Source organism: Ursus americanus, chromosome 22, assembly GCF_024610735.1.
Source record: "Ursus americanus isolate L20-20 chromosome 22, mUrsAme1.1.p, whole genome shotgun sequence".
Classification (NCBI taxonomy): Eukaryota; Metazoa; Chordata; class Mammalia; order Carnivora; family Ursidae; genus Ursus; species Ursus americanus.
Genome location: NC_142148.1, coordinates 19,586,140 through 19,658,228, shown reverse-complemented (window position 1 = coordinate 19,658,228; position 72,089 = coordinate 19,586,140).

Sequence of the window (72,089 nt, the reverse complement as noted above, 5' to 3'; positions counted from 1 at the left end):
CCCCGACTCCAGTGTCTTAAATCTCCAAGGTGCTGTAGGGCCCCTCCTGCTCTTTTTCTTTATGGCACATTTTATCCTTGGATGACATGGACTCAATGTAATGCAAAAAGAATGGAACCAGAATCCAAACATGTTTTCATTTGTTTGTTTAGTTTTGAGGATCTTTTTTTTTATTTTTAAGATTTTATTTATTTATTTGACAGAGATAGAGACAGCCAGCGAGAGAGGGAACACAAGCAGGGGCAGTGGGAGAGGAAGAAGCAGGCTCCTAGCGGAGGAGCCTGATGTGGGGCTTGATCCCAGAACGCTGGGATTGTGCCCTGAGCCGAAGGCAGTCGCTTAACGACTGTACCACCCAGGCGCCCTGGTTTTGAGGATCTTGACAGAATTTACTTGTAAGATATTTCTGAAAAAACAAAGGGCCAGAGATAGCTAAATTACTTGGGAAGAAGAAGGAGAGGGGCCTTGCTCTTTCCTACAGTAAATTTATTTTAAAGACACGGTAATCATAGCAGGGTAAATGTGATGTTGGGATAGACGAGAGGATCAGAGTAACAGCAAAAACGGTGGAAGAGGCCCTTCAACGCACTAGAAACTTGGTGAGAGACAGGGATGGTGAGAGGGAATGTTTTATTCAATCAGTGTGGTGGGGGAAATGGCTATATTTATAGAAAGAAAAAAAATAACCTTTCACCTCTACTTTAGATGACATACAAACATCAGATCTTAAGGAATAAATACCAAAATAATAGAACATTTAAAAGAAAATTTATGAGAATATCTTTGTCATCATGGGGCAGAGAAGTTATTTTTGTGTTTTTTTTTTAAACAGTGAACAAAGGACACAAAACATAAAGGATAAGATTGATAAATTTGACTAAATGAAATAAAGTCTTTCATATGACAACAGACATTTGTATAAACAACTGGCAAAAGTTACTATCTGGAATATATGACGTACTCCTATAAATCAATACTATAAAGACAAATAGTCCGCTGGAAAAAAATGGACAAAGGATTCCAATGGAGGAAGCACAGACCGTGCAAATCAAATGAGCGATACTTACACAGAAAAAAATGCTCGCCCACATTAATAAGTCGCAGATACGCAAGTTGAAATGGGACACCTTTTCCCACCCGTGATTATGATGCCAGTTTTTGCCACATCCGTGCAGAAAGATACTCTCGCACGCTGCCAGAGTGCACGTAAATTGGTGTAACTCATTCGGAGATCAATGTAGCAATAACAAATAAAATTGAAGATGCGCACACTTTGTGACCTAGCCCTTCGATTGCTAGGTATTTACCTTCAAGACTCTTTCACACGTGTGCACAGACATCTCTCTTACAGGCACTGCTTACAGGTCAGGGAAATGCATATACCGATGGCCACAATGACATGTGTCAATGACATTGTATCGATATAGCGATACAGATCGATACCTCGATGACAATCGGTGGAGGATGGATAAATAAATTGCAATCAGGGAAGAGAAGGTACGCACCCCGATACAGGTCACTCCGTGGGCAGCACCTGCTGAGCGATGGGGTCACAGCTTAATGAAGATGCTTACACACATTCGTGGCTCTTCCTCTTCTTGTTTCTGCACAGCCGATTGGTTAGCGCCTTCACCTGCCTTGTCTGTGAAACTCTGCTGGGCATCATGTAGTGGCACATGAAGCCTTGAAAAAGGACGTTTTCCCCCATTGAGTCTGTTCACAAATGGGCCACAAATTCCACATACCGCTCCAAAACAGGAGTCCAAAAATAGCGGAAGCATTGGCAGCCCTGTTGAGCGTAGCTTCCCGCAGGGGCGACTTCTGAGAAGACAACTTCATTTGGACAGATTGCTGCTGGTGCGCCTGTGAACAACACGGTCTCCTTGATTCACAGACTTCTCGAGGATTTCCCAAGGCTTGGAGAGATGTTTGTGCAGACTGGCTGCCCCAGATAAATCCCAAGGCACGTAGCCAGAGCCTGGCATCGAATCGAAAGACAGTACAAAGAAGCGAATTAAAACCTTGCCAACGGGATCCAAGAGAACCAGACATTCCAAATGGAACCAATACGATATAAGCTCTGCGGGAGCAGAGACTTTGTGCCTGTTTTGTTCACTGCTTCATCCTCAAGCCTAGCTCCTGGCACGCAGGCCGTGATAAGTAAATATTTGTGGAACGAATGAACTGGATTCGGTTTATCCAGTACTCATGGAACGGCTATTCTGTGCTGAATTGGGGGCTGGATTTGTAAAGTTACTCCCAGCCTGGTGGAGGAAAAAAATTAAAAAACCAGATCATCAAAATGGAATATGTTCAGTGCTATAATCAAAAAGTGTAACATTGCTGAGGGAAAAGTGACCAGGGCATGATTAATTGTGCCGGTAGAGGAAGGAGTCGCTGCAGAGAGGTGGTGACGTATCAGGGCTTTGAAGGGTGAGTAGGAGTCTGGCAGGGGGGAGAAGGAGTGGAGGGAATTCGGGCGGGAGGAGACGGGATCACTGGAAAGGGTATGGGCGTGTAAAACTGAGTGGTGTATTTATTTAGGGATCGTCTTGTGGAGTTAAAGAAGCAGCTGTCAAAACAGGGGCAAAGCAGGCTGTCTTCCAACACTGATTAACTTCCAACGCTGCAAAGCCACTGATTAAGAAAAAAAAATCTGCTGAAGTTCCAGACACCATGTTCAGTGCTACATTTACAAGTGCAGATGACATTGATGTGCCCTCGGCTGCTAGAATAATCTGACTTGTGACAGGGGCCAAGGCGTTGTCTTCTCTATCTTTGTATTTGCAGGGCTTACAACACACTTGGCATAAAGCAGCTCCGTAAACATTGGATAAACAAACGGAAGAACAATACAAAGGAGTTGGCCGAATCAGAATGGTAAGTAAAAATAAAGGGGAGGCTCAGGCTACACCTTTATGCAGCGCGAGGAAGCAGTGAAAGAGAGAGTGTAGACTTTGATGTTAAATGACGTCGATTCAAATCCTGGTCCCACCCAGTGTAGATGAGCCATGATGACATGCTTGAAATCCATGAGCCTCAGTGTCCCCATCTGTGATACCTAGATCATCAAGGCCATGCACTGAGGCAAAGGCCCCCCTCATCTCTTTTTAGGACCGTACACTCCACAGGGTGCTTTCAGTGCTCTGAAACCGCTCAGGGCTTAACAGCGTTCTTGGAGATACATACACCCGGTTTGAAGCAATGTTCTGCTGTTGCCAAGACGGCTGGCACTGGGAGAGCGAGCTGACATCTTCGTGGCTCTGTGTCCCCGTCTGCGAAATGAGGATAATAATTGTATCTGCCTCTTGGCGTTGTCAGAAGACTAGAGAATGTGAAGTCAGTGCCACGTACCTACCCAGCTCTCTTCATAAGTGGGGCTTAAGTCACAGCTGATTCTAGGCGGGCCTGGTATTGGAAATCTCAACCGCGAGGTTGTAATGCCCCTAAAACAACATCAAGGACACAAGCATTGTATGGGTTTTGTACTGCCATGTATCGAACACCACAACTCAGCGGCTTGGAACAGTACGCATTTCTTATCTTAGAGTTTCTATGGGCCCAGAACATCGGCGAGGCTTTGCTGGGTCCCCTACAAGGCTGCGATCAAGGTATTGGTCAGGGTGGGGGGGGGGGTCTCCCCTGAGGTTCGTCTCGGGAAGGATCTCTTTACGTAGTTGTTGGGAGAATACAATTTTCTGCTGGTTGTTGGCCAGAGGCTGTCTTCAGTTTCTTGTCACGTGACGGGTGGCCACAAGCTCTATCAAGTTCCATGGTCACTCTCCCTCCTTGTGGTGTCATTAGGGGTTAATGCTGCCCTGCAACTCATCACATGGACAGGGTCTGAGGCATGGGGCACATGGTTCCATTAATAAAATGACACAAAAATAAAATAACAAAAATATATAAGTAAGAAGAAGAGGGGGAAGACATAATACAGACAAAGTCACCTGAATGGGGTTTCCAGGCGGTGTGGGGAAGCTGTCCTTGGCAGGTTGAGGAGAGGACAGAATTCTGAGCCAGAGTTAGGGGTTTGGTTGTGGGTTCCTGCTCTGAACTCAGCTTCATTGTTTCGGAGGACAGAGTGGGTTGTCATCTGAACTCGCTAGAGGTTTTAAGGATAGGTAGCATCTCAGCTTCTGGAAAAATCAGTCTTGTCCTGAAGTAGACACGTGTCTGCCAGTGCCACGGGCTCATCTTGCCTCCCAGTGGCTGTGACTCGAGGGGAGGACGGCTTTGTGGGTGAAGGGTCGTAGGAGGCAGCCAGACCCGCAGAGCCCCAGAGAGGAAGCAGATGCTACCCAAACACCATCTCTCTCCACTCCGAGGCTCCCGAAGTGCGGACAATGGCAGGCAGCACCCACCAGCTTCTCACACCACTCGTGTGCTCCGAATGACCTTGGGCACAGGTTTTCGTGGGAGGGGCAACGTCAATGCTTGGGTGCAGAAGCCGATTGAAATCAATGAGAATTGATTCGGAGTGTGGGGGCCACTGTGTTAAAATCTCCTACCTCTTGATAGAGCTTCATGAATATTAACAAGCCGACGATCAGTAAGGAGCTGATTTTCAGAGGCAAACCTGACTTCTTCATGTGTAGATTAAAGGAACAGAATGATGACGTTGCTTTCTGCACTGCTCTACCCACCCCCTCATGCTGAGTGTCCCTAAAATCCCAAGACTCAAACAACAAAACCGCAGGGTGCAGGTCTCATCAGAGATACTCACGTACGAGTTTGTTGGACACCTCTTCTCCCCGTGCTGGGATGTGAGGACGTTCTGTGTCTGAGGCACGTGTACACAGTAGGCGCCCGCGCTCATGTGCCTTCATTCATTCATTCCTTGACTCGTCAGTCTTGTTTCCATGCCCCCGCACTGTTCTTGACCTCCTTCATGTCTCACCCTGACTGTTGCCATGGCCTCGTGATCGCGCTCCTTGCTTGCAGTTCCTCCGACAGAACCGTTCATCCGCCAAAGTGATTTATCTAAAAGTCTGCTTCAAACAAGCCTCTCCTCTGTCTAAAGTCCACTGACTCTTCCTGCTGCCTCCGGGATGGTGCCCTGGCTCCTTAGTACAATGTTTAGGACGTGCAATGGTGTAGTTCCATTTACACCTACCAAAGTCAGACACCTCAGCTGCGAACTGAAAGGTGGGGACCAGCTAATTCTGAGGAAACATGGAGGAAGAACATTCTAGGCACATATCACAGTAAATCTAAAGGCCCCCAGGTGTAAAAGATCAAAGAATAGAACGAAAGCCAGTGTGTGTTGGGGGCGGGTAACAATCAACCAGTTATGAATCACTCTTTCTTATTTGGGTCTGACCTGAACATTCACCCAGCAGAGATTGGGAAGGAAGAGTCTAGGCATTTTGTGGGGTGTATTCATCAGTGCAGTGATTGGGATGCGTGTCACACCTGCCAGGTCCAGATATTTTTCTAGCACAGCTATGTTCCCGCAGTACCGAGGGAACTTGGGCAGAAGGGAGGAGCCCACCTCAGCTCCCTGGAGGCAGAAGCGAGATTTCTGAGAGTCCCTCTCCTCCCCTGGGCGCAGACGCTCAGACTTCTCTCTCAACCCTGCTGTAGGATGCGGATGAGAACACCTCTGGCCACAGGCTCACGAGGACCAGGGCTCCTCCCCCGCATTTCTGAGGAGGCACCTTCTCTGGTATCTCTGAGTGAGGTCAACCTCTTCTCGGAATACCACTTATCGGGAATTTCTCCTGCCCTGAGCACAGGCCGGGTCACATTCACTGAGCCGCCTTCCATTACCGACTGACCCTTTATCTTCCTCTGAGATTTATGAGGACTTCAGAGACAGAGCAGTGACCCGGGCCTTGGCACTTGAAGACACACCCAGCCCATTTATGCCACTGTAAGTTCTCTCCCCTCTACTGTCTCTTCGGGTTCTCTCACAGCCAACAATGCCTCAGGATACGTGCTGTTATCCCCCTTTTGCGGATGTGGAAACTGAGGCCTTCGCACAGCCAAGGGTGCCCCCAGCCTCACTGTGAGTGGCAGAGGGCGCTGTGAAGCTGGATTTCTCTGCCAAATGAACCCACTCATTTCCTTCCTTCGTGTCTGCTCTAGCGTCTCAAAATTGGAGAAGTTTCCATGAGGTTAGGTAACCAGGACGGCTGGTTTCAGTACTAATTCGCATCCCCTGACTCACGCTGGACCTTCGCACCCGCCCGCAGTCACGTGGCGGTGCAGCCCACGCTCCTGTTCCTCCCGAGACTACTTACTGCAAACCTTTTCCCACTTTCCCCAAACCTGTCTCCGGGCTCCCTGCCCCTTGTCAGCAGATGACCTCGGCTCCCGATCTGCAAGTGGACCTCGTTCGATGAGCTCTGCTCACCACCCAACAGGAGCGCCCACGACCGCAGCTGCCACCCCAGCCCTGCCTCCCCCGGCACAGCCGCACAGAGCCCACCGTGCTCCCCCGCCAAGGTGGGTCATGACCCACTGCAGCTCCTGCCCGCCCCTTCCTTCCCCTCCTTGACCAGGCTGATCCCCGGAGGGGCTCCCGGCTCCTTCGTGCCTTTGTTTCTACCTAAGATGCTCCCCCTCCCATCTCCAGCCTCCCCTTCTCTTTCTTATACTTTAACCAAGCTCCAGCCTCACCTGGACAACTCCGCGTCACCCAGGGGCTCCCATACTTCTTTCTCTCTCTCCTTCCGTTTGCTCCTCAAGAATTATCTATCGGTGGATACATCTATCTGTCTGTCTATCTATCTGTCTGCCTACCTACCCATCCGAGTTCAAGCCAGTCCCAGACCAGTTTATCAAAATCTCACCTACCCTTTTGGGACCTAGTCTATGTAATTATCAGTCATCTTTAAATGTAATCACAGAGGTAAGACATTTTCAGCTTCAGCGTGTTCAAAGGACACAAAGCAGAAGCCACTACTTATCTCCTCCGCTAGTAGGCGCCCTTCCCTCCGCAGAGGTGACCCCTCACTAATGTTAGGCATCTGTGTACAGAGAATGCGCACACATGTGCCGTTTACTTATACAATACATCGTGCATGTTTCTCTGCTCCTTTCTCGGCTCACTTAACAATACCTGCGCACGGAGTGGCCTGGCACCAGCTCGTGATCTGTGATCACTCGCCCACGTTCAGAAGCATCAGGCTGGCTGCCCAAAATCAGCCCTCGTGGGAGCATTTACACCAGCGCAAGCAGCAAACGCTGCAAGCAGGGACCACAGTTCTTAAACCCATACTGCTGCTTCTGGATAGCTTTCTAGGTCAGCTTGCATAGATTTCTTTTATTTATTTATTTTTTTAAAGATTTTATTTATTTATTCGACAGGATAGAGACAGCCAGCGAGAGAGGGAACACGAGCAGGGGGAGTGGGAGAGGAAGAAGCAGGCTCATAGTGGAGGAGCCTGATGTGGGACTCGATTCCAGAACGCCGGGATCACGCCCTGAGCCGAAGGCAGACGCTTAACCGCTGTGCCACCCAGGCGCCCCGGATACATTTCTTTTGTTTGCCTCAATGGTTGCAAAATTTTTAGCATCATGGACGAGTAAAGCTTACTGGGCCATTCCCTGAATGAAGCGTGTTCCCGTTCTAGCCGTGTTTTCACTTGCCCACGCAATGTTTCACGGAACCTCCCGGAGCCCTTCCCTTTTGGACACATCTGTGAATATTTTTCTCCGAGAGTTACTCAGCAGGAGTACTCTTGGGTTGAAGCAGAGCAAACAGGGTTTTTATATGATAATGGACGAGGCTAAATTGTCCTTCCAAATACTCACGAACTTACACACTCAACAGTAGTCCGCGTGAGCACCATCGTGGTGTCTTTGTGATACTGCTATTCCTTTTAATGACTGCACGGGGCTGATCGGCCACCCCTGGCAACTTCCCCAGGCAGCTACAGGGAAACCGCTCTTGGGCTGCAGGGCGAGTTGACGCTGATGGCAATGTTGATAACGATAACGTGGTCGTGAAGGTAGTCACGGGTAATCACGCTTCTGTGTATGGCCGCCAGTTGCCTGAAACACGGTATTTCAAGTTTCCATAGGTTTACATCCTCTTGCGAGGGATGTGGTTCCTAAAACACATTGAAAGAATTAATTAATCCCGTTCGGGCCCGACCCGGTCCCCTGACTATCAAAACTCTTCTCTTACCGATGCTAATGTTTCAGATCCAAAAAAGAAAAAATGTTAACTCTAACTTTTCGTACAGGACATTTAATTTAATCCTGGTAACCTAAAATCATAGTCTTTCCCTGTAATGGTTTTGAAGCACCATTTCCAGCCACTCAAGATGAAGTGCTCAGGAATAACGCGGGTCCCTCATCTAATGCCCTTACTCGCAGACCTCCGGCAGAAAATGAGGATTCTGCAGTTTGTTTTTACTGGTTGTATTGATCTGATCTGCAGAATTTCTTTCCTCTCCAGCTAAATCAGTAAATCCCACACTTAGCTGGCATTTTGCTCCGGTACTTTTAAGAAGAGTTGAATTTGGAGTCATGGAACGATATATTGTCACCGTTGCTGATCCTGGCACAGTGCTATTAAGGGGAGTCTATAAAATTCTTGCCTGTGTATGGAAAATCACTATTGCCAAACATCAGGGATGAGATAATCCTTTTGAAAATAAGATATTTCTCCAGATACCCCGTTGTACATCTCTTTAGCAGCCCTCGCTGTGAATTGTGTTATCCGGGGGCACGTCTGGATTTTTCAAAGTCTAAGGAGCACGGAGTCTTTCTTCAGAGATCAACCTTACACTATCCCCTTCCTTTCCAGAATCAGGAGTTACAGATATAAAATGTGCTTTCTATCACCCAAACTAAACTTTCCTAAGCTGCCTCTTGTGTGCCGTGGCGTGTGCTAGGTGCTCCTTGTGGAGTGGATGTTAATATTACTCCCAATTTACAGACGATGAAATGACTTAAGCAGATTAATGAAGTCACACCGCTGATGAGTGACAGCTCTCAGAGTCAAACCCAAGGCTCTTTCACTTAGAGACCCAGCCCTTTCCAAATTTAATTTTCCTTTGGGTCCCCACTGGTGGGCAGATTCTTTGAAGTGCAGCCCGTGGGGGGTTAAGAGCGAAAGCTGGTGCTGAGAGGGTGGGCAGGGAGGACTCAGGCCCTGAGATGTGTCTCTTCCTCGATATCTTAGGTAAGAGACCCTGCAAGGCGGGCTCGCTCCTCACCCCTTCCAAGGCTCGAGCAAGAACTTGCTCACTGATCATTTCTGCTTTTTTCACCTTATGTAGGCAAAAAGACATTTTAAAAAAGGAAAAAGGAAAAAAAATGAAAGAGAAGACACACACACACACACACACACACACACCCCTCATAAGCATTAAAAAATAGAATCTCAGGGAACAAAGAAACTGCTTGATTCCACAGGCCTTCCTGCTTAAAAGGGATCTTGTTAAGTTGGAGCTTGTGGAAAAACAAAGGGTCTCAGCTTTCCTGGATCTGATGTTTATCTCCAGCGGAGCGATACCATTCAAACTAATCAAAGTTTTACTGGGTTCAGAAATGCCAAACCAGCACATTTTGTATTCCTATTCCCCAAAACCACTGTCTGTAAGTGAAAAACATCTGCATCTAAAACAAGACAATTAACAAGGAGCCAGGCGCGATGCTAATGCTGTGGGTCTATTTTTGGTCACCGGCTCACTGCGGAGCCAAAGCGGGGAAGGGGAGCCTGCCTTCCTCTTTTCTTTCTTTCTTTTATTTGTTTTGTTTGTTTTTTTCCCCATTTATTTATATATAAATTTTTTAGGCAGCGGTGAAATATATATAACATAAAATGTACCGTGTTAACTATTTTGTAAATGTCAAGTTCAGGGTCATGAGTACGCTCGTACTATTGGGCTATCGTCACCACCGGCCGCCTTCAAAATTCCGTCATTTTCTTGACCCCGAGTTCTGCACCCAGGCCCTCTCTCTCCCCTCCCCCCCCAAGCTCCCGCCCTTCTTCTTTTTCTCCGCGGATTTGCCCCCTTGAGCTCCTTCAGGTAAGCGAAGTCATACAGTATTTGTCCTTCTGCGACCTGTTTACGGGGCAGGAGGTCCTCAAGGCTCGTGGTGCAGCCTGCGTCAGGATGGCCTTGCTTTCTCGGGCTGAGTGATGTTCCGTCAGACGGCCCAGTCACCCTTTGTTCATCCCGCGGAACTTGGGTCCCTTCCACCGTGTGGTTACTGTGAACAAGGCTGCCACGTGCCGCGGGTGTGCACGTCTCCACTCGAGCCTCTGCTTTTGACTGGCTGTGTGCAGGCCCACAGGTGCATGGCTGCGTCACGGGGTAATTCTACGTGTAGCGTTTTTGGAGAAACTGCCATGCTCCAGCGAACCGCCCTTCCCCTTTCTGGAGCCTTTCCTCTGAAGAGCTCAGCTCTCTGGGGCGTTGCACGTGCACGCCGGGGACAGCGTTGCCAGGGGACTGCCACCCCGAGGGGGCCTCCAGGGAAAGGTGCTCGGTGGGTCTGCCACCCTCCACCCTGGGGAGAAGATGCCTCCAGGGAATGAATGTGGCTCTCCGCTGGGGTCAGAGATGGCACGGCAACTGAATTCATAGAGGGGGCGTTTCGGGAAGCCTCATAGAGGCTAATGGCAAGGATGCTAAGTAGGTTGAAAGAACGGCGTGTAAGACAGCAGCGAGCGTGTTCAACTCGGAGACAGAGCCTGCTTTTTGTTAGGAAACTCGAGGGTGCTGGTTGGCGAAAGGAGCAAGGGTACTGCACTTAGGTCTTCTGGGAGCCGCCTGGGTGGGTGGGGTAACTTTTGTCTTTCCACAGGCCGCCTGGGAGAAAGGGGGGGATGGGCGGGGGCCTGAGAAAGGGGGAGAGCCCAAGAAGAGGCCAGATGGTTAGGGTCTGAGGAGGGAGAGCAGACCAGTGGGAGGGGCAGCCAGGGGACGTTTGGTCAATGACAGCTAACATTCACCTTGGTGTCCCACCCTAGGTCGTCTCCTTGCTGTCACCACAAACCTCGGTGAGTATCTGCTGTCCCGAAGCGTGTCACTTTAGTAACACCGCCTGGGTGTGATGGAAGGAAGGGGTCAGAGGTCGGTGCAGGTGGGGTTCCCCAGAAGGACACGCTGAGATCCGAACTGCAGTGGAGTCGTTTCTCCGGGAGCTGGGAGGCCAGGAAGGGAGTGGAGAGGTGACACAGGAAAGACCAGGACGCCGACTGAGTCGAGGAGTTCGAGAACAGGTTGGCTCTGTGCACAGTCCTGCTGGAACCTCTGGGACACTAGAGAGCCAGACTCAGACTTGTCCCTCTGCCAAGGAACTGAGGTCAAGAATTAGTCGAAGTTTGGTTCTCTTTGCAAACACCGATGCTCCGATGGCGAAGGTGGAGTGATGTCGCGAGCGTTTGGAAAGGGTGAATGTTGCCAAAAACCGCAGGTGAGGAAGAGCAGCGGCGCGGGCTTCCCGAAGACCCACGCGGCAACCGTGGGCTGAGTCTCCTGCCTGGCTGCCTGAGCCAGTTCCTGCCTCTGATCTTCCAACCCGGGGACAGAGTAGCAGCGGGGGGACGGAGGACCATGACGGTAAGAATTTGATCCAAGTCTTCTCCCCAGGAAGTGTTTTCTACAAGACAGCATATGTGCTATTGTCATTTTTTTTTAGACTTCTTTTTATCAAGTTACTATCTGATTCATTATTCAGTGTACTTTTCTGTCTGCTACGGAGACGACGGCATAGCAATGATTTTAAACACTGCAAAACAAATCACAGGTAACCCATCGTCTCTCTCCAACCCAAGCCAACCATTTAGTTCCTGTGCATTCCTTCCAGCCCTGTGTCTGTGGATACATTTTGCATAATGATAATTCTGGCCTGCATGGAGTTTTGTTTTGTGCTTTCATCAATGTATTTTATCATTTCTATTTCATTTTAGCTTTCTTTCCTGTCATCCTAAATAACACTTTTTTTTTAAAGATTTTATTTATTTATTCGACAGAGATAGAGACAGCCAGCGAGAGAGGGAACACAAGCAGGGGGAGTGGGAGAGGAAGAAGCAGGCTCATAGCGGAGGAGCCTGATGTGGGGCTCGATCCCATAATGCCGGGATCACGCCCTGAGCCGAAGGCAGACGCTTAACTGCTGTGCCACCCAGGCGCCCCTAAATAACACTTTTAATAGCAAGAAAGTCTTCCATCAAATGATTGGACAATAAAATATTTAATTAGGTGTCCATTCCTAAACACGGAGGACGGTCCCAGGTTGGGGCCCACGGGAAGCGGGCTCTGAGACGGGGGTTAGCAGACGAAAGGTCGATGACAGAGTGCTCTTGAGGGGCGACACCCATAGAAAGCAGGGCTAGAAAACAGGGCTGGGAAGAGGGAGAGGTTGAGCTGTTATGCCTTTGCAGTGAAGGGCTCAGCCGATCCCAGGGGTCAGGGCATCACAGACCCAGCTCAAGGGTGTTTTCCAGTTTTTCTAATTCAGACAGCACAGCAATGGACATCTTTGGACACACTGCGTTTCCACTCTCCCTTCTGGAGAATCTGGGACATGACTGAGAGTTGGACCTTGCAAGTGTCCAGCCCTGAAATGACCCAGAAGTTTGCCTCTAACACATTTTCTGGCATGAACCAAGTTTCTCAGCTCTCTTGTGTCTACTTCATTTCCCAGAATGGTGACACCAACTCCATCAGAAATGTAGTGGGAAGAAAAGTTGCATTATGTGCATGAAGCATTTTGAGCGTTACAGCAGTTTTCTCCAAAGTTGCATTGCATGGTGGTTACAAAAGACAGATTCTCAGGGCTATTCCCTAGACGGTGCAATTGACCGCATCTGAGGACCCTGTATTAGGAACCAGTCAGTCCACCATCTATTTTTCATTCTTGGGAAAATATGAGGACAACTGCTTTAGAATATAAAACTTCTGGGTGAATCCAGAATGCTTTGTTATTATTTGGCTATGCTCCTAGACGGAAAACAACTTGCGTCCCGTCTCCTTCACTGTTTTTTCACAACTTCTACCCTTCCCAACCCCCTAGTTTCAGCATATTCTTTGATCTTGTCACTTAAAACTCTTGTGGAAATAATTCTGATCTGAATTACAAGTGTATTTCCATAGGAGCTCCCACATTTCTGGGACACCCTGCTGGACACTGACTGAGACCCCAAAATGTGGAGGTCACTGTGTTAAGTATTTTCTAACATATCCTATCACGGAATTCCTAAAGCAACCCCTAAGGTCGGTTTTATCATTCCCATTTTTCCCACAGCAAGGAATAGAATGTCCCATCTGTTGAATAAAGTACTCAAAGGCTCGATGAACCATTACTCACTCCGAGGTGTTAGGCTTGGCAGTACTTCTTCAAAGTTGTACCCAAATACCCAAATCAGATATTTCTCTGAAATGCATAGGTATTTGTAACCGAACACTTTCTCAATGGTAAGTCACAGAAAACCCAATCCAAACTGGCTTAAGCAAAAAGGGAATTTATTGACTCATATAACTGAAAACTCCATGAGTAATCAGCCTTCAGATGTGGCTCAATACAGGGGTCAAATGATGTCATCAAGATTTTTTTTCCCTCTCAACTTGCATGAATGTGTTTTCTGTTTTGTTTCCATTCCCAGGTGGACCCTTCTCCTCTCATCATGTGGCTGCTGGCAGCTCCTGCCGGCTTCCTAGGCGGTCATTGCCACACCGTCTGGAGAATCGGGGATCAGACAGACTTAGGACACGTACCCAGCCTTAACTATAACCTGGAGAAAAGAGACTTTGGGTTAGGTGCTCCAGCCCCTGCTTTTCCCGAATTTTGAAGACTGAGGATGGTGAAGGGCGGGTCTCTAAGGAAGAATCAGAACTGCTACCCCAACAGTAGAGACCGGGTGCTGGGGAGCCAGTCGGTAAATGTCTATCGCTACACCGCCAACTGCTTCTTCACTCTTCTTTGGTATTGAATCTTGTTAAACATCCAAGTGCCTTTCCTTGTCACCTGCGACGAAAAGCATCAAATGAATAAAACACACATGGTTTGTGAACTTTCGGTGTCCTCCCCTCAGTGTTGTTCATACACCTTAGGGTGGGCTGGCTGAGGGATTCCGAGGCAGTCTTTATTCCAGGGAGCTGATATGTCCTAGTTCTTCACTGCAAAGTTCTGGCTTGGACCATCTTGTCAGCTCACGGACTGCGTGACATCGAAAGCATGATGGTTTTCCCCAGGGATCCCCAGACCTACCAGGGCCTCTCAAAGGTCCAGAGCTCAGGCCTTCTCCTAGGGCCTCCCCCTGCAGCCATGGAGAGTGAGAATAGATACAGCGTGTTGTAAGGATCAGGTGTTACTTGCGGTAATGACACTGCTCTCTGGTGCTGGTTCTGGAAGCAGGGCAGTCACACACATCACACGGGGAAGACTCGGACCAGGGGTCAGGAGGTCAGCATCACAGCCCTCCTAGTGCCATCTCTCTAGGTCACCTTTTCTACACCTCAGACTTCTCCTTTGCAGAGTGAGGGGATCAAAATAGAAAATACGAAGGGATATTTTCTACTGTGCCATGATTGGAGAGCAAAGAGGCACCGGAGAGCATTTTCAAAAGTCCTCAGGGAAGTCAGATTCTGATCAGGGCATGGAATGTCGCTAGGCTATGTTGGGCATGTGCAAAGGAAGACATGAGGGCAGGAGCCAACTCTAGGAGCTGGAAGTTCAGAATGGACTCAGGGTCCATGTCTCAGGACTGATGAGGGAGGAGAGATTGTCAGTGAGGCTGGTCACGGCGTTGAAGGGTGGCCACGAGCCACGTGTGTCTTCATGAGGCTGAATCTCAAGGTTAATTCCTCCAAGTCCTGCCCACGGCCTCTTCCTTCACAAAGCAGAGACCGCGTGCAGCCCAGCTCTGCTACAGGCCGTGATCTAATTGCAGAGAGGGGAAATTCTTCTCCGCGTCAGAAAGACAGAGGACTCTCAGATGTGGCAAATGTTAGACACACTTGCTGCTCTCATCCTACTCCCTGTGTCTGTGCAAACATCACTAATCAATTACTGCCTCTTTCCTGCTGGGCTTGGGCATAATTTCAGAGTCTTCGCTGCAGCCTTCCACGCAGCCAGTGCCAAGCCATTAAAGATGGCACTGACGGTGAGACGGATTTCCCTCCCTCGCTTCTGGGTTGTCTCATCTACGGTCCCTCTAAGAACGTAACCTTAGCATCCTCCTCTGGTAGATGACAAAGTGGTTTGAGGCTTGATTCTCAGGCCGAGTGTGAAATCACATGAGCTGCAGACAGAAAAGTTGAGGCGCATGTCTACAGAGGGGTTGCTAGTAGCACCTGTTCAAGGCTGTGAGCTTAGGGAGCCCATCAGACATGGCCAGGGAGTTCCCCATTTGGATCTGTCTGGGTTTAGTATAAATGGACTACCGCATGTCTCTTAGGGTGTCTGGGTATCATTTCAGCTTCTTGGCTTTCATTCAGATTGGATCTTAGGAACAGATAGGATCTTGTCTACCCATCCCTTTCTATCCTCCAAGTCTCATTATAATCCGCCAGTGTATTAAGAATTAATAGGTAATGGGCTGGCCCTGTTTCCAGCCCTCTTCAGCCATGTTTTAATAACAGGGGTTTCCAGGGAAAGGATCACAAGTGAGTGGGCTCACTTCCACACCCACTTCCACATTCATATTTAATCAGATGCTAAGAGGTCCTTGGGCAAGACCTCAGAGTTGCCGGGGGAAATCTACATGAAACCTTGGGCTCTTGACTCTTAAAGGGATAGTCTTATTGCTGGAAATACAATAAATGGTGAACAAAAAGAAGATAGAGGAGAGAAGACATTTGCTTGGTATCTTAGTAGACATCTTGCCTACGGAGAAAGCACTCGCTGCAGACTCCGGGGTGAGTTTCATTCTTTCACATTCGTTTGAAATAATGTAGAAAGTGTGAGGCTCAACAGAGAAGCCTGGGTTGTCACTTTGGCTGCATCTTATTAAGAGTAAGGCTGTTAATTATCCTCAGGAAAGAGATGGGGTGGTGCGGCGGCAGGAGGTTTGGAGTCTGACATACCTGGGGTTGCAAGTCATTCCATTACTTACAATATATGTGAACTTGAGGACATTGACTTACCTTTCCTATGCCTCAGGTGTTTTTTTTTTTCCCCTATAGAAATTGGAACAAATTGTATTGTTTTAACTGTCCAAATAACATTTCTCTAGCGAGATGAAGGAACCATGATGTTATATATGAGCCAGAGACCATCTTATTGGAACAGAAACATAGGAGGTGGTGTATTTTGCTAACAGGAGACAAGATAGGGTAATCAAGGCCTACTTCGGAATCAACTAAAAGATCTGAAACTGGGGATTGGATTTTATCGAGGCACTTACAGCTAGGGCATTTCTACCAGAGGACAACTGACTCTTGGTCTTCTACCCAAGGGGAGTTTGAGCAGTGTAAACAGAATGGTCTTGCACCTACTGTTACCCTAGCTCTTGCTCGATAGACGCATGCACACTCCGACCAACAGTGCCCACTCTGTCTTCCAATGATGGTAATATTTCGTGTTATTGAGTTCAAACCATTCCTAAGAAGGCCAGGACCCCTGCTGGATAAGAAATCATATATTTTATGTCCAAAATTAAATCATTTTGGAGGGCTGTTGAGTGGAGCAAATGGGCAGACGTAGGATTCTAAGCCTAGACACTGTTTATTCCTGTAGCTGGGACCTTGCTCAAAGATGTTAATGCCCAGGGGGCTCGGGGTCAGGAAGCTAGCTACTCTCTCCAGATGAGTTCTTCTTCCTTCTTTTAGCGGACATGACAGCCAGGTAGCCTATCCGTGTTCCTTTCTCACAAGCAGGGCTACTGGGAAGTGTAGAGTAAAATTGCGCCTCGCTCTTTTGCTTTTCTCAGCCCTGCTTTTTTGAAACTAATTTTCCCTTCTTATTATTTATTTTTAAATCCCAAGCTGGTGGTTCAAGTTTATTGGAGTCATGATTTTACTTTAAGCTGTCATTCATTCATTCATTGATTCATCCATCCATCCATCCATCCATCCATTCATTGGCCATAGTCATTAAAAACAAAGACTATGGAGTCTGATCTGGGCAGGTTTGGTATCGATTTTACTACATTGCAATTGTGAGAGTTTGAGCAAAGTTACTCAGTATCTCTGTCTTCATCTGTGAACTGGGGCAATAACAGAAGTTAGCTCCCTGAGTCATCGTGGGGATCAGGGAGGTGCACACGAGCGTGCCTACCAGAGCCCAGCACGTGGCAGGCTCTCCAGTCATTTCATTTCTTATCCCCGTAGGTGTTGGGAGGCTATTGAAGGAAAAAAGCACAGACTGATACCTACAACACGAGAATGGCAATTCTAGCTCTTGCTGGCCTCCCTGCCTGAGGTCAGGGCCCAGATGAACTGGAATATACTTTTTTTTGCCACTCAGGCCACTTGGGCTGCTGGGTTCTTTATGCTCTGTATTTCCAACCCTGAGAAATCTCTTAGTCCATAGAGATCTATCCAAGCACTGGGCACGCCCAGGTTGTCCGTCTTTAGCTCCTATGGAACAGCATCGTAGACCAGCAAATGCCAGGCAGTGTCCCCGCACAGGGAGGTCTCACTGATTGCCCCTCGTGAACAGTGATCGTGTTTGTCTGGCCAGTTTAGCTTTTCTCTTTGTAGCCAGCACTCCAGTCTTGCAGGCGATTGTCATGAGGCCAGCCATGCATGCGGCTTGAATGGAAAATGTTGTTTGCATGAAGATGTTATTAACACAGCCCTGGAAAGGACAGCTGCGGCCAACCTGCTGGAGAAGCCACGGCCGCCTACGGAGCCTGATTGGTTAGTCATCCCATGATCTCCAGGCTGGGAGGCATTTCTAAGTCACCAGGTCCAACCCCCAGCTGATGTGTGAGTCCCTCTGTACTGTGGCCATCCATCCCAGGCTCCAGTGGCTTCAAGGGAAGAGAAAGGCATCAGTCATAACTCCTGGTGTGGCTTTTTCCATCTCTGGACAAATCTGCTCATTACGATTTTTTGTTTGTTTCCCAGCATGGGCCTCCAACTGGCTTTTTCAGAACATCCGCTCGCCGATGCTCATTCAGGCCCCTGTGACTATAGGGTACAAATAAAACCTCTCTTCCCCGTGATAGCTTTACAGACTCGAAGAGGACAACTGTGGCTCCAGGGAGATTTTCCTACTTGCTGGTGAAACATCCCGTTCTTCCAAGTATTTCTCAGATAATGTGACTACCTAACCTTTATGACTGCAGACCCCTCTCCCAGCGCCATCTTGGACTAGCTGTGTGACTTCGGTGAGCTACTATCCTCTCCCAAACCTCTCTTTCTTCGTGTGTAAAACGGATCATGGAGATTTATATATTTATTTAAAATAGTATAGGACTGGGACAGACGTGAAGTTTAAACAAGGTAAATGATAAGGCGCTTGTCACGGTGCTGGGCATACAGCAGGCACTCAATTAATATTACTGATCATTACTGTTGTTCAGCATTCAGCTTTGAGCACAATGCCCTGGATGGGCTCTGACCACCCCAGAGACGATGGAGACTTACCAGGGCCTGTGAGCTAGTGAATCATCCAGGCCTGCCTATCCCCTTCCGCCCTCACGTCCCCCTGGTGTTTGCCTTCGTTGGCCATGCCCCAGCCACACTGGCCTCCTCGCCTTTCTCTGCCTGTGCTCAGCTCTCTCCTGGCTGGGGGCCTTCACTCCTGCTGTCCTCTCTTTGGGGCACGCCCCTCCTTCTCACCTGGAAGCACATGTTTTTATCATTGCTTCTTTCTCAGCTTGCTGTCTCACTTTCCAAACATGACTTCCCCTTTAAAAGAGGTTTTCTTTGACCACCTATGTAAACAAGTTCCCCTAAAATATTCCTCACCCTGCACCCTATCTTTGTTCCTTATAACATTCCTCCAAATATGCAATTATACATTTACCAATGTGTTTACCTTGATTAGTATTTTTCTTCACTGCTGGAATGTCAGCAACATGAAGACGAGGAAGGAGTCTGCTTATTTTAAAGCATTTGTTTGCTTGTTTGTTTTTGTTTTAAACGGGCTCAGTTGGTTAAGCATCCTACTCTTGATTTTGGCTCAGGTCATGATCTCAGGGTCATGAGCTCAAGCCCTGCATTGGGGTCCGTGCTCAATGGGGAGTCTGTTTGAGATTTTTTCTCTCTCTCTCCCTCTCCCCCTGCTCTCTCTCGCTCTCTCAAATAATTAATCTTTGAAAAGTATTTTTTTCTCAACATGTTATAGTGGAAAATTTTAAACATATTAGAAAGTTGAGACAAGTGTAGAATGAACCTCCATATACATACTCTTTAGACCGTACAAGCAATGTTTTGCTGTATTACCTTTATCACGCATTTCTCCAAGCACCCATCTCTCCATCCCTCCCTCCCTCCATCTATCCATTCATCCATCCCTCTTATTTCTTCATGCATTTCAAACTGAGCTGAAGACATCAGCGCACGTCACCCCTAAGCACGTCAGTGTGCACATGTTATTAACCAGAGTTCAATATTCATTTATGCTGCATCTTTTTTCTGGAGGGAAGATGCTTATATAGTGAAATGCACAAGTGAATTTTGCAAAGGCACACACCTATTTAACCAAACCCCCCATCAAGACACAAAACATTAATGTTGTCCCAGAAAGTTTCCTTTTGCCCCTTCTTAAGCCCCAACCCCACTGACCTTTCCCAATACTGATTAGTTTTTCTTTATTCTAGAATTTCATGATCGGAATCATAGAGGTTATATCTTTTTTTTTGCAAGACTTCCTTCACCCAACGTAACGTGTTTGATATTTTTCCAAATTGTGGCATATGTCGACAGGTCATTCTTTGTATTGCTGAATGGTATGCCACGGTATGGTGACACCACTGTCTGGGTGCTCCTCCGTGGATGGACTCCTGGACTTTTTTCTTTTGGGGGCTATTACTAACAAAGAGGTTATGAACATTGCATTACATTCATTTATCTCATTCTTTGGTTATTATGAATTAAGAGGCCACGAGTATTCTATTTCATTTTATGACATTCATTGATCTTAGATAAATACCGAGGAGTGAAATTGCTGGGCCAGAGAGTATAAGCATAAGCTTATTTTTGTAAAACTCGGCTGGACTTTTTCCCAGAGTAGTTGTAGGATGAGTCTGTTTTATTTACTAACGTCAACTAGTTAGCAAGTGAGTTTGGCACACAGTAAGTGCTTAATAAATACTTGTTAAATTAATAAATAGAGAAAATAAATATGTGTCGTGAGTGTTATAATCCTTTCTTAGTATTTACCAGTGAAGTGTGGCCCACCTCAAATCAGTTGAGTTCTCTGAGCTTGAATTTCATGATCTCACATGAAATCATCTCAGGTGCCTTAAGACAGTTACAGAAAGGAGCGGAGTCAAAGGGCCAACAGGATTGTGGGGCTGGTCAGAGGTGAGGGACGCCTTTCATTTGCTATGACTCTGCCTTCCTTCCGTCCCTCCCCCGGCGCCCACATGGACCGCAGAGGCCTTGGCCTGCTGCCCTCGGGGTCTATGCCAAGGCTTAGGCATGGAGGGGTGAGGGAAAGCGAAAGAGCAGGAAGCGCTCGGATCCACCGTTCGTCCCTCTCCAGGGCGGACCGGTGTTTCCGTCTAAACTTGGCATTTATATACTTGACTTCTCCTACATTTCCTCCCCTTCAGATTTAATGTCTAGGTTTGTCTGATTTTTAAACTGGGTTATTTGAATGTCAAACTTTCGATAACACTTTAATAGAGGTGTCCATTAACCCGCGCTCAATTAGAGCCCGGCGTCTCTGGAAATACATGTGACACCCACATGAATACCGAATGCCTTCATTAGGCGCGACGCTTAGGTGATGAATACCAAGTACAAGGTCCCACGCAGGGGCGCCGTCTCCGCTCCCAGGAGGTGCCAACACATCTTTGTGTGTCCGCGGAGGTACCAGTCATCGCTGTTTGCTGTTTATGTCCAGCTGATAAGACGTGGCAAGGGTGGCTTGGGCGGAAGGAAATAAAAGGCATCCTAACCCCCAGATTCAGAGGTGGAGAGGCAAGGAGGCTGGGGCAGATCGCCCAGGAGTCGGCAAGAGAACGCCCACTTACTATGCAAGACGAATTCCAAGCACTTCATAAAAGGCGATAACTTCCTCTGACCAATGAATATATTATTTATAAGTGATTCCAATGCCTTCTTCTCTGCCTCCTTCCCCACCAGTCCTCCTGCCCCCCATTTGCACAGTACGCTGTACCACTTGCTCAACGATGAAGCCCCTCGCGATAAATAATTTATAAAGCAATTTACGAGTACATTATTTTTAGCAATAAGATAAGACCTGGAAGAAAGTGTTTTACTGATACACACACACACACACACACACACACACACACACACACCATGGCTTCTGAGCAGCAAGGTATCAGAACACCAGTCAGTGGGGGGAAGGGGTGGGCACGAGGTGGTCCACAGACCTGAGCCCTTATCCACGAGCCATAGGAAGTGTATGAAGCACATTTGCATAAGCAGCAAGAGAAAACCCTCTGAAAAGAATCTTTTCTCTTAATTCTTGGCACACGGGTGCTAAGGTCTTTCACGTGGTGTGGTTCTAAATGAAGGCATTTTTTCTATAATATCTCACTTGTCTTGAGCACATCCATCGATCTGGGCGCGGTGTTGAGCGCTCTCCACGAATTGCCTCGTGTTACCTTCACTATGTCTAGGAGGTGTGTGCTCTCATTAGCCCCACTCTATGAGCGAGGAAACCGACGTGTCTCCTGGGCTTCAGTGCTTCCTGCCTCTTGGAACACCCAGTCCGGTTCAAGCCACCCATTCCAGGGTTCATGCAATCCCTGATATTCGGCCGGTATTTGTTGAGCTCCTATTCTGTGTCCAGTTTTGTGCTGGGAGCCAGGATGCATAGACAGAAGGTACAGGTATTGCAGGGCTGTCTAACCCAACTGGGATGCGAGCCACATAAATAAGGTCCAATTTTCTAGTAGCCGTGTTATACAGAAGGTAAAGAAAAAGGTGACATTAATTTTCGTGACATATTTTATTTAACCCAATATATTCCACATGGCCTTATTTGAACATATACTCAATATAAACATTATTTGATGAGATATTCTAAACTCTTTTTTTTTTTTTTGTACTGTCGTCCAAGCCCAGTGTGTATTTCATACTTCAGCTCCACTTCCGTAGGACCAGCCGCATTTGCAGTGCTTAATAGCTACAGGTGGCTTGTGGCTACTGACCGGGGTGGTATAGGGTCTGGAGAAAAACAGGAGGCTGACGCAGAGGATGAAAATACCACTATAGTGGGACCTGTGCTCTCGCATCAGCACAGGGTGGGTCAAGGCTGGTAACTCAAAGGCCAGAAAGGAGGAATGCAGCTGGGAGGGCAGCAGGCTGGAAGGGGGGCGCCAATGGGACCAGCACCCCGTCATGTCCATTACTCCCCACTCCCCTCTCACTTACTTACCTGATTCCTCTTCCTGTGTGTACTTGTCCTGCTGGTTCTCTACTATTTTCTTTAAATTGAGCTGCCTTTCAAACTTAAACAAATTCAGTCGACTGTGGAACTTTTTGATGCTACCGTTAATAGAAAAGCAGGATTGATTGTTATAAATAAATTAAGCATAAAATAAATCCGAAGCAAGCACAACAAAGTTATTAGGTTCTAGCTGGATATTCTTGCCTGTGTAAAGTTTTGGGGACTGCTTTATCTTTGTTTAAAAAAGGGGGAGGCGCCTGGCTGGCTCAGTCGGAAGAGCACACGACTCTTGATCTCAGGAGTGTGAGTTCACGCCCCATGCTGGGTGTGGAGATGACTTAAATAAATAAATAAAATAAGCTTGGAATAAATAAATAAATAAAGGGGCTAGATCAGGAGAGGGAACTGCTGTTTTAGACCCGAATGGAGCATGAGAGACTGTATTTACGCTCCTACTAAAGCAACCGAAAACCCAACAAAATATACCCAGGAATGGTTTTCAGGACCTGGACAAGAGGCCACAAAGGACAGGGATCCCTGAGAGGTGGTAAAAAAATGAGGTGAGCCCTGACATTGCCCAGCTTCCTGTCTAGGGAATAATCTGTCCGATGGTGAGTGCCGCTCTGATCCCACCTAACCAATCTTAAAAGCAGGACCCAAAGGACCAAACTGATTCCAAATAATTTAACTTCATGTGAGAACAAAGCTAAAAAAAAATACGGGAACATAAAAATCGCCAGGCTGCAGTGCAGGGTGGGCAAGCCGAGGTGGAGCCCGGCAGCTGCCGAGACAGAGCTGAGAGTCGGGGGGGGGGGGGGCGGGGGAGGCAGCTAGCATTCCCGGGACAGGGGCCTGGAGAGGGGAGAGGTGCAGACAAGCATTCAGCTACGGAATGATCGGGCACATTCATGGGAAGAAGGGATTCAAGAGTGTCCTCTGCTCACACAGGCTGGGAACAGTGCCCACTCCTAGCAGCCAGCCTGGAAAACCTCATGACTCCTGGAATAGGGGGTCAGGTACACGAATGAGCCCTGCCTCAGTGGTAGGGAGGAACGAGCCCTGCTTTCAAGTGAGTGCTTCTCTGATGCCACCTCACACAGATGAGAAGCAGGATCCCAGAGAATTCCACTGTTTCAGAATAATGGCATCCAGGAATGAGCTAAAGGATATTTTGAGGAATATACGAATCTCCTACACCCAACAAAGTAAAGCTGACAATGTGTCGCCTGTCATCAGAGATCACCAAGCATGCAGAGAAGTAGCACATTATGACCCCCAACGAGGAGAAAAGTAAATGGAAACTGACGCGAAACCCACACAGATGTTAAGATGAGGAAGAACGTTTAGAAAGTTAGGATAACCGTATGCCAATTATACCTCAATAAATCATTTTTTAAAAAGGGAGAACTCAGATAGTGTTCAAAAATGTCTGTCTAGTACCAGACGGCCTTCTCAGTACAGCTGGAGGAAGAGACAAGGACTTGAACAGAGAATGACTTTCCATGTGAGGCGATGCTGCTCAAAGAGGCCTCCGTGCGCCCCACAAGTTCACGTCCCAGAACCGCCGTGGGCGCATCCTACCCCGCCCGGAAACTCCCAGCCAGACTGCGCTCAGGACTGGAGGCAAGGGTCTCTGGGGCTCTTTCAGACACTGCAAGGAAGTCACTTGGCTGGAACGTACAGAGCAAGGGGGAGACCAGAGAGATGGGCTCCTGCTGCAAGTGGGGGCTGACCTGAGACCTTTAACCATTTTGGCATGAGGTGGGGGAGCCTGTCGGCTCACATACTGGCCTCCGTTCAAATCCCTGTTCCTGTCCCGCAGGAGCTTTAAGTAACCTCTTTGAACATCCTTTCCCTCATCGATAACCTGAGAATAATAGTCACTGTCCAAAGCATGACTTGAGAAGATTACATTTTATAATGTCTGTTGCTCAAGGCTCGTTCTTCATCTCCGCACAGCACTCTACAGCCATCTGAATTACCGTTTCTAGTGTGAACTTGACATGGGTTGTGCCTATCCCATGCCCCTCACCTTCCCATCTCCAAAAGCAGGGGTCTTGTCTTTTCTGTTCTGGTGGTATCTCCAGCCCTTGGTGTGTCCAGCACTGGACAAGGAGTAGGTCCTCAGTGAGTATGTGTTGAGTGACAGGGTGACCTCGGCGAGCAAAACACTACGTCTGGAATGCTGTGGCGATCGGCATTTTAAAGTGTTTATTTAGGTTCTCAGAACAAGGCCAGGGCATCAAAGGTATTCGTCTGACTGTTTCACCAAGATCTTGCCAACTTGTCAGCTGATAATTGAGGCAAGTGTAACCAGTACTCTGAGTTCCCCCAAAGTTCACTGTTTCAATCAAGGTCAAGCAGACTTCTTCTGCCTCGAGCCAGGTTGAGTCATAGCAGATTTAAGGAAAGAAGCAAGTAAATAAAATGTTCCGTCTGATCTGCCTGGGTGAGCCACAGTCCTGGCCCCGGGAGCCGGCCCCCTGGAAGGGTCCAATAGACCATGGCCCAGAAGAGAGAGTTAATAATAAATTACAAGCATGGCGGGGCACCCGTAGGGAGACCCTGCATCCCTTCCTCTCACGTTCGCTCTCTGGCCTGTTCTACCCCATGGGCTTAATAGGCATCAAAGCGAAACAAATCCAATAAAACGTTTCCCTGAGCTAGGAGCGAGTTCAATGATTCGTTCCCATTCATTCTCTCTCCCGCGCGCTTCTTCCTGCCAAACACTGATCATAGCTGACGGAAGAACAAAGGAAGAGGCATTTCAGGGAAGTCTCCTTCGCTCCCTCACAAGAAGCAAGACCCTGCCTGGGGCTTCCCAAGGCATAGCGAGACAAGCCCTTCGCGTAGTGGGGCCATGCGTGTCCCTCCATTGGCAGGACACTCATGTGGCACCTTGTTGCCACCTTTGTGTTGCCCCGTGGTGGCTGCGAAAATTCAGTTTTTAGACTCCCTGCTGTGGGGGACGTCACTCACTGCTGAGCCCCAGCCGCCGTCCTTCGGCGCGTCCCCAGCACAGGCACTTACGCTGCGCTCCCCACGAGACGCCACGGACTGAGTATAAGTGGGGGGACGAATGCAGGTTCATTTCTGCAAGATTCAGGTCCCCTTACACAGATGACCTTTTTTTTCTTTTTTCTTTTTTTTAAGCTTCATTGAGGTATAATGGACACATCAAATTGTACTATATTTAAGGCGTACAACGTGAGGATTTGATATATGTCTGTGCTGTGAAGGGATTCCTACTGCCGAGTTAAATAACGCGTCCCTGAACCTGCCTTTTTACTGCCCCCCTTTTCTTTCTTCTTCCGCGAGAACACAAGTTCTGCTCGCGTGAAGAATTCCAGCCATACGCAGTACAGAATTACCACCTGCAGTCCTGACATCAGATCGTCAGACCGCGTTCAGCTTAGCACTGCAAGGTCGGATCCCTTTATAACAGGCGACTTTGGTTTAAGGGGTTGCCATTGAGGGCTCGGCCGAGATCCCCGCTTAGAGGGCACCTCGGGCTGAGGTCCTCTTTCCAACCCTCCTCCCTGCCCCTCCTCAACGGCTCCCCTGCTTTCGCCGGCAGACTCTCCCTGCTTTGCCCGCAGGCATTCCCCGCACCAGATCTCCCGCAGGGCTGAGTCTGCCTTCTCAGAGAAGGACGCATACAGGTGGCGCCTGGCAGCAGGATGGGCCTGGGGAAGGTCTCACTCACCATTCAGCCGGCAAACAGGATGTCGTCCTGAGCGGCGTGGGGCGCAGAGATAGTCCCCGGCGCGCGTTGGCCGCCCAATTGCTGAAAACCTGTGGTGACCTGGAAACCGTCTCATGGCAGGAAGCCCTTTCAGTGCGATGACTCAGACGCTGGAAAGATATTAAGGGAACAAAGCCTCCGAAGACGGTAGAGAGGGAACAGTCTGCCCAGCGGGTAGAGCTTGAAGTATCGGTTTGCCGGCGCTGCCCCAACAAAAGGCTGCAGACCTGGGGGGCTTACACAACCAAAATTTACTTTCTCGCAGTTCTAAAGGCCAGAAGTTTAAGATCAAGGTGTCTGTAGGTTTGGTTTCTTCTGAGATGTCGCCTTGGCTTGCATATGGCTACCCTCTTGCTGTGTCCTCTTATGGTCCGCCCTGTGTGGACACGTACCCTGCTGTCTCTCTGCATGTCCCAAATTGTCTCCTTTTGTAATGACACCCCTCTGCTTGGATTAAGGCCTACTCTAGGAAAGCCTCGTTTTAGCTTAATTACCTCTGTAAAGACCTTATCTCCAGACATGGGGACTCTGTGAGGTACTGGGAGTCAGGACTTTAGCACGTGGGTCTGGGGACACACAGTTCAGCCCATAACACGGTCACCCGGGCACCTACTTTGTGTGGGCAGGGAAGCAGCCCGGGGTGAGCCTATTTCTAGATGCTGAGGCAGTGGTCTGGCCCCTCCGGTCAGGGGCCTGGAGGGAACAAGCCCGGAAAGTCCGAGACCAGGAGTCTGGCGTCGAGGCACGCAGATGGACAGATGGGAGCGGACAGACAGGGGAGGGACTTCTGTAGCACACCTCGATCCCCCTGGAAAGCAGTCACCGTTGAGGAAGCACGGAACCAGCAAGTAGACAAGATGACTTAGCAGGGGACCACAGCCAGCTCTGCTTATCTGGCACCCAGAACTGATCCCATGAGCGCATGGATGGAAGGGTCACAGTGACAGAAATGGAGGCTGCTCTGGGCCCAGTCGCGTGGATTTCCTCCTGCACGGGCCATTCCTGCTGCTGCCGCCCTGGACATCTGACTTGCCACCAACAGTGACCAGCCCTGAGCCCCCAACATGGCACTCCACCTTGAGGAGACCAAGCCGCCATTTGTTGGCAAAGAAGCTTCACATGGCCCCTTCCTTCCTGGAAGGGTGAACAGATAGACGGCTACTCTGAGGATGGACTTGCCTCTCCTGACCGTTGAGTTTCCTCAGCGCCACTGGATAGGGGTTCACGGAATGCCTGATCAGGAGCCATGACATCCCACACAGCCCGGCACGTGACAAGAGCCCCGCCTCCCAGTGGAGGAGGGACTGGAAAGGGCTTTTGTCCTTCCAGTCTACTGGCTTGGGTGGGCTTTTCTTGGAACTGCTCAGCAGTCCGAGACTTTTATGACCGAATCCTCCTTTCTTCCTCCTCTCCTTGTCAGATGTCGGAGCTGCATCAAGCTGTGAAAACTCTTCCTGGCTTCTCTAGCTCACTCTCCTTTGCAGATAAAGCTCTTGCCTTTCTGATCCCGATTCAGCGGCTGCTTTTCTGAGCACCTGAGCGAACACGAATCCTTTCTCAAGGAAGAATGGCTCTTTCCCCATCACCTCTCTGTGGTCAGTGTCCATAGGCTGATCGATTTGATCTGTATCCTTTTATGGCCCTAAATGACTGTACTTACAAGTTCTTAATTTAACTGTGACTATTGCAAATGTATTAGTAGGTTTATATCACCTTTTCTTTAGGAAAAAAAAATCAAATTTTGGCTCGAATCATTGGACCACAATAAAAATCACAGAACTCTTCTGTTAATGCATTATACATAATTATATTTGAACTTTCTGTCTTAGGAGGAAATTAATATTTTGTGCTAATGGGTACATTCAAATTATTTCTAAAAACTTATCTTTTGGCAATAGTAGCAGTTAGAATCTTAGACATTAATCTCCCATGACATCATATTTCATGGATTTTGTAATGTGTTCCAAATGTTATGTATCTTAAGTTTTAGTAAAGATTAAGGGTGCTTTTCCCATCCAGGAAAACCAGAGTGCCAAAGTGTCCATGTACTTAACTCTCTGTATTTTAAAGATAGTTCCCTTTTAGGACAATACACACTCAGAGGTATGTAACAGCAATTCATGGGTTCATAAAACATATGTGTAACTGATTTATTTGATGTACTTGGCTAATTTCCAATTAATTTAAATTTCGCTAACCTACAAATTTTGAGGGTTTCCAAAGTATAGTATTTGCCCCCAATTTACCACAGGAAACAACTGACTTTTTTTTTTTCCAATTTAAAAATGATTCTTGCTTTCCTTTAAATTCCTTTCTAAGCATTCCCAAATCTGTAGGCTATAACAAAAAAAAAGTGATAAAAACAATTTTAAAAAAGATTTTATTTTTCTAAGCATTCCTGAAAGCGTAATCCCCTGAATTCCCATATTTCTACTGCAACTCTTGAGGCTTCCAGGAAATTGCATGATTCTTGGAGACAGACGCGACATCACTCTCCTTGTGTTTCTGTGGTCAGGAGCGGAGCAGCGGGCAGGTACTTAGCTCTCAATAAATGTTTGCTGCTTCTCTCTCAGGTGCTCCCTTCCCATTTGGAGGAAAATCTTGCTCCGAGGAGCAAGGACAGTAGAAATGGACTGTTCCCTGCATGGACAGAGCTTGTACGAAGAGGAAATGAGAAAAATGTGAAAGTCCTTGTAAAAACCAAACACAAAAAACCCCCCCAAAACAGCTCTAAGCTTTTGACTTTCCAAAAAGTCTTATTGTTCTGCAACTAAAGCCCAGTGTCCCAACAGTCATGATGCCTGCTCTGCTATAGTCTGTGAAGCCCCCTTTTGATCAAAATACTGCTAGAAGGTTGCTCCCATGATCTGTTTAACATCAAGATAAGGTCAGGCATTAATTAATGTTGAATTACCAAGAATTCCTATGGAAACGCATATGACATCTATATTATAACCATAATTAGCTAATTAACCAATCAATTATAATGATTAATGTGATCATAAGGAATGTATGGCAAATGGTTATTAATACCTAGAGTTTCCAAAGTGAATGCATTAATCACAGTTGAATCCGTGGTACAGGATAATGTGGGTGCCTAATTGTCTTTTTGAACTCTGGGTGTGATGTAATAACTTACATCTGCTAGAATTTTTGCAGTTCATCAAACACTTGGCCACATGTTATCTTTTCCCCTTACAACAAACTGGTAAAGCGCTGGAAGGCAAGTGTTATGATTATTGCTAATGTTGTTGCCATTTCACGGGCGGCAAAACGAAGGTTCAGGGAAGTGCATGCTTTTCCCCATATCACACCTTTTTGTGTTTCCTCTTTCAAATAGGTCTTCCAACAATCTTAGTTGGTATTTGGAGTCTGGGGCATGAACATGATGCTAGGCTTTCCCCGTAATTTCCCGGACCTTTTATTACATAACACTGTCTGGTGTTGACTTAAAAAATTAATGAGCTTGTCATCATCAAATAGATATAAATGGGGAGAGAATTTACCACTGAATGAAAGAAACCCTGAGTCATCTAGGAGAAGAGAAGGGACTTTGGGGGCTGGGAGCCCAGTGTCTCTCCTGTGTGGCTGTATGGAGCAAGCAGTAGGGTCAAAGATCACTGTCATTTCCCCTAAAATCTTGTAGCACCTAGCACCATTCCAAGCGCATAGTGACAATGAACAAAGTGCTTGCTGGATTGGACATGCCGAACTGGATGAAGAACACAAGCAAGACCAACCAAAACAAAACCAAGCACGAAAACCAAAATACTGAAGGCTGCTTTGGAATCAGACACCAAGCCCTAGAATGTAAAGAGATACCTACACCCCTGCATTATTCAGTTGTTCTCTGATCTTCCCTGGGAAATTGTGTAACTCTTGAACACACAGTCACTATAAACATGGATGAGTTACAAGGGAGTGTCAGAGGAGATGAACATGAAGTGAGACTCAAGCATAGGCTTAGAACGGAAGGAAGAAGAGGGAGGCCATCTTGGCTCAGAGGGATAGCATCTGGCCGGGGCAGAAGAGGGAGAGAAAACAGTAGAGAGGAAGGGCTTCCTGAAGTTAGGTTAGCACCGAGGAGCAGTGGGGGACGGGGTGCAGCAGGAGAGCCAGTGCAGGGCGAGTTCACGATGGAGGCGCCTGAAGACCAACATGGGGGTGGAGGCAGCACATGGGGGCGAAAGACCTGGACCAGCTGCAGCCAAAGGTCACCGTTAATATCAGTCTGCCAGAAATGCGGTCACACGGCAGGCTGTTGGAGTAGTGGGTGCACTTTTAGAGGTCTTGCCCTATTTCCGGGTCATTTCTTCTAAAAACCTCACAGACATTAGAGACTGACTTTGAATCTGCTGCAAGCTTTGGTAAGGATCTTGATCAGCGAGATCAAGGGGATAAGGGACATCCATTCCCAACTGGAAGGGGTTGCAGCAAACGGGCTTGGCCATGTTCACCTGCGCCACACCCGGCTGGGGAGCGCAGTTCTTGCTCATCGAGGAGGAACTAGAGGATAAAGTCAGATTTGGAGGTATAGTTAAGCGAGGCTGCAGTCAGACGGCATGTAGTTTTTTTTTTCTTAATCCATGGTTAATTAATTTTCAACTAATTTCTATGTTGTAGGCATAGACACCAAAGTTAAAGCACCTTTACCAAAATGTCTTATTAATTCATTGTTCAGTTCATTTCTCGAGCGTTTCTTTCATGCCTAGTACACAATGGTGGACCCCAGGAAGACAAGAAGAAGGATATGTTTGTCCCTCCAGGAACTCACTGTTCAGTAGGGCAGACGGACAAGTAAGGGAACAGGTGCCTTGTGGGGCTTGGCTCCAGCTGGCAAGCGTGGTCATGGTTAAAATGCACAGAGTGTATGGAGCAGAGAATATCTCCCTTACAGTCTGATCCTAATGAGGTTGATTCAAGTCTGTGTGCTTTAGATTATGTAAGCATGCTGGAAGAGGTTTACCAACAGTTCTCACCATACTTAACTGCATCCAGAAAGTTCTGTCACCATTTGAAAGTGGGATCGTGTGTGGTGGTTAGGAACATAAATCCTGAAGTCGAAGAATGTATTTCTTGGCCTCACCCTTACCACTTATTGCGTGGGTTGTCTTGAATAAGTTAACCCTGTGATCGTCAGTTTCATTTCCTGTAAAAGAGCGTATGGATACCTACTTTAGATGGATAGCTGGGGAAGAAATAAAATAGGGTGTGTAAAACACACAAAAAAAGTGCCTAGCAATTGGTATCTTCGTCTTGATACCCTAGAATCTGAGACGAAGTGCTAATGTTTTCCTGGAGGCGGTAATCCCAAGGCTGGGAAGATGCTAGCAAATACCTATGTAGCCACTGTTTCATGAAGAGCCAGACCCAGCCGTTCGGCCACGCCAGGGAACGCTGTTCAGAAACACCGCGTTCGAGAACGGTCCCACAGAGAGAGGCATGCAGAGGGGCTTTATCTGCCAGATCCCTCCCTTCTTCCGCTGCCCACCTGAGTTTCCCAACCTGGTCTCAGAGACGTCACGTGTTGAGGCAGTGGGGACGGGGCGGTGGTATTCAGGGAGCCCCCAGACGGGGCTGGCCCTAGGAATATCTGCTGTGGAATCAACGTGTTGCCTGACTCCAGCCCGGGGTATCTTGTTTTTTGCCCGATGCCTGGCTTTGATTAAAGGCATATGTCATGTTCAAAGGCCCCTGCTGAGCTCAGCCTCCACGTGCCCTTATGTAATTAGTTTGTTTAAACAGTGTCTCCATTTATGTCAGGTCTTGACTGTGGCCGTAAGTACGAGAGTGTAATAGGATATACCTATTAAACAGATGTTGAACCTTAATGGATCTGTTTTGACCAATCAATCGGAATTAAACTTTCAATAACTACTGTAGGAACATGAAAATGTATCTCATTACAGTAAGCAGAGCAGCATGGCCTCTTACTGACTCTCCAGAGCCCTGGCTTCCCCACATGGGGTGAGTAGCAGAATCAGTGAGAGGGCATTTGAAAATGCAGATTCTTAGACCCCCGTTCACCAGGCAGTTTGATTCGTGGATCGGGAGTAGACCTTGGGCATCGGAATTTTTTAAGGGTCCCTTGACCTTATGATGTGCAGCCAGCTTTGAGGGCCCTGAGCCTAGAGACAAACAGATGTGGTCATTTAGAGACAACCTGTTGTGTTACTAGAGACCAATGTTATTATTCATTTATGTATTTTTCATCCCTTCATTGATTGACAGATGGATCCATTATTCATTGGCTTTCTATCCTCTGAGCAACTGATAAGCACAAGCTGCTGGACTAGACTCTGTTGGGATGTGATATATGTTTACCTAAGACGATGCTTCTGCTCTCAACGGTGCCTTCAGCTTAGCTGAGGGTTAGGAAGCCACATGCTTATTCAGCTCGCAGTCCGTTGCACACATGTACTGTCTGTTTTTACATTCGACATCTTCTAACAGGCCAAAAGAGGAGCCAGTGTCATCCCCATGTTACAGGGAAGGATCCTGGGTTCAAATAGTGTAAGTAACGTGTCCATGAGTACTCTGTTAGTAAATGCCAGTGGGGAGGGGGAAAGATGTGTGCAAAGAAATAGAAACACAGTGAGGGAGAGAAACTGATAAATCTTGTAAGGCTGTCAAGATAAGGAAGGTTAATAAAAGGGGGGGTCACTTGCAGGGTGATTGGGCGGAGGGGAGAAGACAATTGCCCAAGCTTAGAAGAATGCAGGGGCAACATTTCAGTCAAACTGGACTTTGAAGGCAGGAGTTCCCCAACTGGGCAGGAAATCTAAATCATCTGGGGGCTTTAAAAACAATTCTGCCAATATTCGGAAGTAGCCCAAGTGTCCATCGACTGATGAATGATAAAGAGGTGGTATATATACATACAATGGAGTATTACTCAGTCACAAAAAAGAATGAAATCTTGCCATTTACAATGACATGGATCGTGCTAGAAAGTATTACACTATGTGAACTAAGGCAGAGAAAGACAGATACCATATGATTTCACTCATATGCACAATTTAAGAAACAAAACAAACGAGCAAAGGAAAAAAAATAAGAGAGAGAGAGATCAAGAAACAGACTCCTAATTCTAGAGAACTGATGGTGACCAGCGGGGCAGGGGTCGGGGATGGGTGGAATGGGGGATGGGGATTAAGGAGCTCCCTTGTCGTGATGAGCCCTGGATGTTGTATAGAAGTTTTGAATCACTCTATTAACTAACTGAATTAAACAAACAAATAAATACATAAATAAATAAACTGAGTTTTGGAGCCCCTGGGTGGCTCTGTTGGTTAAGTGTTGGAGTCTTGATTCTGGCTCAGGTTGTGATCTCAGGGTCTGGGATTGAGCCCCGCCTCGGGCTCCACGCTGGGTACACATGGAGCCTGCTGTAGATGCCCTCATGTGCTCTCTCTCTCAAATAAATAAAATGGAGGATTTCAGAGGGGAGGGGGGTGGGGGATGGGATAGGCTGGTGCTGGGTATTAAGCAGGGCACGTACTGCACGGAGCCTGGGTGTTATATGCAAACGATGAATCATGGAACACGACATCAAAAACTAATGAAGCACTGTATGGTGACTAACATAGCATAATAAGAAAAATCCTAAAAAAAATAAAACCTGATTCTGATTCAGTGGGTGTCAAGTGATTCCTTGGAATCTGTATCACTTTAAAAGCCAGTGAAGTGATTCTGAGTTACCAGTGGGTTTGGGAGCAAGGTACGTGTTCACAGAATGGATAAAGGCAGCAAAGTGCTTTCAGCCACTTACTCAATATGTCACCTCCCTCTGGATGGAATCCCGTCACTCAGGAGTTGTCTGTGTTTGATTGATCAGGAAGTCCTACCCTCCCGCACCCAGGTTCTCGCTCAGATGCCACTCTCCCTTCTCCAGCTCTGTGGCTCCTGTTTGGCCCCGATGGTCTCGTTCCTGAATTAAAAACCTCTAATCTCTGCCTCTACATCGTAGTCTGCCTCCAGTCATGACGGCTTTCCTTCTCTTGCTCAAATTCAACTGATCACGGCGTAAGAGGGCCATAAACCCTGTTAAAAACAGTCTGCACTCCCCATTGCTGGATTCCACAGAATAGCCTTGAACCCTTTCTCAGTCTGGTGCCAGATCACTTCTCCATTTATTTGTTCATTAATTTACAAAGTACTTGGTGTCTATGACGTGTAGACGCTGTGCTAGACGCTGGTAAGCCAGGGACAAGTCAGACCGTCTCGCAGCTCATGAGCTCGCACGGTACCAGAAACACGGCCAAGACGTAAACTCAGGGTGTTGGGCAACACAGAAGAGGAGCTTCCAACCTGATCTTCCGGAGGTGGGGAGGGCTTCCTGGAGGCCAGGGCTTGACAGACCAGTAAGGGGAATTCACCTGGTAGAAAGGGAAGGGCATCTGTGATAGGACCCAGGGGGAATGAGGGCACGTTGCTAAGAGGGAACATCATTCGTTTAGACAACTTTCGACAGTTCTGCAAAAATCGCAGTTTGGAAGGGGTTAGGTACTGAGAATTTATAAAACACAAATATACACATGATTCTAAGACTGATTTTGGGAAGAGCGGGTACAACGCCCAGACCCACACCTAACTGCATAGATTGAAACAAATTTTGCATTTCAAATGCAAAGGTTCATACATTGCCCGGAAACCCAACTATGCTCTCAACAGGCTGGGACGATGTGGCCTGACATCAGAAGCACATACAGAAAATGTTCGGAGTTGAGCTGATGCCAAAGGTACAAAGCAGCCCCTGCGTGCACTGTCTTAGAACAGAATGTCCAGAAGTCCCAGGACACTTGGTTCCTTGTGTTCAGGCTTACAGTCATAGCACAAAAGGCACGGAGAAACTGTCGATGCTCAGAGGTGTGTTACTATAGAGGAGAAGGGCTACACCATACCCATGAGGAAATGTTGGAGGATTTGGGGCTGCTTCTCCCAGAGATCCTTATAGCCCATTATCCAGAAAGCCACTGTGCGCCGGAGGAACTGACCTCTAGGGGGCAGGGCTGAGTCCAAAGGGCAGCCGCCACAGGTGTCCGATCTCCGAAGAGTATAAGGAAGCGCTTCCTTCAGGCAGGAAATGTCTTCCCAAGGTGCGATCAATGAGAGCCCTGTACTGGATAAAGGATAATATGCAGCAGCATTTTCTTATCTATTTTTAATACCCACTTTATTGAGGTGTATAACCGACATTTGTAAATCTGTGCATATTTAATGCGTACAACTCAGTGAGTTTGGGGACCAGGATGTAACCTTGAAACCACGACCACCATCAAGACCATGAGCATATCCATCACCTCCAGACGATTCCTCCTCTCGCTTTATTATTGTCGTATTAATTTTTTTGTGGTAAGAACACTTTACATTAGATCTTCCCTCTTAGCAAATTTTAAGTTTATGGCACAATATTGTTTGCTATAGGCACCAGGCTGTGTAGAGGATCTCCAGAACGTACTTATCTTCTTCAACTGGGATTTCGAACCCTTTAACTATTGCTTCCTCATTTCCCCTCTCCCCCGAGCCCCCAGGTCCTGGCAACTATCATTCTACTCTTCAGTTCTATGAGTTTGACTAGGTTAGATCCTATGTGTAAGTGAGATCATACAGTTCTGTCTTTCCGCGTCTGGCTGATTTCACTTAGCACACTGTCCTCTGGGTCTATCCACGTTGTTGCAAATGAAAAGTTTTCTTTCCTTGTCTTTTAATGGCTAAATAATATTCCAACGCATGTCTCTACCACGTTTTCATTATCTATCCATCAAAGTCCATTTAGGCTGTTTCCGCATCTTGACTATTGTGAATAATGTTGCAAGGGCAGCGTGTATCTTTGAGATCCTAACTTCAATGTATATATCCCTGGAAGTGGGATCACTAGAGCACTTCTTACACCTGCTGGGTCTGAGTCTCTGGTCGGAGAAACCACTTTTTTAGTAAAGGAAGGATCGAGTAATATTTAGAGTGGGCAAAAGAGTCAGGAGGATGTTTTCTGTAACAGGCCAGTTAAATATTCTCAGTTTGGTGGGTTCCTTGCTCTCTGTAGTGACTGCAGGGCTCTTCCTTTGTAGCAGAGACAATAGGTGAAGAGATGTGGTTGTGTGCCAGAAAAAAAAACCTTGGCTTACAGCCACAGACAGGGGGCAGTATTCCGCCCGCAGGCAGGGTTGGCTCTCCTCTGTTTTAGCGGATGGGAGAGCCCCACTTCTGAAGTGGTTCAGGCAGCTTTGAGGGTTTGCACTAAAATGATCTTCGTACATGCAGGCAATCTCTGCAGAGAACTTAGGACTTATATAGAGAATAACTTAGATCAATTCTCCTTCTACAGACAAGGAAAACGAAACCCCCAAAAGGAGATCCACCCCCGAAATACAGAACTAGATAGTGGTGTTGGCTCTGCTACAAGCAAGCTAATGTGTTGCTTATTTTCCTTTTATCTGCATATTCAAGAGCTAGGAAGAAAAACACTCAGTTTTTATGGTTTGTAACAAAAGTCTTCAAACTTTCATGCCTTTGATGAAAGCCTTTTTCTTTTTTTTTTTATAAGATTTTATTTATTTATTTGAGAAAGAGCGAGACCACAAGTAGAGAGAGGGGCAGAGGGAGAGGGAGAAGCAGACCTCCTGCTGAGTAGGGAGGATGCGGACTGGATCCCAGGACCCTGAGGTCCTGACCTGAGCCAAAGGCAGACGTTTAACTGACTGAGCCATGAGGTGCCCCTGGTTAAAGCCTTTTCTCTGGAGCCTTCCTCTGGGGGGGGGGGGGAGAGCCTGCTCCCCTTCGGCAGATTAGCATGTGCATTATGAATTCACTGTCACTGTCAGCAGGCGAGCTTTTCCAATCTTACAAACGTCTTTTCTTCCAGGAGCTGGAAATGTTCTCAAAACTGTCCTGAAAGCAAGTAATGCTTTCGGTCGTTGTCACCTTCGTGAAGAACAAACTGCAACTTTGCTTTCTGACTTCATTCTCCCGGTGACATTTTTCACACAGGCTCTGACAGAGACAGCAATTATAAAGACATCCAGGTTGGCATTCAAGGATTCTTGAAGTTAACAAATTGTCCAGGGATAAATGACAATGGAGTTGGCAGACTACACATTCCTTCATGAAAATGCACACACAAGGGGATCGGAATGAGCCTTGAGAAGAGGCCAGCCCCCGCCCAGGTCCCTGGCGGGGTGTGTGGGGTTCCCCCAGTACTGACCTTCTCAGGAGGCCATTTGGCTTAGGCTGGCTGGGCCATGGACACCTCAGCAGGTCTGAAAGTTCGTAAGATTTCAGAGAAAAACAATGAACAACTATATACTTAAACAAGTACAGCATAGCTTCTGGATTTGCTGACAATACTCAAGGGTGGGGACGGGGTTTATTCACAGTCCCTCCTGCATACATCTGCCATTCATGGCCCCCCCACTGCCCGAAGTCTATCCTCCCTGGGCAGCCCCACTGCTTCTACATTCTAGCATTTTGGTTTCGTGCTGCTGCTTCCGCATTCAAGTGTCCTCGTTTCCAGGGGCGCACCATCTGCCGGGGGTTGCCTCCCCAATTTCCCAGGGAGCATTTCGGCTCTAAGTCACCTTTTCTGTGAAGCCCTCTCTTTTTCATTCCCAGGAGAACCCTCTTCATGCGAGATGGAGATGGAGTTGGGGGACTCACGAGTGATGCCCCAGGAGTCCTGGGATGGTCTAAGGAAGCTTTTACCTTAGAATGTAGGGGTTGTACAGAACTCGGCCCCAGCCAAGACCTAGGGACGGTTGTCTGGGAGCTACCTGAGTCCATTAAGAGGCAGGAAGCCCAGAGGTGCACGACCAAGTGCTGATGGAGCAAAATCAGTAACTCAGTGCAGCTCAGGGCTTTGCGCTCAGTGCCTGTTGTGTGGGGAACAGACTACTCACATAGTGTTCGCAGCTCAGGATCCCGGAGTTGTGTGCTGTTATGCAAATCCTGTTTTATAGATGAGTACATGGAAAAATAGGTTTAGAGCTTTTCCAAGACCTGACGACTAGTACAATGATAAATAAGTCAGGAGTATCAAAGGCTGCAGGGGGCCAATGTGAAGGGAGGTTGGACCAGGGGTTTGGAGGGGAAAGACTGAGGAACCCCTAAACATCGGAGCTATCATCACTGTCCAGGTGCCCTGAAAATTTAAAGAGTAGCTTTCCCCAGACCTTCTTCCTGGGGTGGTAGCTGGAGTTGGTTAGGGTTGTTTTCTAGTCATTTCCTAACTCTCAACCCCTCAGCCATACCCCTGAGTGCACTAGGGCTCATACTGCCCCTTCTTCCAGGGCACCGGTCCTGGATCTGTCCTGGGAAGAGGAGGCTGGCCTTGCAGACCAGGCAGAGGGGAGCGCTGAGGAAGGTGGGGAGGGTAGGGGTGAGGTGAGGAGGCAGGTGGTAAGTGGGTGGGAGGTTACACTGAGTGTGGACAGGTGTAGGTGGGAGATTGTGGGTTTGATCATCCTTTCCTCATTAAGGACGATGAGGAAGTGCTTACTGGGTTGCACGGTCTGCACTTGACCTGGGGTAGCACACTTCGTCCTCATCACCACCCCCATTTTGTGGAGGAAGAAGGTAAAGCTGAGAGCCACGGAGCCGGGGGCTGCATAGCAAGTAAGAGGCAGGGCCAGGATTCAAATCCAGCTCCTCACTGCTCTGCTCTACTCCCCAGAGAAGGTGCAGCCTGGCAGCCCAGGCCAGGCTAAGGGTGAGGGTGGGGGTGGGGGCAGCTCTCATTCTCAACATCTTTCCTGGCACTCAGTGCTGGTTAGTGGCAGACGTTGGAAGGCTGGGAAGTTCCATCTGGGTAGGGGAGCTAGTTCACCACAAGCTAGTTCTGCCTGAGTAGGAGACAAAGACGAGCCATGCTGTTGGTCAGTAACGTAGCCGTGTGTGTCCCTCAAATATCCAGTACTTGATGCAGGGCCTGTCACCACGGAGACACATAGTCAATGGTTCTTGAACGCAAATGGAAGGAAGTCATGAAGGACGTACTCACTATGGCCGGCTCTGACCTCTGACCTCCCCACCTCAGGTAACTCCTACGCCAAACCTTGGAGAGAACGCCAAGAGCAGAGTCCTTCTCCCATGTCTCAGGACATCCATCTCCGCCCCTGGTTTAAGCGCCACTCAGCCTAGGTCTGTAACCAGACATTTCTACCATCACCCCACCATTCCCCTCAGGCTCCTAGCCGGTCTCCTGTACCCACTCAGCCTCCTAATCTCCAGCGCAGAACCAGCCAGCCAATTTCTCTCTCCACTCCTTCCCTGGGTCTGGAAGTCCCTCTGAAGGAGAATTTCATATGTGTGAAATGATTGTCTTTGTGAAGGTGTAATTCCAATCTCCCCAAATTCCAGGACTTTGAAGTTATTTTAGTTCTTTCCCATCAACCGCCACAAGCATTTGAGGGGTTGGGCGGGTGTGATGGAAAGGCTAGGGGAGATGACAGGGTTTACTTGGTATTTGTCAGTGGTAAGTTTTCACGTTTAGTATTGATGAACAGAAATAATTCTGACTATCCCCCAAACCAAACAGACACCTCACTCCAGTTTTACCGCGTATGTTCTGTGCTTTGGACACAGTCACCATGTTCAGGACACCGGACAGTTGTTTTTGTCTGGCTGCTAGGTGGCACGGGACAGCCCACATTGCCCTCAAAGCTACATTCACGTCTTCAGCCTGAGCATAATAAAATGTCGTTTGTCCGCATCATGCATTTTGCATCCTCTTGTCTCAAATCTGCTTGGTTCAATTTAACAGCTGCCCTCCTCACTCCTGGCACATGCACTCGTGTCTCTGTACGTACCTTTCGCTATCCTAGTCCTCACACTTAAGTGTGTGTGAAAATCACCAGGTTTGTTCACACCCAGACTGCGGGGTCCTATCCCCAGGGGTTCTGATTCACTAGGTTTGGGATGCCTAAAGAATTTGCATTTTTGGGGCACCTGGGTGGCTCAGTTGGTTAAGCGGCTGCCTTTGGCTCAGGTCATGATCCCAGGGTCCTGGGATAGAGCCCTGCATCGGGCTCCCTGCTCCGAGGGGTGCCTGCTTCTCCCTCTCCCTCTGCCTGCTGCTCCCCCTGCTTGGGCTCTCTCTCTGTGTCAAGTAAAAAAATAAATCTTAAAAAAAAAAAAAAAAGAATTTGCATTTCTAATGAATTCACAGGTGAAGGCGGCGCTGCCCTTCTAGGGACCCCACTCTGGGAGTGAGTACAGTATGCTGCTCTTGCCTTCTTACCCTCTATCCCAGATAAACAGGCGTCCCCTCACCTGTCTGTGGCTCGTCTCTCCTGCTGGGGACACTAGTCATTTCTTCCCGAAGCACGTGTAGACGAGTCACGACGACGAGCCAGGCCCTGGAGCTCCATCTCATTAATTCAGCAGTAAACCCGGCCGAGTTGGACCCAGCCCTCATGGAACCTTCACTGCACGTGGGAAGGGAAGCATCTCTGGGGGTGAGAAGAAACATGTTTAGTTCTGAGTGGGTGAAAGCGTTTCTCGCACCAGACTGATGATGGGGAGCACGTGACAGAGTCTGTCTACACGAACGTGAATACAGATAGATGCTGAAGTTGTCAGGTAAACAATCAAGTGATTCCCCAAACATGGGGACGAGTGAAGAGGACTTGACTTATTCAAATGAGGTATTCTAGCAAAGAAGCCTTCTTTCCTTTTGCAAACGGATCTGCGGGAGCTCCGTAGATGTCAGTGTGTTATTTGCCAAATAGAGTTGTCTTCTCCTTGCTTTCATGTATTTGCAGAGTATTTCGGTGAGACACACCAAAAAAGAAAGAAAAAATGTATTTACATGCCCCCCCCCCCCCCTGACGTATCTGTATACAGGAAGGCTGGCAGGCAGATACAGCAATAGCCTTTAAGGCAACTCTTAAATCATTTGCTCTTTTTGAGGCTTTTGCTCAGATAGGAAGCTCAGAGCTCTGCCCTCCTGCCCCCAGTGGAGCTGGGTGGAGGTGGAGGGCCACCCAAAGCCCACACGAGCGGTTTCCCTGCAGCGGCCCAGAAAGCACTTGTGAATGTGGCAGCAAATGAGGTCTTAAGTCGGTGCATAAAACAATCAAATCCATCACAGCCTTGGAATGGCCCCTCATAACTCAGGGGCTGTCGCAGCACTCTGCGCGCACAGAGGCAGTCGTGGAAGGAGTGACAAACTGAGCTCGGAGTCTGCTAAATCCATTCTGGCAGCCGGAGTAATACATTTCCAAAGCCAAGTCACATCATTTTCCTTGAGCTCATTTGACTGCGGGCTAAGAAGCTACTGCAGAAAACAAAGGGATGGTGAGGGGGGTGCTGGGATAATGAATATTAATGAACTTAATTCTCTGGTTTGTGGTTGGTCTAGGACTGGTAGGATGTGAAGGTGGATGAAGACGAAGAGATTCAAACTGATACTTCAAAATGGACGGATGGTGTGGGCCACCCGTCTGTCTGCCTCATGCTCACCGTGGGCTATGGCAGGCTGCTGCTCGGGCTTGATGCAGTGAACACTCGCCCTCTGTCCTCAGGGACCTCATAGTCTCTCGGAGACACAGCCGTACAAGTGGTCATGACAGTTCGGGCTTTGCTTTGCATTCTTGGAAGCACAAGAAGTGGACGGGAAGTCAGGGAGGGCACCCCAGAAGATGTGACAGCTTAAACAAGACCCCCTCCCCCCCAGCAGAATGAACTTCAGCTTTGGTTCAAGCTGGCACGGCGAAGGTATAATAACCAGACCTCCCGATTTCCCAGCCAAGTCTTGATTAGACCCATTGCTCTGGATGCCTGGTCATGTGGGTTGAACTGAGTCCACAGAAAGATACACCCAAGCCCTAACCTCTGGTACCCATGAATGGGATCTTGTTTGGAAATAGGGTCTGTGTCGGTATGATCAAGTGAAGATGTGGTCATACTAATTTGGAGGTGCTACCCTAAATCCAGGGACTGTTATCCTTATAAGGAGGCCATGGGAAAACATAAAGGCATATGGAGCCATTGCAGCGGGGAGAAGACTGTATGAAGACAGACTCTGGAGAGATGAAGCCACCAATCAAGGGATCCCAAGGATAAACAAGGCCCAGGCCCCGGAAGCCAGGAGAGGTAAGGAGGGATTTTTTCCAGATTCTTCTTTATAGATTCTTCTCTACCAACACCTCGATTTTAGGCTTCTTGCCTCCTGAACTGGGAGAGGACACATTTGTGTTGCTGTAGGCCACCCGGTGTGGCAGTCTGTTACGGCAGCCTTAGGACACTCTCACAGCCCCACATTTGCATTTTGATTCAGAACATGTGTCTGTATTTTAGTGTTTCTAGGATCTAAAATGAGGCTGGGAGGATGACTTCTAGGGTTCTTTCTTGCCCTTCCCCGTCCCTGCTGAACCGTTCCTGGATCCAGTTTCAGATTAGGAAGTTCACTCCTACCTCCACTTGGCCTGGCCACCCCTCTGACCCTGCGTCTTCAGTTTCTCTTGGAGGCTGTGGAAGGGCCCTTGTCCTAACCAGTCAACACTCGCCAAACTGGATTTGATTTCAGGTGGATTCCAAGTAAAAAGTCTGAATGTTCCATTCCTCCAGGAAATGTACTGACTTCTCTGCCTTGGATGAGGCCAGAACCTCCTGGCAGGTGTGTTCAAAACCATTAAAGAGAACGATTTTTGTAACTGTAGACACTCGATTGGGATAGCATTCTCAGATGACTGCCATTTGCAGATTATATTAGCATATACTTTCGGGAAACCATTTTGTATTTTTATCAATCTCTATAAAAATGTTTGGATCCTTGGATTCAATAATTCAACTTTCGGGAATCTACCCTGAAAACAACCCCAAAATGCGGACAAAGCTGTTACCACAGTGATGTCATCATGGTAGGAGAACTGAAATCAGTCAAAATGTCCAAGAGTCAAAGAATGGCTTAGTAAACCATTACAATGCATTCATTAAAAAAGAATATTATACAGCTACTTAAAAGAATGACCTTGAACATTATGTAGCAACATTGAAATGACTGCAATGTGATGCTAAGTAGAAGGAAAAAGTTTAAAAAATTGTGTACCATGCTGATAATTATGCTAAGTATCCATTGAAACCTGGCTGGAAGGAAATACACCAAAACGATAATTTTATATGCATTTTCTCTTAGGAAATATTTTTCCTCCTCTTTGCTTTTGAATTTTTCTGTAATGAGCTTTTATTTTTGAAATTTAAAATACAAAATAATAGACCACTAGAACTTATTTATGTGCTTAAAATTGATGGAAAATGGCGAATCATTTTTATCTGTTCATGACTTAAACACCGGTTGCTATTTCATGTGAACGTGTGAAATAATCTTGTCTGTTCCTACTGTATACTCTATAGGGAAATGACCTTCCTTTAAACTATGACCTCTGGCCACTGAATCCAGCCCACTGCCTGTATTTACAAGTAAAGTTTATAAGGAACATAACTACATCCGTTTATTTAAAGCTGCATGATAACAGCAGAGTTGAGTAAATCATATGGCCCACAAAGCCTGAGATATTTAATCTCTGATTCTTTACAGAATGTTTTTCAACCCCTGCTTTAAAACAGTCTTCCACTCTGACTTCAAATAACTCCAATTGGTCTTCTCCACTTAACATTCCTGATAGAAAAATCTGTTTGATCTTTCGGAATGGGCAACTGACATTAGCTGAATCCATGAACCCAGGCCTTGATGGCTTTACACTGGCATTTATGAGATGACTTACCTTGGATGTGGTTGGAGAGATACCGTATCTTGCTGGAAAATTCCAAATTTCTTTCTTAAACTGCGACATCCATGCTTCTGGACACATCCCCTCCCATCCTAGCCAAATAGGTTCTGGATAACTAGCTCCCGCCTCCATGCTAAATCCACTCCACGTCGTTAAAACAAAGGTCCAGGTATCGGTATCATTGTTATTATCCACTTCAACAGATTCGATTGAATTCGATTAGCAATATAGCAGGAAGGTTCCTTCTCCAATGACTGCATAGTCTTACCCAAAAGCGGTTCAAGTTCATTAAAATCACTATTATCTGACTCTCAGTTAAGTGCGATGATAATTTAATTAACAATGCCCACTTAATTGTTGATGGCAGGAAACGGAGTCTCCACGGTGGCTAAGGCAGCTTACCCTGCAATGCAGGACGCAGTTTCTGAACCAGCCAGCAAAATGGACTCTGTGCACTTCTTTGGCAAAGGAAAGACCTGAAATGAGTGAACTTGGCTCTGCTTAGAACGTCTAACTCTGATCTGGCGTGGCGATGCTGAGGATTTACACCGGGATACCCAAAATGAACATCCCAGCCCAGCAACCTGGATGCTTTTCATGAAATTCTTTCTTTCTTTCTTTCTTTCTTTCTTTCTTTCTTTCTTTCTTTCTTTCTTTCTTTCTTTCTTTCTTTCTTTCTTTCTTTCTTTCTTTCCTTCCTTCCTTCCTTCCTTCCTTCCTTCCTTCTTTCTTTCTTTCTTTCTTTCTTTCTTTCTTTCTTTCTTTCTTTCTTTCTTTCATTCATTCATTGGCTTTCTCTCTCTCTTATTCTCAATGTCCCTCCCTTCAACATCTATTAAAACTTTAAACCTGTTCTATGAAGTATTAGGTGCTATGTAGGAAACCAGAATGAGTAAGAAGAAGCCATCTTTTTGACTGGAAGAGGCCAGGGCAGTCTGAATTTCAAGAAAAGAAATGATAATGTTAATAAGCAGTTTGTTGAGCCCTTATCATGCGCCAGGCACTATGCTGAGCGCTTCAATCTCAGTATCTTGTTTTATGTTCACAAAACCCCGGGAGTTTGGTAATATCATTTGCATTGTACCAATGAAAGGAAGCTGGGGCTTCGGGAAATCTCGTAACATCTCTAGGGTCGCAAGGCTAATAAAGGGCAGAACCCAGATACAGTACTGATTTGTCGAATGCCCTTGCTCTTAAAAACTGATAAATGCTTCCTCTTTCCCGCTCTTAACCGCACAGAATTACACAGGCTCCCACGGTCCCTAGCGGCACCGCCCCTTAGTAGACACACATTTTCATGCTTCCTGAGAAAGGCATGACCCTCGGCTCAGGGGAGCCAGGTCCCTTGCCCTTTATTAAACATCCTTTCTTGCTGCTCCAGGCTTCTGAAATGGGAAGTCAAGTACCCGGCATGATGGCATGCCAGAGTTTAGAAGAGCAGGGCTCTGGGCCATGGAGTTCTGTCCCACTGGGACATCAGCCGGTGACCTGGGCATTAGCTGCCTTCTCCCCAAGCCTCCAGTTCCACCTCAGATGACCCCCTCCACCGAAACACAAGGACACGCTATCAAGCCCTGAAACTGTTCAAAACCTGGTAAAAAAAAAAAGAAAAAGAAAAAGAAAAAAAAGGATGTTTCCAGAATACTTCCATAGCTTTCAGCAGATTCTCCAAGAAGCCTGTACAAGGTTGATAAAAATGTATCCAGCCTCTTCAAATATTTCTCAGATCAGTGACCCACAGACCACCGATGTCATCTTGTTAAAAACACAAATTCCTGGGCTCAAGCCTAGAATTGGCTCTTTGGCAGGTGTCACCCGGGAATCTGCATTTTTGAGCAAACACCCTGCTCAAGAAATCCTGCTCTTCCAGGTGCCAGCAGCAGGCTGTGGTGCCATTCGAAGTCCTGGCTTGCAGTCTTCCTCTGCCCTGGCTGGGATCTGGGTGTGCAGGCAAGCCAGGGTGCTGCTGGGGTCTGGCAGGGCTGGAGGGGAGGGGCCGGGAGGCCGGGAGGCCATGCAGGTGCAGAGTAGAAGCAGCGGAATTCTCAGGGGCCTGCTCCCTGGGGCTTTATTCTGTCCATTGTTCTCAGTGACTCTGATTGCTGCCAGTGTGGGGGCGAACCTGGCTTCCAACAGTGTGACCAGCTTTTGTTTGGAACCGCCCCTGGGGCTCTGTTTGCAAGGCCCCCGGAGGCCTTTGAGGCCAGGCCCACAATTTCCTCTGTTTGGGGGCAGAAGAAGCAGGAGTTGACCTTTCCCCAGCTTTCTGTGGCCTTGCTAATGTTGGAATTTGTGTGTTGGTTAGTTCTTTCTAATCCTCCTGAGCCCCTCAGGCAGCTCAGCACCTGGGGGGGGGGGAGGGGAGGTCGGTGACTGAAGTGGCCCTGAGGCCCTGGGCACGAGGCCCCCTCTCCGGCCCTTGTGCTTGCAAAGCCAGGGTCACAGCCTGTCGGGCAGCTCTCACCATACATACTGATCACAGTTATACAGCTCTGGGGGGCGACCTCCCTGTCTCAGGTCACAGAGGAGTTCGTGACCCCAGACTCACTTCTGACAGCCAGCAGAGTGGCTCAGTTCTGGGGCCCCTCTGTGCCCCAGGCGGCAGACCCCCGGCCACTTTGGTCGTCTACCCCACTTTCCTCTTTTAGTACCTCTGAGTCAGAAAACCGTGTGAAGGCTAAAAACACCAGGAATTCCTCCTGAGTCCCAGTCATGGGGGGCCAGTTTCCTGGAACTTTCTCCCCAAGTTTCTGAAGTTCGAAACCAGGCACATAGAAGCCAGTCATTGATGAGTTGCTGAGTATTTATTGCAGATGCAGCCTTCGGGAGGTAAAGGGCATTCCCTGGAGATGACACACTTGCCTCTTCTTTACCCCAATCCATTATCCTTCCTTTGGAGAAGTTTCTTGGCCTCCCCACTGGTCAGGAACCCTGTTCGACGCCAGTAGCTATAGCGCTTATATGCCCATAATCGCACATGGTTTCACACGACTCTTTAATTGATGCCTGTCTGCGCCGACCGGTCTGTGAGCCCCTGGAGGGCAGGGACCCTGCTCCGTTTTTTGTCTTCCTCTCTGCTCTGACGCTCGCCACTCTGCCAGGCCCAGAGACGGCCATCATTCTCGTTCCCCGGAATGAACCTAGCGAACGAATGAAAGTGTAACTTCCTGCATGAAAGCAGTTTGCTGCCTGGACTGAAAACATTGAAATCGCCTCTCCCGCTCCTGCTAAGCAACTCGTAGGATTTGTGTGACTAAAAGCCACGCATGGCTCAAACCCGCCTTGGGGACTTTGTGGGGCCTCGAGGTCACCAGGAGCACATGGCTTGCGCTCTGAAACAATTAGCCTGACTTGGGCTGCGTTGGATTGTGTTCAAATGTGTGCCGATTGCTACGGAAACTGTTTGCACGTAATCAATCTTCAGCGGCAGAGAGCCCTCGGGTGCGGGCAGGCCTGTCAGGCCGGCTGCTGCCCAAAAGCCTGCCCCCCAGCTGAGGACGCTTCCCCGCGCCCCAGAGTCCACAGACCCCACGCGCCCTTTCCCAAACGGGCCACTGTGCGCGTTTGCTGACTCAAAACCCAGTGGGCCGGTGCGGCGACCGGGGTAAGGGCAGAGCAGGGAAGGAGCCAGGTTAAGAACAATTGTGCCAACAGAGGTGGGGTTCCCGACGTGTGGAAATGGGGCTCGAATGGCAGCCATCAGCGCGGGGCTTGTTTGTGGGGACACCGCACATGCCTCCTGGGGTCAGGTCCGCACGGAAGGAAGGGCCGGTTGTGCAAGGGAAGGTGGCCAACAATCTGCACGTTGCGTGGTTCTTGACACCTGTCTTCTCAGCGGCGAAGTGGGAGGGGCGTGCTTCCTACTTCATCAGCTGATTGGAAGGATCGATGAGGACGCTCCAATCAGAGTCGTGGGAGCAGCGCCCGGCAGGCAGTGACCACGCCCTGGATGGGAATTCTTCGAGGGCACTTGAGCCACCACTGCTGGTTGGTTCTGCTACTCATATTCGTGGCTGGTATCACAGCACCTCGGGAGCTGTTTATAGATATGAATTCCCTGGCCTCACTGAATCACGATTACCCATGGGCGGGGGGGGGGGGGGTGCAGTCTGGACAGCTGTATGCAAACAACAACCACCACCACCACCACCACCACCAAAAGTCCTCCACTGATTTTGATTCAAAAGCACAGTGGAGCCCATCTGCAAATCTCACTGGGCTTGCCGCGGGCTCTCCCGGTACCGCTGCTCCTCCCCCTTTACCTGATGTCACAGCTGGCTCTGTCGCTATTTTATAGCAGGTCAAGGTGGAAACTTTGGATAACTCCAGGGCTTAGCTTTTGTTCTTTTGCATTTCTTAAATACACGTATTCCCGTAAGTCAAACAAAACAACTTTCATCCCTGATTATTCATTTTGTGTCTCTGTCCATATGCAAACATATACTTGAAATATAATGTGTGCATTACTGCATATCCATTCATTTAGTCCCCAGTTTTATAAACATATGTCTGCGTTTCCATTCTAGTGAGAAAATGTTAATTGTTGTGCACAGCTCCAGTGACTATATATATAAACCTAAATTAAAGTAACGGTAGTCCTAGTTTTGAATATTTAGGTTGCTCACAAATTTTTTCACTGTTATAAATAACGCTGGAATATATATATCCTCAAACATACAGCCTTTCAATATTTAGGAATATTATTTTGCGCACATTCCCAGAATTATCACCGAGATATACGCACAAGCTCTTTTTATCGCTCTGGGAATCTATTGCCAAGTTTTTTTTCTGAACAAGTGTTGCCAATATATACTCTGACAACTCCTTATTCATGAGAGTTTCATCACCTCCTTGCCAGCACCGAGTATAAACATTTTATTTTGTATTTTTACTAATTGAATAGTTAAATGCGGCAACTTCGTAGTTGCTGTATTTGCACTGTAAGGTGTATCTGAGACGTGTAAACGCCTGGCCGCTATGCAAGCTTCACCTGCAGCACCAGGTTTGAGTCACGAATTTGATACACGCAGAATTCTGTTCTTTGGAGTAACTCTGTAGGGTTTATGTCAGGAGTTGCCTCAGGTAAGAGCACCGCCCTGGCCTCTCCTCAGCGGCTGTGGGATGGTAAGGCCGCTGTCTGAAGAGGCTGATGACGCGGGGGGAGCTGGGCAAACACGCTGCTCTGCTCCCCAGCCTGGGTCGTGGGTAGGCTCTGGGACACTGACGTCTTAACTGTCTGCGCTCAGGCCCGTGCCTCGGCCTGTTTGCATTTGACACCTGCATCCGACTCTCTCTTTGGTGCTCTCTTAGCATCACTCACGTCCCTCATTCGTTAATGAATAATTCATTCAACCAGCAAGTGCTTATTGAACTCCTACCATATGCCGGGTAGTGTTCTGGGCAGAGCTACGCTGCTGAAGGGGGGGAAGAAGTGACCAAACGGACCTTGCCTGCACGGATCTGAGAGCCCGTCAGTTGTTTATTGAGTTATCACACGCAACCATGTGTCACTCACTCTGCCCCATCCCTCTGGTGGTCTCTGCCCACACCACTTCCCTTCTGCCTCCGAGCATCTGTGCCTGCTGATCCCTCTGCTGGCTTTCCCTCCCCCCGCCTGGCTCCTCCACTCTCTGCAGCTGTGCTCAGATGTCACTTCTGCCAGGAAAGCTCCGAGGACCATGCAGGTGTCCCTGCCCCTCGGTGCTCCCTAGCTATCTGTCCCAGCTTCACTTCTCCCCACAGCCCTCGTCAGCGTCCAACATATCACTCACGCGCATGTTTGCTTCTTGCTTCCTCCCTTCACTGGGGTAAGGTCTGCGAAGGCAGGCACTCTGTCTGTCTCGTTCACTCCTAGGAACCATGGCTGGCAGGGAATAGCGTCTTAATAGGTGTTTCTTGAAGGAAGCAGCAAATAAATAAATGAATGAACGAACGAACGAATGATTTTTTTTCTGATTCTCACTTAGGGAATTTGTATGGACACTTCTTAGCTGCTGTGAGCCTGGAGGGGAAGGGTGGGGTGGGCAGGGAGCAGGGGAGGGAAACTGAAACCCCATGTCCACTTTGAGTCGGTTTCTGAGAGCCTGACTCTTAGCAAGTTCCCTAACTCGGCTCCTCGCTGACTAATGACGACGGCCACAACAGTGTAGTGCCCGGGTTTTCAAGGGCCCTGGCCACACTCCTAGTCCTTGCAGGAGGACTAGCAAGAGAACCAAGAACCGAGGCTTTGGTTGTCACCTGGGGGAAGCCCTGGGCTCCCGGCAGTGGCTCAGGCATTTTTCACAGGACAGGGAGGGACTGCAATTGATTTCTGGAGATGCCGAAGGGTGGCTTTGAGGAGGCAGAGCCCGAGTCAGCCAGGAAGACTGTGATTTCCTGTCTGTGCAATTAACATCATTATGGAGGTGTAATCTTCCTAATTAGTTTATTTCATCAAGATTTGATTGAAGGCTTTTCTCATCTGCCTCTGTGGCCTCCTTCTACCTAAGGCTCATGAATAATAGGAAGCAAGATGTTACGTCTGACTGGGCTCCCTCCTAGAGACCAGCCCATAAATAAAACATCTGGGTCTTGCTGGGGAGGGGGTGGCGAGAGGGGCTCTGAGTGGGAGCCCACTGATCGATGGAGACAGGAGAGTGTTTTCTGAAGTGAGGCTGGCAGTGATTTCATCTGTGGACCTGGGCCACAGAGCCTGGCTTGCCTGTGAGAGCAGCCCGCCTGGACATGGGCACTGATAAACGGTGAAGGAGGGCAGTGATGGGCTGGGGGCAGTACCAGCCCACAGGCTCACTCTCTTTTCTCCTTTGCCTTTTCTATTTCCTAACTAGACTTCTCTTCTAAGAGAGGATAATTTATGCCTCCAGAAGTCTCTTCCTAACAGGTTCTAACAGATTCTCATGTTCATGACAACAATTGCCGTGCTTTTTCAGCAACCTACAGAGAGAATGGGGTCGTTGCCCAGTTCTGTCCTTGGCTGGACCAGGCTCCAGGGACTTGTCCATATCATGGAGGTTTGGACGGAACATCAGGTAGCTGCTGTTCCCCTCACACTCACCAGTGGCAGACATTGCTAATCGATCACAGCTGCTGACCTGGGAGGGCACCTTCTCATCGTAATGCCCAGAAGGCCGTGTTCAGTACATGCCCAGGAGAACAGAAACCTATTTCTCATCCCTGGAATTCGTGATCCTTTTCAGCTTTAAGCTTTTCTCTGATGATGCCTGGGAAAAACAACAACAAAACAAAACCAAACCACGAACATATCCAAGTGTACTCTCTCCCCTCGGAAGTAAGAGATTACCTGGAAAGCAGAAGAGCCATCACAGCCCAGAACTTGGAGGGGAAGTTTTTGTCAGGATGGCATTTCCTTGACAATATGAGCAGGTGGTGTAGGTTTTAAGAGATGCCTAATGATGGTACCAGGCAAAACTTCGAAGGCACAAAATATGCATCAAGCCGATCAAAAATATTTGGGGTGGCAAATGCGCCTCGATAGTGAACGTCAATTTTACCATTTTTATGATTGTGTTCTATTTAAACAATGGAATAGTATGCTGCAATGAGAACTGTCTACGACCACACACACAAATGAAGATAGATCGGGCAAGGGAGAAGATGTTAAATGAAAGAAGACCAACCAAAAAGAGGCCATATTGGGCCGTTCCATTGATACAAAGCATGACAGCAGTGAAACTTCTCTACGTGGTTAAATATCAGGTCGGTGTCAATCTTGAGCAGGGTAGTAACTGGGAGAAAATACGAGAAAGGCTTCTGGGAGGAGGTAATGTTTTGTTTTTTGGTAAGGTTCTAGTTTATGGGTGTACTCACTTTGGGGGAGAATTCATCCCGATGTACACTTATAATGAGAGTACTTCGAAATAAAGTTGAAAAAACTCTTGGGGCTGGAGAGGCACACCTGCCAATGGGAATTCTTTCTCACCTTGGCTCATGCCTTTGCCCTCCTGGCTCATCACATCCTCCTGGCTCATCGCATCCCGCTGTGATGTACCATGGACATTCCTCCTGGTGAGACTTGGCATGATGGAGTGGAAAAGAGGTGGACGTGGAGTCAAAACACCTGGACTTGATTTCAGCGTTGCCACTTGTGGGATGCAGGATGTGTGGCCTCAAGCAGGCCTCGTGCACCTGTGAGCTTCAGTTTCCTGCCTGGGTCTGGTGAGTGGAATTTGGTCTCACTTTCCTTTAGGTGTGCTTGGGTGCCCTGCCCCTCCCCTCTTGCCTCTTGTCAGTCGTTGCACAAGGGGGTAGAGGGGTGGGGACCGTAAGCTGGTAACATCAGGCAGCTGTGGAGAACAGAGCCTTGAGCAATGATTATAGATTCCTCTGGTCTCTAATGGAGACTGACTCTAAAGTCATAGCTGACCCAGAGTCTCTTATTCAAGTCCCCAAACAAATGAGACAATTCCCTGGGGAGGCCTCCCAAGCCAGACTTTTCCCCACAAAGCAAAATTGGCCAATTTGTGACAACAGAGACATCTTCTTAGCAATGTGAAATCTTAAGGGCCATCCCTAGAGCTTCTTGGGAAAATGTGCTATTTAAAAACTCATTGGTGCCTCCTACATCACAAATCTGTTTAAAGTGTGGTTGAAGGAGAAGTTAAAAAAAAAAAAAAACCAACTATTGAAATTGAGAGGGAAAAAAAAATCTCTCCATCCCAGAAACCCAAGGGGTTAATCCTCTCCTGTGGCTGAGGAAATGCCAACAAGCCTTTGGCAACCTTCCTCCTTCTTTATATAACAACACTTCCAAGAGCTGATGCTAGGACCGCCCAGTAATGCTTTTAATTTGTGTGCAGTTGGGAAGAGGCCAGGATTTAATCGAAATCGTTAGGATGGCTTTGCTTGGAGTAGCTGAGTGCTCGCAGCGGAGCTGGGCAGCAAGGTAGCACTGGAATAATTAAAAGAAATACCTAAGGTCGTCATCGTTGCATGAATTATTCCAGATACCAGGCTACAGAGTAAGAACGGTGGAATCAAATAGCACTTTCGTAGCTGAAATAAAATTTGTGCACAATTACTTTCCTATTACACTTCAGTTTTCTCTCTTTCCATCCACCCAATATAAGGAGCTGGGGCTCCATGTTTATTTAATGGGGATGAGGGACAGACCCTGGGAACTGGCTGTTCCTCAGCCAGCCCAGGTGCTCAAGGTTCCTATTCTTAGTCCTCTCTGCACTGTGGGTGGTCTGAACTGGCTCACCCTCCTGAATTACACATGGTACACAGCTGCGCAGAGAACATTCCACTCGCCCCACCTTCCCAGGGTAGTCCTACCCGCATGAGCCTCATCCTTGGGTAAAATGTGGAAAAACAGGCACAGGCATTGGGATTTCCATACCTGCCCCCATTCCCATTCTCTTTCTAAGGGGAACCATGGGTCCCAAAGCCCTCAGACAACATATGGTCAAGATTAGGAATCATGTCCCTTAAAGACTGAATAATTCAGGTGAAAAAAGAGCGCATCTGTGAAGGAGAGATATTCACCTGACTTATTTATATGTTATAAACATTACAAGTGTCACAGGGGACCAAGCATATGCCATGCCAGTTATTCACTCAATCAACAAACCATTCATTCTTTCTTTCCCCCAATTCTGTAAAGCCTTGTGCTAAGTTCTAGCATGAGGATGAGACACAGTGCTGAGGCTTTTGAACGCTGGCTAGAGACAGATCTCACACACAGAAGGGTTCTGGTTGGTGTTTGCACATTCACTTGGGCCAAGAGGGCATCTGTCCTTCTCTGAAGCAATGTGTCACCCAAAGGCCTTAAGTCGACACCCAAGGCACACCATGGTCCAACCCTATTTTGTTTTCCAACCTCAGCTCTTCAGGAAAGCAAGGGCGCTGCTGCCGTTAGGCGGCAAGGGGAGTTCTGTGAGGGTGGGAACAGGTGTGACCACAGAAGTCAGGCACATGGCTCTTTCCTCTCAATGAATAACCTCAATAAAAAGAAACAAACAAAAAACTATGATGTAGGTACTATTGTGATCTCCGTTTTATGTGCCAGAACACCGAGTTCAGAGAATTTAAACAACTTACCTAAGGTCGTTCAGACAGTATGTGGCAGAACTGAAGCTCCCACCCGGGGCTGCCTGAGCCCACACTGAAGACCCTCAGGCTGAGGAGAAGACAGTGAGTGAGCCAAGGAGACAGTAGTTGAGTGAAGTCAGGAGACGACTTGAGGAGATATGATAGGTATCTTCAAAGAGTGGAAAAACCATGATGAAAGGTAGATTCACAAAGGAGGAGACCACTGAAGGTGCTGGTCGTAGAGCAGAGAGCAGATGACAGAATCACTAGTACCAGTCACCTTGGCAAAGAGGGACATCTCCTTGAAACAGGGAGGATGGGTGAAGCTTTGGGATACATTTTATTTATTCATTCATTTATTTATTTATTTTAAATTGTTTTAAAAATATTTTATTTATTTATTTGACAGAGATAGAGACAGCCAGCGAGAGAGGGAACACAAGCAGGGGGAGTGGGAGAGGAAGAAGCAGGCTCATAGCGGAGGAGCCCGATGTGGGGCTCGATCCCATAACGCCGGGATCACGCCCTGAGCCGAAGGCAGACGCTTAACTGCTGTGCCACCCAGGCGCCCCTATTTATTTATTTTTAAAAGATTTTATTTATTTATTTGAGAGAGAAAGAGAGAGAGCACGAGTGGGAGAGGAACAAGCAGACTCCCCACTGACTGTGGAGCCCCATGCAGGGTTTGATCCCAGGACCCTGAAATCATGACCTTGCTGAAGCCAGACACTTAACCGACTGAGCCACCCAGGGGCCTTGGGATGCATCTTAATGAAGAGGGCCACATGTGGGATCGAGGGAAGGTAAGATGAGGAGTTCTTGCCATTGGCACTTTGAGTTCTATACTTGGAAAATGTATCGGTTATCTATTGGTGCAAAACAAGACACTCCACAAAATAGTGGCTTACAACAGGCCATCATTTCTTCTCCTCCAGCTGCAGTCAGTAGGGGGGTCAGCCGGGACAGCTGTGAAGGCTGGGTCTCTCTCAGTGCTGTCTTTCACCCCATGCTTCTTTAGAGCATGGTGCCCTCATGGTTCCCAGAGGGTAAGAGTGGAAGCTGCAAGAACTATTAAGGCCAAAGCCCTGGAATGCACACAATGTCACTTCTGCCACATTCTAAAGGTCAAGTCAGATCCCAAGGCCAGGCCAGGTCCATGGGGGTAGAGAAACGGGCTCCACCTCTCAATAGGAGGAGCTACAAATCCCAACGCATAGGGTCTGGGTAGAGAGAAGCGTGATTCCTTGTTAGTATTCGGGTGTATCCCTTAATGGGGGGTGTGCGTGTGTAAAATATCACATAAGCTAATACGCGGCCAGACAAACATGACCTGTGAGGAAGCCATAGTGAGGCAATTCTGCAGATGAACTGATAGCAGGGAATAGAAAGTCCCTGCTTCCCGCCGCTCACGCCTGAGGGACTGCCATGGCTGGGATGTGGGCTCCGGCCTCCTTAGTGAAACCCAGAGCCTCTGATCTTCACTTTAAAAGGAGATACTTCCCTTTGCCTCCATGTTTCCCTTTTAAGACACACTGCATTTCCTTGAAGTTTTTACCTTGGCCATCAGTTAAGACTCAGCATCCTAGACTTGGGCCAAAGGGACCTTCTTGGCACTTGGTGAATACTAACATGGAATTCTCAACAGGCTTGCTTTGTTCACAAGTCACTTCTGGAGCCATCTTCCTAGCATCTTATGTGCACCTTGGACTCCATGTACCAAAATGTTCCGGATTCCCTCAGCCCCTGCTTGCTGGCTTGTCTCCTATTTTCAACTGAGTCCACGGTAGCAGTCGTTGTCAGTGCCCTACCTATTTGGTAAGTCTTGGAAGGCCCAAGACTTCCACCTGTCAGCACAGGCACACCTTTGCCTCAGGCTGCTCTGCTAGCCCCACCCCGCACGCCACCTGCCTGCTGGGCAAGAACTTTCCACAACCAGCCCACATATGCCCTCAGGGATCTGCTCTGCCCCTTCTCCTGTGGATCTAGCTCCTGTTTCCTAACTTCCCTCTTGGCTTTCCTCTCTACCCATTTGCAAGCACGAACATCAAAATCCAGATCTGGTGGTTGCCTGAGGAACAAAGGACACTTTCCTTTAGCAAGCAGGTGGGGAGTGGCTTCATCCAGCTCATAGTTGAAGGTTTTCCTTCTGATTCTCCTTGCGTTGCCATGCGCCACCTCCACAACACGCTCGTCTTGGTTGTACCTGAAAGCATGTGGCGGCTCAGACACACAGGGTGCTGCCGCCACCAGCAGCTAACTAAGGACCCTTAGCACTCGCAGAGCTCTGCATTTCCAACCCAACGACCCACCATTTTTGGTTGGTGTCAGTTGAACCTTTTCCCCTTCCGTGATGGGCATTTTCCTCTGTTTTTTCCCCAAAATAAAAGGATGAAGTTGTTTCTCACACTTGTAGCCAACTCTTTTGTCAGCAGCAGCAGACACCTTAATTCTGCTACAAGGCAGGGCTGAAGCTGGTTCAAGCACTCCACCAATGGCCAGCAGGAGGAAAAAAAACACATTAGAAAATCAATTTTTACTTAATTGAAGATTCTTCCTCTGAACAGGAACAAAGTGGGATTTATCACCTCGGTTGCCTCGCCACCTGGGTAATGACCGCATTTTTGCCTGCCCTGGTTTCCCTTGGTAGATAAGATGTCTCCAGCATCCAGGATCAGCAGCACCACACGTGCTGACTTCTGAGGGTCTGAGGGTGCTCACCATGGTGGTATCTTGTATGATGAATCCACTCGGGACACGGGCAAGAGTTGCTCCATCAAAGGATGATGAGAAATAATGCTCAGAAAGGGATAAATAAGGGAGATTGACCTGCTGGTCTCTCTCTTCTAGCAGACAATTTAAAGTAAACTTCTCCCTAGGGCTGCTTATTTCTCTTCAGCATCTGCTATTGAGGCTCCTAGGAAGTGCTGAGCCAAGGTTCCAAGCATCTGTTGGGACAAACCCGGAGTGCCAGGAGTGGTGGGCACCACACTGGGGCCCTGACACCCCAGAAGTGATGAGCAGAAGCATGGCTCATCCAGGAACCATAGCATCTTGAGAAGCAACTGGAAAAATTGAGGGCATTTCGTTTTCAGAAAGGGAGGTTCAGAGGAGCCAGAGGAGCTGTTTTCAAACCTATGAAGGGAATGGTCTTGCTCAGAGTTGCTGACATGGGCAGAACCAAGGTGTCCCTCGCAGGGAGGCGGGTAATGGTGTGGAATGTCAAAGCTATTCCCAGGCTGCTTGGAAATGTTCAGGATTGGTTTAGGAAGACTGGGCTCGAGAAAAGTTAACATTTTTGAGGTCCTAAACTTGCCATTATTTCCCCCCAAACAAAACAATTCTCTCTCTCTCTCTCTCATCATCTATCTTTACATAGTGATTGAACAGCAAATCCCAATTCAATAGGGATATCTTAATAAGATAACCCTTGAGAACTTCATAATGTTAGCCCCCTGGAGAAATCAGGACAGGCTAGCATCGATTGACCTTTAGTTACCATGTTTTCTGTCGGCCAAGATGGAGTCTTCATGGAAGGGAATGTAGTGTCCTTCACAATCTGACTCCAGCCTTCCTCTCTCCTTTACATCTTCCCCTTCTCTCTCCTCCAAGACTTCTTCTCCATGATGCAGACACAGTGACATTCCAGTCCTTCTGCACGAATGCCGTGCCTTCTCCCATCTGCTCACCTCTACCAACCCTATCCTGCATGGAGGCCCTTTCTCCCATTGTCTGTGGGAAATGCCCATTCATCCTTCCAGACTCTGAAGTTGTGGGTCTCACCTCTCTGTCCCTGGAACACCATTTTGATGTTCTTCAGCATATCATACTGTGAACTTGCGTTTATGCATTTGACCCATTAGGCCAAGACTCTATTCAAGGATAATTATCATGTCTTACTATTTGTTTGGAAAAGTTGTCTCCATAAGGCCTGCTTGAAGGGGCAGGCATTGCTTGTAGAATGTTCATGCCCAGAAAGCCATTAGTTTACATCATGAGTCACGCACTGGGGAATAAAAGGGGGCGGAGCTAACTATCAAGCAGAAGTGTTAAAGGAACTTTAGATTTGCCCAAGGGGTATCAAACGTGGTTGTCATGGCAGGTGAAGGGCTATGAAGGAGCACTGAGTGCCTTGGGCCTCCCACAGTACAGAAAAGATTTTTTCCCATTTATCAGGCACATTCGCGAAGACCTCTGTTTCCCAAGAACTCTCAGAGGCAGGAAAGACAGGGCTGCTCAACCCATTTTCAGATGTGCAAACTCGGGCTCAGACAGGCTAAGGTACGGGATTCTGCTCTCAAGGGTGGAAGGGACTGTCAGATGAAATGCTGCCCAGAAGTGTGACGATGATCAAAGGGAGGGGAAGACAAACAGAACATTCTTAGGCTGCACCCAAGAAAAGGCCAGTGGGAATGCAGCACGTGACTAGCCCTGAGCTTATCACACTTCCTCGGCTTCTATACCGTGTTCCTGACTTGGCATTTATCTGTAAGCAGCTTGGAGCCACCTTTCTCAAGTTTTCGGGGAATCAGAATTGGGGTCTCTACATAACAGTATTGCAACACTGGGGTTCTCTTAATTTTAGTTACCAGGAGCAAAGCCCTGACCATGGCCACAGGTTGCTTCCAGCTTGGCTAGACCCTCAGTAGCCCACAGATGTCTGTGGAGCACGAGTATGTGGTAAAGGACATGTGTGCCCACTTCCTGGAATGACTTGGGATTGACCTTGTGGCTACCTGAAAAAATTCTTAGGTCACTGCTACCTTTCCTTCATACTGGGGTCCCCTACAAATGGCCATTTTGGACACCCCCTTCCCCCTCTAAGATAACCACTGCTGACAGTTCTGGGTCTAGAGTTATGAAAGTCTATTCGCTTTCTAACCAACTAGTCTAGGAGATTCAGTTTGAAATAAGCAAGGGAATGGATCATCAGGATAAATCAGATATGGGTGAACTTATCAAAGTTCAATAAACATAAAAGTGATGAATTTTGAAGTCACATAATTAACTCAGGATTACATGAGCAATAACTGAGTAATTACACCTTTAATAATGCATTGAACTTGTCAGGAATACTTACTCATTCTGCTCAAATTTTTTAACAAGATAGCCTATAGCAAGTGACTGTAATTAGATATTGCCTCTGAAAACATCGACAGCAGCTAATTGATACCTTTTATTATAAAGCTAGATGCCAAACATTGCTGTTGAGTGGATTAAGGAATAATATTAGATGTGTTAGGATCATAATACCTACTTGCAAGAATCTAATGCAAGTGGGAAAAAAAGCCCCTTCGACCCATCAATCACCCACATAAAGTTGGTTCAAGTTTGCACTGGTTTGCTTTAAATTACAGCCTGACAGCAATTGTTACTGCCTGGGCTGTCAGGAAAGGAAACTGGGGGCGGAGGAGTGGGGATGGAGACGGGGTTCCTCCCGCTTCCCGCTCTCAAGTGGACTGCAAGAGAGGGGTCTGGAAGAATGGAGATGGTAGAAGGTTTCCGTGTGGTGAGGGGAAGGAAAGAATGTGTATGTTTTAACCTTTTGAAGAGAGAGAATTTTTTCTCACTTCAAAGTGGTTTTTCAGGGCTTTCACGTTTTGTTTTAGGTTTTTCTACAGCTATTTGAGACAGGGTTCTAATGTTTATAAAGGTAAAAGAGAGGTTGTGGTTTGGGGGTGCCAGGGAGGTTCCCCACCCTCTGATCTAGCCCCAGGATATTTTCTCTGGGAATTTTTCCCTGGACCCAGATTTCCTATTAACAAGGTAGTCTTCAGAACCTTCTCAAGGAAGCAGATGTTTTAACTGGAGCAGGGAGCATGCGTATTGCCCCCAAACAGCAAACACTTCCAAAGGCCCAGGAGAGGCAGTCTCTCGGTGGTCAAGAGCCTTGCTTCTGCCTTGTTTGGATTCAGCTCTGCCAGGGTTCTCAGCTGTGCGGTATCAGGTAAGCCCCATCACCGCTCTGTGCCTCAGTGTTCTGGTCTGTAAAATAGGCTTACGGTCTAGACCATTGATGTTTGCAAGGCCAGGGCGTGGGTACAAATCGAGACTGTCATACCAATGACTAAGTACTTAAAAACTGTACACCAAGCTAGCAAACTCTTAAAGCAAATATTTTCTGTCCTCCTACTTTGACAAATACATCTTCAAAATGAAAATGCAGGGGCGCCTGGGTGGCACAGCAGTTAAGCGTCTGCCTTCGGCTCAGGGCGTGATCCCGGCGATCTGGGATCGAGCCCCACATCAGGCTCCTCCGCTATGAGCCTGCTTCTTCCTCTCCCACTCCCCCTGCTTGTGTTCCCTCTCTCGCTGGCTGTCTCTATCTCTGTCAAATAAATAATATCTTTAAAAAAAAAATGAAAATGCAGAAGCTATAGTATGTATATGACTAAAAGACATCAAAATATAAAAGATAGCTGAATTTAATTGTTTTCACATTGGTCTGGGTGTGCTGTTAGTGGAACAGAGATGTTGAGTGAGTAATTAAGGCATATGTGATCCACAAATTACTTTATATTTATTCCATAAAATTTATTTATTCTTTCAATTTCTCAGCAAAGTCACTAATGATGTTATTATGGTCAGATAGCATATGATTTTCATTCTGTTGGCAATAATGACCTAAACATTATAATAGATATTGAAAGTATGTATATATTTTTATATATTCATATCTTATATCCATCAAAATGCAAACTAAAGTCAATGCTGAAAATGTAAGTATCAATATAAAGAATAAAAAATGTAAAATATAATTTTTTAATGTTTTAAAATGTTAGTATTCTCAAATATTGAACAGTATTTATTAAAAGTAATAGGTATTATACACAACTGATAAATTATTAAACACTACATCCGAAATTAAGTATGTACAATACGTTGGCTAATTGAATTTAAAAAAATAAAAAATAATTAGAGCAAAAGGCAAAATAAAAAGTTCATTTAAAAAAACAAAAAGCAAACAACAATTAAAACGAGTATCAGTAATTTAATAACACTTGAATAAAACTGAGAATCGAATCAAAATTTTGCAGAAAAATTTTAAAGAAATCACCACTCTGGGTTTTAATATTCATCTAGTTGTCTGTGTAACAAAGTGATATCATGCTTCATGCATGTTATGTCTAGACTTACATATATTCAAATTTCAGAGAAATATGAATTGCTTAACATTGCAAAATATTCCGTAGCTGCTATGTGCACTGTTGTGAATACTGCACTGATTTGTGAATAACTGGAGAACTCTAAATTGGAACATGAAAAGAAGAAAGAAAATGGATGCTTGTCACCACCAAGAAATCATACTTTGTTATAAGAAGAATCTATTGCATTCCTGCCCAGAGGAAAGATTTGACAAGCTAATTAATGTATCTTCTCTCTTCTCTCAATTCCTCCCCAACTCCAGAGCAGTGTCCATCTCTGAAGACACCAGATCGCACAACCCACAGACCTCATGACATTCAAACAGTCTCTTTTGGTTTCAAGGTCATCCCTTGGGCAAGAGCGGTGACAAGCATGTCCCTGGGATCTAAGCAGTGTTAATCATGAGAGTAGCTATACAGGGCGCTGGTTCCCATGTGACAGCGGCACTGAGAGGTATTTAAAAAATTTTTTTTTAAATAAACTTTTTATTTTAGATGATTTTAGATTTGTAGAAAAATTGTGAAGATCATACAGAAACGTCCTAGGCATCCAGTTTGCCGGACTTTTAACATCTCACACTAATACGGTATCTTTGTCACAAGTGATGAAACAATATTGATACACTGTTATTAAAGTCCATACTTCATTTCAATTTTCTCAGTTTCCCCCTAATATTCTATTTCTATTCCAGTATCGCAACCAGGATATCACATATATATTTAGTAATCTTGTCTCCCTTGGGTCCTCTTGCCTGTGACAGCTTCTCAGACTTTCCCTGTCTTTGATGGCCTTGAGAAATTTGAGATTTGAATTTTGGATTTGAGATTTGAATTTTGGAATGAAATTGGGACTTGTCTGATGTTTTTCTTATGCTTTACTGGGGTGATAGGTTTTGGGAAGAAGATCAAAGAGGTGAGGTGCTGTGCAGACTGTCAACGGGACTTATCGACGTTGACCTTGGTCACCCGGCTGAGGTAGTGTTTACCAGGTTCTCCCATGTAATGTTCCTCAGGCCCCCGCCCCTGCTTTCCATACTGTGCTCTTTGGAAGGAAGTCGCTGTGAGCAGCCTGTACTTTCGGTGTGGGAGTAAGGCTTCACCTCCTCGAGGGTGAACTATCTGAGTAAATTGTTTGGAATTCTTTTTTATGGGAGAATTCTTCACTTGCAATTCCTCACTTCCATTTGTTTGTTGAATCATTTTTTTAAAAAGATTGATTTACTTATTTGAGAGAGAGAGAGAGAGAGAGGGAGCAGGGGGAGCGGCAGAGGGAGAGGGAGAGAGAGAATCTCAAGCAGGCTCCACTCCCAGTGCGGAGCCAGATGCAGGGCTCGATCTCACTACCCTGAGACCATGACCCCAGCCAAAATCAAGAGTTGGATTCTTAACCGACTAAGCCACCCAGGCGCCCCTTTGTTAAATTATTTTTTTATATCAGTGTGGACTAATGGATATTTATCTTATATTTGGGGCTATAATCTGATACTACTTTAAACCATGTTTTGCCTGAATTGTTCCAGCTTTGGCCACTGGGAGTCCTTTCTGTTGACTCCTGTGTCCCTTAGACATACTTCTGTCCTTTTTTTTTTTTTTTTTTTAAACATTTCTGAGGACATCTTTACTTTCTGGCACTATAGGAAGCTACAGGCTGACCTTGTATACTTTCTGCCCCTGTCCTAGAATTAGCCATTTCCCCAAGGACTCCACGAGATTGTAATAAAACTACTTTTGTGTGTATGTTTGTGGAATGCAGTGCCCAAAGTGCAGGGTCCAAGAGATGGTCCTTTCCCGTAGAGGTTCAAGAGCAGGGAGGTTCGCCCTGCCTCCATCACGAAGTTGAAGGGGCGGTTAAAGGAGGTAACGTGTACGAAGTGCATGGGGCAGTTCCTGGCACATAGCAAAAACTCAGTAAGTATTAGCTATTATATTACTGCATGCAATATAAACTCCCCCAAGTCTTGCCAGGGAGTGCTGCTAACAGTGGCAGCGACACAGTAAAAGAAATGAGAGCCAACGTCTGAATTATATTGCTACGGTGTGAAAGCACCCAGAGATTAGCTACATTCAGAGATGATGTCTGTGGTTCACTCTCTGGGGCGAATCTTAGTGAGCTGGATGCTGACGTGTTGCCCTGTAAGTAAAGATAAATCTTCTGATACCCTTGCCTCTACTCGGTCTACTTTATACTTCGGTGGCTTTGTGCTAAAGGGGCTCCCTTCCCAACATTCACCTCGGATAGTAAACCCCTGCTTTCTGGCTATAAAAACTCTCATTATTTAGGAAAGAAGAAAAGTCTCTTCTAGAAGCCGAGGCCAAACACTGGAGGATGGGACTGCTCCCCGAGACTGTGGGTCCAAGGCCTGCTGAGGCCCCTGGAAGTCCCGCCTGACTACTTTGACATGTCACACCTTCCTGCCCAACCCGGGCATGACTCACGAAGTATCATTATGCTGCTGTCAGAGAACAGAAATATTCGGGAGGAGTTGCGTACAGGAGACAAACACATAAAACTGTAATCCCAGGCGTTCTACAGTAGCTGTCAAATTACTGTTAGGGACAAAAGTTCTGGAGGACGCTGGGGAAGAGAGGGGACAGGAGCGAGACTGCAAGCACTTACCGAGTATAGTGGCCGTGCGGCAGCAAGGGCTCGGGTGCTGGGATCAGGTGGTCTGGGCTCCAATCTCAGCTCTCCCACTTGTCAGCCACGTGACCTTGGGCAAGTGATTCAGCCTCGCTATGCTTCAGTTCCTCATCCGTCAAATGGGCATGAAAACACACCTGCTTCAGAGTTTGGAGAAGAAAACGAATTCATGTCAAGCACTTAAAACAGAGAGGGGCACAGGACACGTATTAAGGGTTATCAGAAGTTGCTGTTTTTACTAGAGGCCGCGCACCGGCCTGGGCTGTCTCATTTTCCCTTCAGGCAACCTTGTCAGGCGGCTTGATCCACGTTGGAATGGCAAACTCAGAGAAGGAGGGGCGGAGGACCCAGGAGGCTGGGTGCTGGCAGGCAGGAATTTGGCCTATGCTGAGACCAAGTCCACTTAGGGCAGGCGGAGGGACTGCAACTGGAGCTTGCAGAGGTCTGGAGGGTCGGTCGGAGAGTAAAGACAGATCCCACATCATCATGGGAGGAGGTGACCCCAGATTGTCTGGGGCTACAGTCTGCCTTTTTTTTTTTTTTTTTAACCTACCATGTGACCTTAGGAGTATAACGTAAGTGCCTTGAGCTTCAATTTTCTCATCTGTAAAACGGAGATAAACGGACATACTGCCATGGCTTATTGTATGTTTAAGTGCACTTACATGTAAAAATCATTCATCTTTGTAAATGTAAAAAGCATTTGCACATGTATAGCTTTGGACCCGTCCCGAGCATCTGTCTGGTTTGTACTATGTTCCTTCAATTCTAAGCCGCGGCTGGGACTTGGGATGCCCGCCGTCGAGTTGGTGGCAGGTGCTTAGAGGCCAAAGAAATACTGCCCCTTTAAACGTAAACGTTACGCCGGAAATGCATCTTTATTACAGAAATGAGCAAATATAAAATGAGCGTCCTTCTAAGCACTGGGAAATGGAGCAGTGGAATCTCATTAAGCCCTCTCTCCTACGTCTCTTCCGGGAAACTCTCCTTCTAAATTACAGCCCTCCTCTCTGGGACCTAACCCACAGCCCTGGGCTTGCCCAGACTCTGCCCGTGGTGGCCCCGAAGGCAAGGCCTGCAGCAGGGAGTGGGGGCTCACGGAGGTGCTGCACACGGACCCCCAGCCCCAGGGAGGTAAAGACTGCCTTAGGGGGGCACGCATTCCTCAGCTTTGAAGAACTTCAGAGTTAAACATCATTAAATCATTAAACAGTCCACCCAAGGGGAGTTAATACACAGAGAAGCAAAGCTAATTTGGGTTCTCAGGTGACTAACTCAGAATTGCCCACTTAAACTCTGACCCTTTAATTCGTATAAATATGTCCCAGAATGTATTTCTCCCGAGAAGACTTTCCTTGCCTGCTTCAGAGTCTGGTCCTCTCTGCTAGCCAGGGTAGAGGGCTAAGGTAGCCTCACTGGAGCTGGTCTCAGCATCCAGAAAATTCTCCATTAATAATCTGCAGAGCAGAGGGCTATCTTGGTGAGAGTACAAATTATCAGCTACCTCTGGGGATTCCTCAGCAGCCTTGGACTGTAATGGATTTCAAAGGAGGCTCTCTCTTGCCAGGGCACCCAGAGACAAGATTAAATCAACCCTTCCCCACGGGGGGTGATCTCGCTCCCCTATGCTGCCCGAGGGGACATTTGGAAACATTTGGAGATGATTTTGGTTGTCTCTTGACTTGGGGGGCATTGCTACTGGTTGGCCCCTGGGAGGTAGAGGCCAGCCCCCACCAAATGTCAACAGCGCTGAGACAGAGGCAGCACCCTGGGTTAACGGCCAGAAGGTGACCTCTTGTGAGGCCAGTCTTCCCGTAGGCAGAGGGATGCGGAATGACCCCACTCCCTTTGCCTCCAATTTCTGCCCTGAGAAGACATGGAGAAGTGATATTTGGGTTCTGGAGTCAGGCTACCTCTACTTGAAACTCTGCTCTGTGACTCAGTAGTTATAGGACTCTGGGAAAGTCCCTTCATATTTTTAAGTCTCAGTTTTCTCGTCTGTAAAATGGGGATAACGACAGTCATCACGGGGCTGCTGTGGGAATTTGACCCTCATGAAGTAGTAAGCACTGAATAAACGTCACTGTGATGACCGTCCCAGGACCGAAGCATCCTGGTTTGGGGAAAATGTGGGTTTCGGACACTATACTGGACACTATGCATATACGGTCAAGGTAAACGTACTTCCCAACTGACACAGACTTTTTGCAAGGTCAGGGGAGACTCCCTTCCCTGTCACTGATCCTGCTGCCCTTTCTTGGGCTTCAGCTTCTGCCACTGTGACCGTTGCAGTAGGCTGCATTTCCAGCCTCCCCGGGGTAATCAGAGGGTCTGCCAGACTGAGCTGTTGCAAGTGACAGTCCGGACAGATGACTCTTATGCTGAGTCTGGCCACAGGCCCCCAGTGTCTGCCTGCAGACTAAAATTCCCATTTCCTACCATGCCCCCAAGGCCCTGCAACCGAACTCATACAATTTGCTTTGTCCCGCTTCCAGCTGTCCTCAGTTTATACTGTTGCCCTCATACATTGGTCCCTGTCTTCCTCTTCGCCTCTGCTTGGGACATTTCCTCTGTCTGCAGTGTACCATCCTTTTAAAATTTTTCCCATCACATGCTTATTTTCCAAGATTCAGGCCAGGGGTCACTCAGCTGGGAATCCTTCCCCAAAGCCCAAGGCGGTCCAGGCTTCCTTCCCTTGCACGCCCATGGCATAGAGGGCCTGCTGTTAGCCCATCACATTCCTTATCGCGCCGGATTGCAGGGACAATACCTGTTTCACCCACTGATCTTTTCAGAAAGATATTCTCCTAGAAAGAAACCATGGACTCCAGACCCTCCTCGCCCTTCAGTCTGGTCAGGGCCGGTCATCGCTATGGGACCTCCTACATGTCCAGCCTCGTTGCCCTGCGGTTCAGAAGCCAAACCCGGCTCTGCAACTTCCTAGCTCTGTGGCCCTGAGCCTGTTCCTTAGCCTCTCTGGGCCTCAGTTTGTTGTTTATCTGTAAAAGTGGAGGAATAACATCAGCCCCCTAGGTTTCTTTGTGCAGATGAAGTGAGACCATGTACGCAGGAAACTCTGTGCCGGGCTTAGCACTAGGGCCCATCGGTCACCGCTGTGCAGGGCATGGGGCTCCTTGGCCTCGGAGGCATTCACGGTGAGCTGGGAGATCTCTGTTAGAGTTCAGCTGGGAGTACCGCAGGCTGAACCGCCCGGGCCCTGGAGCACACATGTGGGCATGTGTGTGCCCGCATGTGTGTCTGCGTGTGCCCGGGTGTGTACGGCTGGGGGATGAGGGGGTCAGTACTGGGCAGCACGGTTCAGCACGGCATTCAGCCGCCGGCTGCGGCTCTGACAAGCACTGCGGAGCTGCTCTGTTCTGAAGAGCTCTGAATGCATCGAAGCCAGGACGGGGTGTCTGAGGTCAGGAGTGACGATGGGGTGCGAGCTCCCCCCCCGGGGTTGGCTCAGGCCAGGAGGCAGCAGGGGAGGACTCTTGGAGGTCTGTACGCAACAGAGAGGCATGAAGGCCCTTTTGTGACAAGCCCCAGGGAGCAAAGGGAAAAGCTAGGCAGAGTCTAAATCTCCCCTGAGCCATATGAGTTGGCCTTAGGGGAGGGGAAGGAAGGAAGGAAGGAAGGAAGGAAGGAAGGAAGGAAGGAAGGAAGGAAGGAAGGAAGGAAGGAAGGAAGGAAGGGAGGAAGGAAGGAAGGTTGGTTTTCTGTTGTCAGTCTCTCCCCTAAAGATTTATCCTGAAGGCTGTAAGACAATGAGTAGGTCAGCCCTTCAACTTCTATCCTGAGCTGACACTGCTCAGAGAGTCCTTGGGGAGATGTCTCCCTCCCCTCTCTGATCTCAGCGTCTCCAACTCCACAATGCCATGGCTGTATTGTCTGGTGATCTGATTCTGGATGTTTCCACGTTGGGGTCTTGGGTCTTGGGGTCTTGGGTCAGGACCCGCATCACCTTAGCCTTGTCAAGGAAGGGCCTCTCTTCTCCTGGCCTATGGCTCTCCCCCTTGCTTTCTGCACTCCTTGTCCCTTGAGGGAGCCACACAAGGCCCAGAGTCCCCCAGCTTCTGCCCCCTCGCTCTGCTTGTCCCCTGTAACCCGCTCCCGGCTAGTTTCAGGAACATGTCAATTTCGTGCAGTGGTTCAATGTGCAAACATTGGGGTCAGACATGTTCAGCTCCATTGGGATGTCCCTGGGCAAATGCTTGAGCTTCTGTTGAATATCTTTTGTTATCAGGTGGGGACGGTAACAGGTTTCCCATCATACGGGGGATGCAATAATGAATGTGGAGAACACAGGAGCAGCCCTGAGCTCAGTGCCCAGCTCATTGCAGCTGCTCAGTGATGGGCTGTTTCATTAGTGACTGGGTCTGGTTTAGTTCTTTCCAGAAGTGCTGTCACCGTACACTCAAGTGCCAGCTTGCTCTTCCTTCTCCACTCGCCTGTAAGGTCCTCGAGCTGTCAGTGCTTGGCACATCGTAGGTGTTCCGGGCTTAGCAATGTCCCTCCTTCCTCCCTGCATGCAGAGACAGGCGCTTTAACCAGTGACCCTTGGGGCTGTGAACTGAGATGCCGGTGGCCCCAGGGGGCAGGAGGGACATGGTACGGTCCTCTCAGCTCCAGGGAGAAGGGACTTCCATGCCTCTTCTTCTTCCGTGTGAGAGACCCCATCCGGTTATTCCACCAGCCTCTAGAACTGAGTCCCCTCCTCTGAGTCCCCTCAAAGTTCCAGGAAGCATGTCATGTGGCAGGACATGGAGACTGGGGCCAAGGTCCTGGGGCACACCGGTTCCTGGTGCCATATCAGGGCTGCACACCCCTGGGAGCCTACTGGGGATGGCCAGCACTGCGAGTGGGGGAGAGATTGTGGGCCCCCCCAACTAAGGGAGTGAGGATGGGAGGAGGGAGGGGAGAATTCCTTGGGGGAACATCTGCGCAGGATAAAAGAACAGGAAGTAAAATTTGGCAAAGAGAGTCTTTAGTCCATATGCAGGTCTGACCCTAAGAAAGGACAGAGGTGGGGGAGGGTGGGGCAGGAGGAGCCTCAGACTGCAGCGTGCTTCTGACAAAGTTCCAGCCAAGCCCATCAATGCGGGAGTTTCAGGGACGAAGTTGTCTCTTAGAGGCGTCCAGAGGGCCCTGCTCCAACATTCCCTGCCGCTCGGGCCTCGGTCATCTGCTGGGAGCAGGGCAGGAGCTGGGCCTGACACGAAGGACAGGAGGGGCTCAAAGGTGCGGCAGCTCTCAATCCCCCGTGCTCCCTGCAGCAGGTTCCCAAGAGGGGAGGCCTGAGCGGGCAGCTCCATGGCAGCCACCCCTGCGATGACTTCTTTCTAGAAGCCTTGATCCTGAAAGCGTCTGTGACAAAGCCAATGGCCTCCTTTTCCAGTGGACATGCAGTAAGTGCTGAGCTAGTCTAAGGTCTGCTAGGGGCAAGATCAATGACCTTGAAAAGAAATCCCCTCTCCAGGAACTTCATTGTTCTCACCTATAAGATTAGAGGCACGACTCTTTTGCTGCTGACATTGTGTGACTTTAGGCACGGCTCTTATCACCCAAAGCAGGAGAGACAGTGAGTATCTGCGAATAGTTCCAGCAAAGAAGAATCACTCCTTCATTTAGCTCCCACGGACTGGGTATCCGGGAGACTGTTGGTGCTTCTGGTAGGCTGGCGAGCAAGTGATACGGTTCTTGTCCTCTAGAGCAATATTCCAGTGGAGACACGGAGGGAAAAAAAGAAGTAGGAAATGAACAATGGGAGACACTTGTAGGGGATAAATAAGATTCAGTGTCAGAGAAGCGCCTGGAATGAGGTCTGCTGAGGTATGCCACACACTGTCCATTTGTTCCCCGTGATGGGTGACTTATCTGGTCCACGTGTATTTATGGGTCATTTCCCGCGTGCCAAGCATGGTGCCATCTGTTCGGTTAAGTGAATTCTTAGTCAAGGCCATGGACAAAGGCCTTCCTACTAGACATTTTTCCCAGACCCTCTTGGCTCTCTGCGCTTGTCACAAACTAGTTGTGCCTCTCTTGTTAACTAAAGCAGCCCACAGCCCAAGTTCTTTGTGGTTTCTTTCCTTCTCTGGAAAAAGGGCAATGTGAAGTGGCTGGGGGCGGGGGGACACGTCTTCGGCAGACAGTCAGGGGGCCGTTGCTTGTCGCGCTCCGCTGGGTGCAGGGGCGGCTCACCTGGTCCTGCTTCTCACTCTGCAGGACGGGGTAGAGCACGGCCCAGATGTCTTCCAGCTCCCAGGGGACCCCACCGAAATGTTGGCTTTTCTGTGGAATCCAGGCATGTCTTTGAGCAATTGGTGAGCGTACATGTTACCAAATATTGGATATTTTTGCTTCTTCCGGTAGGGACTTGCTATTTACTACCCTAGCCTGCGACAGTTACGTGGCTCTACTCTGGATGTCCGTATGCTTTCATTAATTTAAATAATTAATAGTCAGCCCTTTCCCTTACCATCAGTGCTCTAAGATTCCATGCGTATGTAAAGATTCAAACCCAATAAATGGCATTGTGGATCTGCTTCACTAAGGAAAGAAAAATGGATATTTTCTTTAAAGCAACACCAACCACCACTGTAACGAGCCCCACCCCGTTACTCCCGTGGGATGATTTTTTAAACAAAACGTACTTTCAATTCCTCACTACCGCTTTTGAGCTATGCTGTCTCGGTCATGTGATCTACTTCCTTGGAGCTCCGTTTCCTCCCTGGGAAGATGGTTTGGGGGCATATCCTGCCTTCCGTGCTCTGCCTCCCAGGAGGGCTTTTGTCCCGTTTGGGAAATGCAAGGAGAGGCCGTGACAAGAGCCACCCAGCCCCTCCGTCATCCCCAGGGTTGCCTTGTTGGGCATCTTTCTCTTGCTTTGGCACCTTCGGGCCTCGAGGTTGCAGGAAAATCGGGTGACTTTTGTCAAACGGCTGCACTTGGCATTGTGCTGGAGGTCACGGCGCTCCGTCAGAGGCGGCAGTAATGTATTTATTTGTCACTGCGTCCGTGCACGCCTCCGCTTCCCTTCCGTTTGTTCTGCCCAAGGCCATTGGGGTCCGACAGAGATCAACAGTGTTTCTACAGAGATGAAGCGGCTCGTCCAAACCTGAATTAGATGTTAAATCTTTTTGAAGTGGGGGAGGAGGTAAAGGAGGGAGGAATCATATTGTGCTAAGAATTTATCCTGTGTTGTTTCCTGTGAGATAATGTCCCCGGAAAGATTTGTTACCCAGCGAGTTGCAAACTGCTGTTTCAGGCTGATAGGTGCTGCCAATTCATTTTGATGAATTCTGCCAGTCAGAAAAGTATTTTTCCCTCCTTTTAGTCGCTGGGGCTGGTTGGAAATGGATGACGGTTTTAAGAGCCAGGGTGGTGTAGCTGGCATGCCCCGGACGCGTGGAATCGAAAATGTTCCATCTGTACTCGGTGCCGCAAAGAAAAGCCAGACCAACACCATCGGGTTGGAAATGGCCCTCAGTCCCCAGTCCGTGTTTCCAGGTGCCTCTTCTCCCAGTCATTTACTGGGAAATTGTTTCCCTGTGGATCCTCCAATCAGATCCCCCCATGCCTGCTCAGCTTCTGGGTTCCAGACAACCCGAATGTCATGTACCTGCAAGGCTGGAAGGAAGCACCGTGAGCCAGACCCTGGAGTCAGGCAGAGCTGGGCCCAAATTCTGGTTCCATCCCAAATGGGCTGACCTGGATTGATTGCATTGTCTCTGTGACCATCAGTTTCCTCATCTATGAACTGGAGATAAACACGGTAGAGGTCTACCTCACTATTGAAACTGACTACCAAACTTTTGCTCTTCAAATATGGGAACTGAACAGATTTTTTTTTTTTTAAAGCAAATTCCTCGTATCTGACCTCTTGCCACTCATGCCCTGAAACTCAGGAACAAAATAGGGATGAGACTGTCCATAGGTTCACTGTCTACTTCAACCCCATCCCCCCCACCTTTCTGGAACCCTCCGTGTCTCTTTTGCTTGCGTCCAGCTTCCTCCTCTCAGCTTTGCAGGTTTGAAGTAATCATTTCTGACATTTGTTTCAGTTCTCCCCAAGGTAAGCGTCTTTCAGATTGCCTTTCTCGGCCTCTACCCAACAGTGCTGCCCTGTGACCCACCCTGGTCTTTGGTCACCACCAGCAGAATCCCAGGGCATGCTGGCCCTGTTGTGTGCCGGGGGCAGCTCAGCACTTTGTTCTCAGGTCTGTGACACTCCTCTGGAAATCTTCTCTCGGACAGATCCATCTTCTTCCTCCCAGATGGCTCTACCACATCTCCATCACAGTCAGGGGGTCCCTTCCATTTGTGGAGGGTGTGGA